At 37.6% G+C, this 67,656-nt stretch overlaps 4 protein-coding genes and 1 non-coding gene across 6 annotated transcripts; 1 reads left to right on the top strand and 4 right to left on the bottom strand.

Annotated features, from left to right (window-relative positions):
* Window positions 1-14,794: 14,794 nt before the first annotated feature.
* LOC106402657 lies at window positions 14,795-16,131 on the bottom strand. 2 transcript variants are annotated; one of them, XM_022710505.2, is made up of 2 exons: window positions 15,617-16,131; window positions 14,795-15,521 (listed from the first exon to the last, which is right to left on the bottom strand). In XM_022710505.2, exons 1-2 carry the CDS (start codon window positions 15,893-15,895, stop codon window positions 15,468-15,470), a joined length of 333 nt encoding a protein of 110 aa, XP_022566226.1. In that variant the 5' UTR covers window positions 15,896-16,131; the 3' UTR covers window positions 14,795-15,467. The 2 variants fall into 2 exon arrangements, with proteins under 2 accessions (XP_022566226.1, XP_048616733.1); XM_048760776.1 differs by having other exon boundaries at window positions 14,795-15,266.
* Window positions 16,132-20,731: 4,600 nt separating this feature from the next.
* Window positions 20,732-21,814, bottom strand: LOC106403689. Its single transcript, XM_013844497.1, has one exon. The coding sequence runs from the start codon at window positions 21,812-21,814 to the stop codon at window positions 20,732-20,734; it is 1,083 nt and encodes a 360-aa protein (XP_013699951.1).
* Window positions 21,815-29,914: 8,100 nt separating this feature from the next.
* Window positions 29,915-30,021, top strand: LOC125589409. The gene has a single exon (XR_007325602.1). It is a non-coding gene; the product is annotated as a small nucleolar RNA R71 (small nucleolar RNA).
* A 1,918-nt stretch (window positions 30,022-31,939) lies between these two features.
* Window positions 31,940-36,469, bottom strand: LOC125588863 (zyxin-like). The gene is made up of 2 exons (XM_048760775.1): window positions 32,166-36,469; window positions 31,940-31,998 (listed from the first exon to the last, which is right to left on the bottom strand). Exons 1-2 carry the CDS (start codon window positions 32,832-32,834, stop codon window positions 31,975-31,977), a joined length of 693 nt encoding a protein of 230 aa, XP_048616732.1. The 5' UTR covers window positions 32,835-36,469; the 3' UTR covers window positions 31,940-31,974.
* A 12,280-nt stretch (window positions 36,470-48,749) lies between these two features.
* On the bottom strand, window positions 48,750-55,787 carry LOC106352128 (receptor-like serine/threonine-protein kinase SD1-8). The gene is made up of 7 exons (XM_013791807.3): window positions 54,322-55,787; window positions 53,553-53,693; window positions 53,277-53,455; window positions 50,064-50,274; window positions 49,735-49,972; window positions 49,460-49,610; window positions 48,750-49,373 (listed from the first exon to the last, which is right to left on the bottom strand). Exons 1-7 carry the CDS (start codon window positions 55,640-55,642, stop codon window positions 49,044-49,046), a joined length of 2,571 nt encoding a protein of 856 aa, XP_013647261.1. The 5' UTR covers window positions 55,643-55,787; the 3' UTR covers window positions 48,750-49,043.
* Window positions 55,788-67,656: the final 11,869 nt, after the last annotated feature.

The following is a 67,656-nucleotide window of genomic DNA, read 5'->3' as shown; positions in this document are numbered from 1 at the left end:
AATCTCCACACTAACTTCCGCTGAGTTTCAATTTCTAAACAAGCATTAAGAACAGGTTCAATATGTTCACAAAGCGCAATAACATCAACTTCCGAGGGTTAAGGACACTTTGCTCATCTAAAGTATTTTCGGAAGTTCAAACAATCACTTTCGGTGCATCAAACAATCTAATATCATGAACTAAGTGATCAATTCAGTTCAAGCAGTAAGAAATCCATTAGATGAAGAACCAAAACGTAATCCCTTAGTCTACACACGTTTTATGGATCAAAACATCAAGAAATCCCTTATGAGAACCCCTAAACCCAACTAGATGACTACTCACACATAACTAAGCAAGAACAAAACGATTTTGATGAAGAAAACATGATAAGATTGTATTAAAACAGAGTAAAGGTTCAGAAGATCTTCTCCAAATGGTTTTGAGATGAACTCCTTTACAAATCTTCACAAATCACACCAAAACAAGTACAAAACACTCAAATCTCTCTCTAGAACTTGTAAATCTCCTCCTTGGTCGCCCCCTGGTCTTTTCTGAGTCTCCAAAGTCGAGTTCTTCTCTGAATTATTGAGGGGAGTGGGTAAAAAGGAGTGAAAAGCTCGTTTGTGCGTGTGGAGCCCGTAGCGCCTGAGATCGGTCGATCCACATGGCTCGGATCGGTCGATCTAGTGCATGAAAGCCACAGATCGGTCGATCCAGGTAGCCCGGATCGGTCGATCTCGTGCTCTGTGCGATCAATACTTCATTCGGTCCATTGTTCGGTCCATCTTGCTTCTGAATAAATCCCGAATGCGTTCTTTTCTTTCAAGCTATCTAGTAACCTGCATATTACACTTAAGAACACCAAAACGCATCAAATAGACCAAAACATTAATTAAAACCGACCATTTAATTGCTCCAAAACGAGTTTAAAACCGTTAAAAATACGGAATATCAGCAGTGAGTTTGTTTTATGGAAGGATGGTTGCTAGATCTAGGGTTTCTATTCAGGTAATCAGGACTATAATGATATAGAGACTAATTGTTGCTTGCAAGATATTATAGAACTCAACTGGGAGTACAAATCTAACAACTTCTGTTGTATAAATAGTCTAATATCTAGATCTTGGATCATCGATCGATATCGCTTCTAGCAAGCTTTACGATCGGGTTGAATATGTGTTCACTAGGGTTCCTAAATCAACTCTCGTATGTTTCTAGCAATCCTAGCTCAATAGAATTCAGTTCAGAGAAAAGACCAAGCTATCGCTTGTGCCTAATGATTCTAAGATCAGGGTTCTAGTTCATGACTCTAGAACACAGGCAGTAAGAACAATCCTATGATGAATATCACAACTTAGAAATCCTATATTTTGGGCTAATCCCTCATCCTATCTGAACCCTAAACCTAATAGGTGGATCTATTCAACCATGAAGTTGTCACAGAAAATCATAGATGAATAAATAATAAAACTGCAATAGAATATATATAAAAACCAAAGGAGTTCCAGGAGGACTCTGAAGGAGTTCCTCCTTTCTCTCATAACTAAGAACAAGAATCAAAGAAAGCTTAGATAGCGTAGCCGTCAACAATGGCTTATAAATAACATAAATAGGGTTTCTGGTCGTCCAAGGGCATTCTGGTAATTTGTGGTTGATTCTGGGCTTCAGCGGTCATAAAATATGCTCAGCCCATATTCTGGCATCACTGTCGATCGACACCAATGCTGCAACATCGATCGACAGTCCTTCATCTCCTCGACAGCTTCCTCTCGCGAGGCAGACTGACCACTCTTCAGTAAAATGAGCATAACTTCTGCTACAGGATACTGGTTGACCTAAAACCGGTGGCACTGGAAAGCTAACTCAAAGCTCTACCCCGTGTAGAAATATGAACTCAATATAACGGTGGGAAGGTCTCCATTCATAGCTAGACATCTGACGCGTCTGTGCAGTTCTGCACCTCAAAAGGCTCCAAAATCACAATATTTCTCCAGAATGTACCTGAACCTGTAAATACTCTAAATATACTCTATATAATAGTATTTAGTTATTAAAACACTTATTAACCATGGCTAAAAGTGGGTAAAATCCATGGTCTATCAACTCCCTCAGACTTACCCTTTTGCTTGTTCTCAAGCAAAACAAATGGGCAGTCTCTCTGAAAGAAGTTTGAAAACAGCACATTATAAAACTTATAATCATCACCTCTACAATATTTCAATCCACATCTAAGAAGTCCTAATCACAAAAGCACATTATACCATATCCTAGCTTAGCAACCAAATTCACCTAGCCAACAGCTTAGCAAATCCTGTCTGACATTCCCCTCTACCAACCTCATTTCTTAACATAAATAAAAGTGCAGGCTTTGCCTTGGGAGTATCGATCACATGATGCAAGGATTTTCAAACAAGTATCTTGATCTGCAGGTAAAAGTTAGTTTCTAGCTTTTCTCTCTACTAATTTCTCTCTTTAGTCAAAGTCTGCTTATATTGCAAGATCATTGACCAAGATTGGACAAGCTTCCATGAATCAAGCCTTAATGGTGGTTGCCACCAAGTCATGTTCACTTCTTTTTGACCTATATCTATGAATTCATGTGAATCGAACCTTGATGATTGCCACCACCTAGTCCCGTTCGAATTATTTTTGCTGGAATCCTTATCAAGCAAGCCTTAATGGTTGTAGCCACCAAGTCCTGTTCGGATTAACATCTATTATATATATATTTTAAAGATAAATATCTCTACCTATAAATCTAGGATCGAAATAGAGAGAGAAAAGATGATAAATCTACACAAGGCTTTACCTTCCAGACATGTTTGAAGAATCCGATCCCATGTATACCAAGCCCGAAGACAAGCAGTTGTGTCAGGTTTAGTGTTGGAGGTCAGCTTTGGTTCCTTCAAACAATCTCAGCAAGTGTGAATAGTTGACAGGTTGATCCACTTTAGTATCTTTAGTACTATCTGCAATCAGTAAATCTAGAATGGTGCTAAAGAGTGGTTAGATAACAAGCAAAAATCTAATAAGTTCATAATCCCCTTGTTGACACAATAAAACTCTTTTGAAAATATTTTTATAAGACTCATGAACACACTAATATCAGTAAACATCCCCCCAGACTTAAATTACACTGTCCCTAGTGTATATCTAGTCGTAGTTAGGAAAAATAATCATAAGTACATTATTTAACAAGTAAGAACGATGACCTGCTCAGTGTCGATCGACACAATGAAGTGACAATCGATCGTTGTTGATGAAGTGCTGTCGACTGATAGCGACATGGTCTCATCAGTCGATGGCTAGAGCAATCATTCGACACAATAAAGAGACAATCGATCGTTGGATCTGAAGTGTTGTCGATCGATATCGAGCTGGTCTCATCGGTTGATATGCAAAGGAATCGTCTACTCGGATCTTTTTTTTCTCTCTAAATAGCTAACTAAAACACAATATTAGTAGAACCTCCCCCAGACTTAAACAACACTGTGACCAGTATTATACAGTCTAAGATTGGTGGGAAATAAACCATGAGGACAATATTTAACAAGGTGAAACGTTATACCTGATCGCTGATGGTGAGCGTCGATCGACTTAGTTAAGTGGCGATCGATCGATACTCGTGATGCTCTGTCAAAGACAATGGCCTGTTGTCGTCGATCGCTTCTGGTATATCAACTCTTCTTCCTTGGATCTTTTTCCTTTTTACCTATCATAAACAAAACACTAAAAGCCAGTAAAAGATAACTAATAAAACATAACTTTTTTTTTCTTCGATGAACAGTGTTCTGCTACAGTAACTCCCGGTTTTCTGCTACAGTGTCGATCGATTTGTTTGCTATAGTGTCGATCGATTTCCTTGCTACAGTGTCGATCGATGCTACATTGCCTCTGCTACAGTGCGATTGCTACAGTACCGTTGTTACTGTTCATCCGTCTTTTTTTTTACCTGCAATAAATAAAAACTTTAATCAGTAACAATCTAAACTAAACTGAAAGAAATTACCTAATAGTGGGTTGCCTCCCACTCTGCACTTTATTATAGTCATTTAGCTTGACTTTGGAGATCTGATTTTGTCCGGATGAGAATGAGAACATGCTCCAAAACAAGTCTCAATGTCTGCTCTCTGAAGCTTTATCATTCTTGTGTGAAAGCCTCCTCCATAGACTCTTCTCCTTTGTCTATCATCTCAGCAATAAGGAGTGCTCGAAGCTTTGCAAATGGCTGTGAGAAGCATCTGCTGCGCACTCTGGATTTTCTGATACCATCTGAGAAGCGAGGAATACATGATAACTGAGAATCACCCTTGATCCTTTTTCTCTTCTTCCAATTCCTCCTCTTCTTTGCCCCAGAATTGTCTGATCGAGTGGTGGTATCTCCATCCCTAAGATTTCCACACACATCGAACTTCTTCTGCTCTGACATACGTCCAGTGTCGAGCGACGATTAAGTGGTAGTATCGATCGATGGTGAAGTGGTAGTGTCGATCAATGGTGAAGTGTTAGTGTCAATCGATGGTATCTGGTCAGTGACGATCGATGCTGCCTCTCTTGGGCTTTTATCGACTTCACCTCTACATCTCAACCCTCTCTGAGAAGCTACTGCAAGTACATGATCATCAAATATCCCAGTGTTAGGACTTAACTGCATACTTCTATCTGGTGGGATAGAAAATTCAACTTCAACCACAGCACATGAGACCACAATCTTCACAGGATCATGTATCCTCTTCACTCTTTTGTGAAGCCTAGCAGCTTCTTCTGCGCATATAAGTGGTCTCAAATGTTTGGAGTCAGCATTGTGTGAAGCTTCAGACTTGTGCACTCTCTCCTCAATCTGTTCCAGCTCGACTATGTATCCTAGCAGTTCGTCCAACAACGGGTGTCGATCGATGCTAGCCTTTGGTGATGTTTCCAGATCTCCTCTCGAAGTATGCTGATAGTCATCAAGCTTCTTCTTCGAATTTTGATCCATATCTTCAAGCCATTCCTCCAGCTCTAAGAAGTCTTCCATAGTGACTTCTCTACTCGAATCCAAGTCTTCAAGCTTTTCTCCATCTTCCAACTCCAAGAACTCTTCTAGCTCCAAGAAATCTTCTATGGTGATTTCTCTGTCTCCATCTGAGGTAGGATCACAACTTGAAATATCAACGCTCTTATGGGTCGAGTCTGCAATGTCCTGAGGACAACTCGATCTTTCAGGGATTTCAAGTGGTGTCGATCTGAAACAAGAGTCTCCGTCGATCGATGCTGGGATTGTGTGGGCGATCGATTCTGAGGTCGTACCGTCGATCGATGTTTAGGTCGTACCGTTGGTCGACGTTGAGGTCGTACTGTCGATCGATGTTGCGGTACTGGTGTCGATCGATGTTGAGATTGTGTCCCTAAAGTCGGCTTCTTCTACTCTGCTCAGATCTCCAGATACATGTTGTTTATCACCCTCTACCATAATGTAGCTAAGCAACTGTATCGGAATCTGATCTTCCCTCTTTATCGGCCAACTTTCCACAAGCCTGTCCCACTTATCATTCTTCTCTTTTTCTCGAGTTGCTTCAGAATCATCAAGAAATTTGTAAAGGAAGGCTCTTTCAATGTCCTCCCAGCTGGTTAGAGACCCTGGCTGTAGTTGACTGAACCAGCTGAATGCATCCCCAGAGATAGAATAGGGGAAGATCTTGCAGAACATGTGGTATTCAGACAGTTCATTCTACTCACTCCTTGACATTAAATCCTCAAGCTCTTCTATGTGGTTCTAGGATCTTGGTGAGGAAGACCCTGGAAGGGGTCTTGACCTACCCAATCGTACCACTCTCGGCTCAGGTCAAAGTCATTCATATCAGCAACAACAATCACATCAGGGATCACAGCACCCTGAGCATTAATTAATTGTCCCGCGCTGTTGCGAGTGCGACCTTCTTCGTCTCTTAACATCCCATTCTCGTCGACTTTAAGTATGAGCACTTCGATCTTCTCTGTCTCCAAACAAGTGGTGTCGTTTTTCACCGGATAAACAGTACCGGATGAACAGTGTTGATCGACAGGAGATGAACAGTGTCGATCGACGGGAGATGAACAGTGTCGATCGACGGGAGATGAACAGTGTCGATCGACGGGAGATGAACAGTATCGATCGACGGAAGATGAACAGTGTCGATCGACGGGAGATGAATAGTGTCGATCGACGGGAGATGAACAGTGTCGAATGACGGGAGATGAACAGTATCGATCGACGGAAGATGAATAGTGTCGATCGACGGGAGATGAACAGTGTCGATCGACGGGAGATGAACAGTGTTGATCGACCGGAAATGACCAGTGTCGACCGACGCGGGATGAATAGTGTCGAAATGAACAGTGTCGTGATGAACAGTACAGTGGTGAACAGTGTTGTCCGACACAAGTTGGATAGTGTCGTTCAATGCTTGGTTCACACTGTCGATCGATGCTGCTTGGAGGATGTCGATCGATTCTTCCCTAGTGGACTTACGGATCGTGCGTGAATCAGCATGCTCCTTCTTTGAAGAACCCAGAAATCATCTCTTCATTGTTGTTCCAGGTACTAAGTTGTATGTACCTGAAACAGAAGAAAAAAAATTTTATCAGTTTTTTTTAGAACAATAGTAAAACCAAGACTAAATCTAACTAGACAAGATCTAATGGCGATCAAAGCTCCCCGGCAACGGCGCCAAATTTGATATCACTCAAATTACCCTAAGGAGTGATTTATACTCTCTCAAATAAGAGGTCGAGTTGTAGTACTTAGGGATCGAATTCACAGGGAGCTAGGGAACCAATTAGATCTAAACAGTTTATGATTAAGCTAGGCTAAAAGTTTATAAAGCAGTAAATAAGTAGTAAACAAGTTGAACAAGACAATTGTTCAGCTTGGCAGGGAGTTGTTTGATGGAAGGATGGTTGCTAGATCTAGGGTTTCTATTCTGGTAATCAGGACTATAATGATATAGAGACTATTTGTTGCTTGCAAGATATTATAGAACTCAACTGGGAGTACAAATCTAACAACTTCTGTTGTATAGATAGTCTAATATCTAGATCTTGAATCTCAACTCTTGTTTGTTGATCACAAGAAAGTGTCGATCGATTATTCTATAGGAATATCGATCGATACACCTTTCACAATATCGATCGATTGATCTATTGGATCATCGATCGATATCGCTTCTAGCAAGCTTTATGATCGGGTTGAATATGTGTTCACTAGGGTTCCTAAGTCAACTCTCGTATGTTTCTAGCAATCCTAGCTCAATAGGATTCAGTTCAGAGAAAAGACCAAGCTATCGCTTGTGCCTAATGATTCTAAGATCAGGGTTCTAGTACATGACTCTAGAACACAAGCAGTAAGAACAATCCTATGATGAATATCACAACTTAGCAGTTTTATATTTTGGGCTAATCCCTCATCCTATCTGAACCCTAAACCTAACAGGTGGATCTATTCAAGCATGAAGTTGTCACAGAAAATCATAGATGAATAGATAATAAATCTGCAATAGAATAGATATAAAAACCAAAGGAGTTCCAGGAGGACTCTGAATGAGTTCCTCCTTTCTCTCCTAACTAAGAACAAGAATCAAAGAAAGCTTAGATAGCATAGCCGTCAACAATGGCTTATACATAACATAAATAGGGTTTCTGGTCGTCCAAAGGTATTCTGGTAGTTTGGGGTTGATTCTGGGCTTCAGCGGTCATAAAATATGCTCAGCCCATATTCTAGCATCACTTTCGATCGACACCAATGCTGCAACATCAATCGACAGTCCTTCATCTCCTCGACAGCTTCCTCTCGCGAGGCAGACTAACCACTCTTCAGTAAAACGAGCATAACTTCTGCTACAGGATGCTGATTGACCTCAAACCGGTGGCATTGAAAGCTAACCCAAAGCTCTATCTTGTGTCAATCTAACGGTGGGAAGGTCTCCATCCATAGCTAGACATCTGACGCGTCTGTGCAGTTCTGCACCTCAAAAGGCTCCAAAATCACTATATTTCTGCATAACATACCTGAACCTGTAAATTCTCTAAATAAACTCTACATAATAGTAATTAGTTATTAAAACACTTATTAACCATGACTAAAAGTGGGTAAAATCCATGGTCTATAAACTCACAGCAAAATAGAGGAGCAGACTGCTTCTAATGCCATGCGGCTTCTATTGCGAGCAATCAAAGAAGATCAATGAGCTCTCTTTAGTGGGGAAGTTTCTAGCTGCAACCGATCCAAGATTTCAAGAGTTCATAGATGCTTACTCCACCACCTGATGATGTTTTCTTGTTTGTTTCTCTTGGGACATGAAACATATGACTCTTTTGTGTACTAGTTAAAGTTTCTTTTTTAAACTCTTTTATGCTTGTAAATAATTTGAGTTTTCAAATTAAATGGTTATTTCTGATTTACAATTTGTTTAATAGCATAGTTTTATTACAGCATTACCATCAATCAAACCAGAAATCGACAAAATCAAATTGCATATGAGCTGAAACAAATAACGTAAAAGTCCCAATTCAGTGGGTAAAACGTCGGAAAACAGTCATAAAATAGTCATTAGGATGCAACATTTTATACATCGTTGCTAAAAGGTCATCACATTGGCGACTACCCTACTACTACACTTGACGACTGATTTACAACTACACAAAACCGACTAAATGTAGATTACAACGGCACTCGTAGACCAGACGTGACTAAGTCACAATTCAGTCGTAACTAATTACGACCATTTGCCGACTGATTACTCTGCTCGTAAATCACTCGTAAAGTAGAGACTGAGGGGGGGGGGGAGGGGTTTTGTACTAATAATTTGGGGGAATTCTGATTTTTGTTCAAATCTCTCTTTATTGTATCTAGTATTTATAAAAGTTCTATCAAATCCTCCCTTATTGAATTAATCATTTATTCAAACTCTTTCAAATCCCCTTTTATTGAAAAACAAGGATTTCACTCCTAATATTTACCAAGAGTTATTTCGAATTATTAGGTAATTGGTTTTATAGACAAAATTCACCGGAAACAAATACCATCTAATGAGATGGTATTTCAAAATAAATAAATAAAACAATTTTTTTCATCTTCTTCGTCTAATCTACGTCGTCTGTCTCTTCTTCATTAGCTTTGGTCTTTTGACAGTGCCAAGACTAGAGATATTTGAGTGTCAATTTTAATTCGATGGAGGAGTACCAAGTGCAGTTAACTATGGCGATCTACATCTATCATGATCCTAGAGAATGCACGTCTCAGCTTGAGTCGATGTGCGGATTGCCCTTGGGTTTTGTCGTTAAACTTATGTCGCGTGGAGGATTCTGATCATTTGATTATCAGGATCATGGTTTAGAGGAATCATGATTATCATAAATCTCAAACTTTTTTTTTCATCTTCCAGTTTCGAAACCATCCAAGTTACCACGACAGAAGTGGAGATTCTGGTCAAGCAAATGTATTATATCCGTGCAGACAGTCACTACAAGAAAACACGCTATATTCAATTTGACGATTTTCCGACCAAAGAGTGGGTGTCGGTATATACCGACGCAATTCCGACGACATTCCGATTTAATATATAACCGTTACGTTCGTCCGAAAATCGTCGTTATATACCGACGACTTTCCGACGACCTTGCGATCAATAATATAACCGTCACTGTCGTCGGAAGTTCGTCGGCATATACCGACGAATTTCTGACGAACCTTTTAACCATTGCCGACAAATACATATGACCGTTTTATAGCCGTTGAGATAGGAAAATACCGACGGAATTCCGACGGATATGACCGTTAGGGTCATCGGAATTCCCTCGGAATGTCGTCGGACTGCCGTAAGCAATTTCCTATAAATACAACCTCTCCTCATTCAACTCATTCACTCCTCATTCTCTCTTCACTCTCTCTAATCACAACAATTTCGAGAAAATCATGTCTTCAGGAGTTTATTATCGTTTGTGGATGGATAAACCTCATATGGATCCCAACACCAATTTACTTACGGAAGAATACGGTCAAGGGATTGGAGAATTCATGAAGCTTGTTGAACAGCAACCGGATGCAAAAACCGGTATGTTAAGATGTCACTGCTCTACTTGCAATAATAATAGGATTATAAGAGAATTTGATGTTTGGACTCATTTGTATATGAGAGGATTTTCACGTAATTATAAAGTTTGGTATCTTCATGGGGAAACTGGTTATGAATATGGTAGTACTAGCGAACCTCAGCCTGATATTAGGTTAGAAGAACCTAGATCGGATATAGATTATGGTGTAGGTACTGTGCAGATGGTACATGATCATTATAGAGGGGACGAACCAAATCCCGAATCTAGGAGATTTTTTGACATGTTGGATGCCGGAAAACAACCTTTGTATAAAGGTTGTAGAGATGGTCATTCACCCTTATCATCTGCAACTAGATTGATGGGTATTAAGTCAGACTATAATTTGGCTGAAGAATGTGTGGATGCGTTTACTGATTTTGTCAAAGGTATTATACCTGAGGATAATATTGCACCGGGTTCATACTACGAGGTTCAGAAACTTGTTGCGGGTCTTCAACTACCGTACGAAGTGATAGATGTATGTATTGACAACTGCATGATCTACTGGGGAGCGGATAAGGAACGGGATAACTGCAAATTTTGTAGGAAACCTTGTTATCAGGAGACGAGGGGAAGAGTTCCGATCCCGTTCAAAAGGATGTGGTATTTGCCTTTGACGGAAAGATTGCAGAGGTTGTATCAGTGTGAGCGCACAACAAAAGCAATGAGATGGCATGCAGAGCATTCTACAAATGGTGAGATTAGATATCCTTCAGATGCGAAGGCTTGGAAACATTTCCAGTCAACATATCCAGAATTTGTGGAAGAGAGAAGAAATGTTTATCTTGGATTATGTACTGATGGTTTCAGCCCATTTGGAAAGAGTGGAATACAATATTCTCTATGGCCAGTTATTGTGACACCGTACAACTTACCGCCAAGCTTGTGCATGCGACGAGAGTTTTTGTTCCTCTCAATTCTCGTCCCTGGGCCAGAGCATCCTAAGAGATCACTAGACGTGTTTCTTCAACCACTGATATATGAGTTGCAACAACTATGGGCGCATGGTTTTGAGACATGCGATGTTTCGTGCAAAGAAAACTTTTATATGCGGGCAGTAATTATGTGGACAATAAGTGACTTTCCAGCATATGGTATGTTATCCGGATGGACAACACATGGGAGGCTATCATGTCCATATTGTCAAGATGACACAGATGCTTTCCAACTAAAGCACGGAAGGAAAACGTGTTGGTTTGACTGTCACAGAAGATTTCTACCACCTGATCATCCATACCGTAGGAGTAAGACTTTGTTTAAGAAGAACAAGCAGGTGTTTGATGGTCCACCTGAGGAAGTTAGTGGGGAAAAATTGTGGAAGCAGTTGAGGGATTTTGGTGCAGGGAGGACGCCAGACGTAGGTGGACATGAAAACATTCGAGTCGATGCGGTTGGAGAGCTACATAACTGGCACAAAAAGAGTAATTTCTGGGATCTGCCATATTAGGAGGATCATCTATTGTGGCATAATTTAGATATCATGCATATCGAGAAGAACTTTTTCGACAATCTGATGAACACAATCCTTAACATCCAAGGTAAAACGAAGGATAATTTGAAGTCAATGTTGGATTTAGTCGATATCTGTGATCGTTCTGAACTTCACGTTGATGAGAACGGTACGGCCCCTTTTCCCATTTATAGGCTAGATGGTGCTGGAAAAGAAGAGTTCTTTGATTGGATTACAGATAGAGTAAAATTTCCAGACGGTTATTCATCAAATTTGCGAAAATGCGTTGATAGAAGTGAAGGAAAATTTACTGGCATGAAGAGTCATGATTGTCATGTAATTATGCAGCGCCTCCTTCCGTTTGCTTTTTACGCACTATTGCCACGTAATGTTCATGAAGCAATTGCAGGTATAAGTGTTTTTTTCGCGATTTATGCACCAGAGCAGTGACTGCAGAGGGTATTAGTAATCTGAAGGCAAACATACCAGTCAGCATGTGCAACCTCGAGAAGATTTTTTCTCTTTCATTCTTTGATGTAATGGAACATCTTGTTATTCATCTCGCAAGAGAATTGGAACTTGGTGGTCCTGTGCAGTACCGATGGATGTATCTTTTTGAGCGTTATATGCATCATCTGAAGAAGAAGGTCAAAAATTTAAACAAGGTGGAAGGATCTATAGTCCCCCAGGTGATCAATGAAGAAACTGCAATCTTTGCTGAAAACTATTTTTCATCAGAAGTGCATACAAAAAACCGAAGACCTGCTCGGCATGATGACAGAGGGGAGAGGGCAACATATCATGTTACTGTCCCAAGCATGTTCACGGAAATAGGACGACTTAGTGGAAAACCCACGAAGCGGAGACTTACGGAGACTGAGCACGCTCATTTGCAAACATATTTTCTCACCAACTGTGAAGATGTTCTACAATATGAGAGGTAAAAATAGTTATTCATTTAAATTTTTTGATTAATATAAAATAATTTTATTTTATATTGATAATATCTTTTTATATAGTGTTTATATGGCAGAGTTGCGTATGACTCACAGGCATGCGACAGAAGATGAGCTTCAACAACTCAGACATAACATATTTGCTGCATGGCTTCTTAGTTATGTGAGTCATATATCAATTACCGTATGCATATGATTAGTTTATATTTAATATAAAGTAATTAAATTTTCACTCATATATATATGTTTTTAATTTATAGGTGAATGATGGTTTGGCCAGAGATTTTGTGTTCGATGATTGGATACGCGAATTTGTGCGGGGACCAAACTATGTGGTCAAATCATATCCAAAATATTGTACGTGAGGATATGCATTCACAAGGAAAGGTCATTCTAGGACAACATATGATGATGGTGTTTCGTCTTGTTCCGGTGACGATGTCTACTACAGCAACATAGAAGAAATATTGGAAATCCAGTTTCCTGGTATGGTTGGATTGCGGTGTGTAGTATTCTATTGTGATTGGTATGACACCACCCCAGATAGAGGAGTGAAGACTGATGCGTTTTGTGTTACATCGGTTCATTCACGGCAGAAACTTCAATATTATGATCCCTTCATTTTTGCTTCGCAAGCTGATCAAGTATGTCAATTTATTCATAATTAATGGTTTATATTTTACTAATACCTTGTATAATTGATAGGTGTGCTACATCAGTTACGCTCGGGTGACGTACAGAGATGATCCATGGGTCACTGTAACGCAAATCAACCCAAGAGGACGAGTGGATGGAACTTATGTTAATGAACCATTACAACCAGACTCAACCAGCAACTTGAGTGCAGTTGAAGATTTGGCAGATGTTGAACTCGTTGAGAATTTTACCGAGTTTGGACTTGATGCTGTTGTACATTCAGAGGACGAAGCTGAGGTTGGGGAGTTTGATGAAGATTCTGAAGATTCTGATGATTCTGATTAGGAATTCTTATTAGTTGACTTGTATTTACTAGTTGTTGTAATTACATAAGTTGTTTTTTTTAAACAAGTCCGTCGGTATTCCGTCACTATAGACCGACGACATAGCGACGAAAAATGGTTTCATTCTAAGTGGACAAGTTCCTCGGAAATACCTCGGAATATACCGAGGACATTCCGACAAACTCGTTAAATTCGTCGGAATATCCTCGGTATATTCCGAGGTATTTCCGAGGACTTATGTTTTTAAAAGTTTTCATATCAAAATATATATATAAATTTGGATACCGAAACTATGAAAATAACACATAATAAGTGTTTAGTATAGTATTAGATCGTAACCGTTCAAATATAACAACTCATTAAAATATTTATGTATGTATATCATGGTTTTCATAACATCTCATAATAACACTCATATACTTATACAATCATATTCATCTAATCTTATACTACAAAAATGTTTTTGTGAAAAATCGTGTTATGTAAACATTTTTATAGTTAAATCTTTATGCAAATACTATATATTTTATCAAAGATTTGGATTTTGCATTTAGAAACTTGTGTTCAACCCCTAAACACTACGTCGTCGGAATTCCGTAGGAAAAACTCGTCAGTAATCCGTCGGAAAATACCGACGATATTCCGACGGATTTAATATCCGACGAAATTCCGACGACATTACTAATTCCGTCGGAAATCCGTCGGAATATCAAATTACCCGGGAAAAAGAAACCGCGTGAAAATTTTCGCGAACATATATTTAATGATTCCGACGAAATTCCGACGGATACGTGTCCGTCGGAATCATTAAAGATAAAAACCCTGGACGTTTCCTTCTTCGTCATTTCCGCCTCTCTGTCTAAACTCTCTCCGATTTTTCTCTCTTTGACGGCGACTCCGGCGATTTGCGAGCTCCCATCTCCGGCGATTCCTCTTCCCACCGTCAGATCTCTTCCCCCACTCCACAAATCATGTAAGATTCTATAAAAACTTTGTGTATTTCAATTTTTTAGGGTTTAGGAAGTTAGATCTTAGGATTTAAGGTTGTTTGATTGAAAATTTTAAGATTGAATGGATAGTTTAGGATCTATTAGTTAGGATTGTTGTTTGGATTTTTTTTGGATTGAAAACGTTTTTGTATTTTTAAAATTGTTTTTGGGGTTTCCAGTAATATATTATATATAATAAAACGTTTTTTAAAAGTTTTATATATATTTAACAACCTTTTCTATATTTATAAAAGTTTTATAAATATTTTTTTTAGATAAAACGATTTTATATTTGTTTTTTTTTTTTTGTCAACTGAAGCTTGTTATAGCAAAACTTACTCTCCAAAAATGGAGTAGAGGTTCCATACAACTGAAAATACAGCCAAGATGGCCAAAGGAAATGTTGCAACAAACGCAAAACATAATGTAAAATCATGATATATAGAAGCAATCTTGACGCAAATACCACACAAAACGTAGAGAAGTCCTCGATTATCGACGTCAATGTTGGTGATGTGCGTAAGGATGCCATGTAAACTAGCAAGCACACACGATGCTTCTAAACCCGAAATTGTAACCAACGATGTCACGAAGTCACGTGGATAATACGGGAGGCCTTCCGACAAGACCTTGAGAGCACATCCATCCTGTAGTAAGGAGGAGGTAGAGGAGCATAACCGAATTGTACCGTTACGCAGGGAGACTTCATATGCTTCGACACATAGCTTGCTCATTTCACCGAGAAATGAGAAAGGAAGTCTAGTAGCAACAAAGTAGACTTGATTCTCTGTAAAAGGACTGAAACTCTCCACAAAAGAGTAATTTTTCAAACACAAACACGACCAACTAGAGACGGTAAACTTGAGAATTACCAAGGAAAAACGAATTGCAGTTGTAATTAACAGAGGTTTAGGAGTTCGTCTAAAGAGACTGCTCGATCTATTACCAGCCAGAGAAACGCAATAAACTTGGGCTACAAGCGGGAGATAGACTAAATAATCATAATCTTCCCAAAGGAGAACAAAGGAAGCCGGATAAAGACCGGAAAGGAAGCTGCATAAAGCAGTAATGTTTCGATTGAAACTGAAAGACAAACTCACACAGGTTGGAGTAATGGTAACCAAGGCATTCACAAATCGGGAACATACCAGATTCAGCCCAGATGAAGGAGAAATGGAGTCCATGGGAGAGACCGAGCACTGACCAAGCGAGAAGGTTTGAAGGTCCAGAGAATCTGGAAAATCCAAAGTCGCACAAGGAGCAAAACCGGTTTCAGGGGAGGTCTCACAGAAGAGAGCTTTGGTAACTTCTTGGTAATGGTGAGAAGCGAGAGACAGCGATGTATCTGGAGAGGAGGCGTAAACCAGTGATGGGATACCACGGATGTCCTGCGACGAACTCTTACGAGTAGAGTCGGGCCTTTCCATGGCCAGATCTGAACTCGAAGAGGCACCAAAGAGATGAGAGTGGATGAAGCTTTTAGCGAGAAAACAGTAGAAAACGAGATCGTAGTGGAGCAGGAAGAACACATAAGAGCTTAGATGTCGACGCCGGCGGCCAGAGGCACCGCCGGCGTCAAGATGTGGAACTTGCGGCGGCTTCTCGATTCTCGTGTCTAGGAGAGTTTTAGGGTGAACTCGATTTTATATTTGTTTATATAGATAAAAAAGCATATATATATTTTTATATATTTAACAACCAGTTCTATATTTATAAACATTTTTAAAAATATTTATAATTTTTTTTATACATACATATATATATATATATATATATATATATATATATATATATATATATATATATATATATATAAAAATCATTTTTATATGTAAAAATAATTTTTAATATATTTAACAACTATTTCTATATTTATAGTTTTTTGAAAACATTTATAATTTTTTTATACATACATATATATAAATCATTTTTAAATTTAAATATATAAATTAAAACATTTTAAATAGAAGATCATTTTTTAATATATTTAACAATCTTTTGATGTATTAACATTTATTTTTTAGGCCCGAGGATGCACGCAATTCCGCATCCCGTAGTTCTGCACCCCGTGGCGGCCGAGGTAGTTTGGCGAGCAGTTCCCGTCTATTGGGATCATCTCACGAACAAAACTCGGTTCCCGCTCCCGCTCCATATGTTCCTGCTCCCGCTCCATATGTTCCCGCTCTAGCTGCTCAGGAAGATCCGGGGGTCATGTCAGTTCAACAATTGGTTCAACAACCAAGTCGAAAGCATCTCCCGGTTCTTCATTCCAACCCACGACCGGGACATACAACTTGGTTACTATTTTTATTTTATTTGTAGTGTTTTTCCATTAATTAACTTTCTAAAATGCATTTTTCTAAAGGTTCAACAAGTCGAGCAATGACATTAGCAGGAGCATCAACAATATGATGTATTCCATGCTCCATACCGGATATTCGAAGTGGAGTGTGATTCCTGGCGAGGACCGGGAGTTGTGGTTTCGTCAGTTTGCGGTAACTCTTCAGTTTTTTTTAAAGCATTTTCCAATTTTTTTTATATATATCTACTAATTAAATTATGTGTGTTTTGTAGCAAAAGTTCAATTGGGAGTCCGGTCTCACGGAAACAGTCCGTCAGAAATTCAACGAAAAGGCCATGGACTCTTATACGAAGCAGATCAACGCTTGGAAGACAGTATGACAGAAGAGCAAGAGGCCACGGTACATCAACGGGATGGTGTGGGAGCTGTTGATAGTCCATTGGGAGAAGGACGACACTGCAGCGACGTCTCTTAAGAACTCCAAGAACCGGAAGAGCGATCGTGGCGGGAAAGGTATGTATGTGCACAACCTCGGCGCTTGCTCTATGTCTTCTAAGGAGGATCAACTTGTAAGTTCTATTTTTTTTATCTTTATATTTATTTAAATAAATATTTTTTTATATTCTTTGGCTAATGACTGTTTTTTAGATTGAAGCAAATGACGGTAATCCCGTTGATCGTCTTCAACTTATTAAGGAGGCTCACACTAACAAGAAGATGAGTCAAATTCAGGACGCCGTGATCAGATCCGTTGTTGACTTGGTGGAAACTCAAAAAGAAGATCTTCTATCTTCTCAGCCTCTCTCTTATGACGGCGATTCTACGGGAGCTTCAACCAACATGTTCCGATTGCAAATAAATGAGATGGTCGAAAAGGTAATTTTTTTATTAATATATTTATTTTATAATGTAGTTTACTAACTTTAAATATTTTTGTAGGCGGTTCCTTAAAGGAAAGGAGGACGTTTAGTTGGGTTGGCCCGCCGTGCTTCTTCGTATCCGGCGTCTTCTTCGCAAGTTCCATATACCGATCCCATGATTCTAGAGCAGCTACAGAACAAAGATGAACGGATTGTGGCATTGGAGGAGCAGAACGCCACTATTCTTTCTGAGAATGACACTATCCTTGCTCAGCTGGAATTCCAAAAGAAGACCAACGCCGAGATATTGGAAAAGCTAGATCGTTTGTTGCCTTAGAGGTTCTTAGTTTTTTATGAACTTTAAAACTTGATGAATGTTTTTTTTCTATTTAAGTTTCTATGAATTTAAATTCTACAATATTACTAGTTTTGAATTTCAGATTTTGTGTATATATTAATTTTTAATATAAAAAAAAATTTATAAATGCAAAATTTATTCATATTTAAAAATGGTATATTCTGACGAATCAGAGTCGTCAGAATATACCGACAAACCAGTTCGTCGAAATATACTGACGAATCATAGTCGTCGGATTATACCGACGAGTACAGGTCGTCAGAATATACTGACGAATTAGTGTCGTCGGAATATTCCGACGAACCTGCTTGTCGCTATATTCCGACGACTCTAATTCGTCAGTATATTCTGACGACCTAATTCGTCGGAATATAGTGTTTCCGATGAATTCTGTTCTCGGAATATGTTATCGGAGTGTCGTCGGAAGTTCATCAGAATGTGGTTTATCGGTATTCGTCAGAAAGTCGTCGGAAACTCTGACGAAATTCCGACGAATTTTTTTTTTTTCCGGCAAAATGATAATGACGACCACTGTCGTCAGAAATTTGTCAGTATCCGCCTATTCCGACGAACTTCTGACGATTTTGTCTGTCAGTATCTGCCTATTTTCTTGTAGTGAGTGTTGAGGAAGTCACAATCGTGTGAAACAACAACCAAAGTCTTCTTCCAGCGACATATACTCCTCTATCCCGAGAACTGCTCTAAGGTTGAGATGGTTGGTGGGTTCATCTAACAACAAAAGAGTAGGTTGCACAAAGAGAGCTCTAGCTAACGATATTCGCATCCTCAATCCACCACTGAAATGACACCTAGAACTAGGCTAAGCCACCTAAACATCCTCTTATGAAACATCAACACACATGAGCCCATGAGTCAAGACCTAGGACACCCGAGCACGTACATAACCAGATAATAGCATTGCACTAGAAACTAGACCTAGAACGTTTGAACACTGGTCCAACATAACTTGTTGCTGAAGGAGAGTCTGGAGTAAGAAATTGCTTCAGATGATACATCATGTGGCACTGAACGGCTGGCTGCGGGTCTCTCAAAGAGATCACCCGTAAACACATCACCACCAAATGGGAGAAACAAAGACCAAAATAACCATAGAAGAGCAACAATAAAGAACTTTGTTTTTTTTTCCATGTACAGTCTATTCTTCTGCAGGATATGATCACACTTTAGAAGTCCTAAGTGAAACAATTGTTATATACAAATCACATTTGGTTTTCACTTTTTTGTATCATTGTTTGGGCTTTGGTCATGTTTTTGTCCACTTTGTGTTAAAACGTTTTGTATTACTTTTTCAAGTCTATTTTTCATAAATTATATGTTAGTTATTATATTGATAGAATATATACGGATATAATATGTGTTGAACTGATAAGAACTGCTTAAGATTATCTCTTCTTTAGTTAAACTAAAAATTGTATATATATTAATATCAAAGCCCTATAAAAATATACGTGCAGCTCCTTTGCTACTGAGATCATTCATTACTTTTCTGAAAAAATTAAGGTTAGTTTTCTCTAGTGTTTTGTATGAACTTTTTTTTTTTCCTTTGCTATTGTTTGTTGCTCCATGTGACCATTAATAAGTAGTTGTATAAAACTTGCTTTGACGTTGAATAATACGATTGAGGTCGATTATTTTTTGTTTTCTCTAGTGTTTTGTATGATTTTTTTTTTTTGCTTTTGCTATTGTGTGTGTTGTTTTTCTCCATGTTACCATTAATAAGTATATGTGGAATGATGCTGTTATTAGTGGATCTCAACGGTGATATAAGAATGCGTAAGTTATCTTTTTAATATATTTTTACATATTTATGGTTGACAATAATAACGAAACCTCACAACCTATTTTTTGGATCATAGGTGTGAGATGGTTTATGTCAATGTTGCAGCCGAGTGAAGTATTTGTTATTTTTAATGATTTTTTGAAATAGATTACATTTTCTGTGTGGTTTTCACAAATTCTGGTCATTTTTATTGTTCTTGAACACACAGCGCGTGCTACTGACAATACTAATAATGACAAAGGTTCTCTCATATTTGTCGCAAATAAAGTGTTTTGACAAAGCTGAATCACAAAAACTATGCCAAAAGACAATCGAGCCAAAGCTTATGCTCTTCACTTCTTAGACCTTATCGCTGGGACTTATGCGGTTTGAGCAGGCGGTGCAGCGGCAGGAATGTTTCCTTCAGGGCCCTTGGCAAGTCGTTCCGCTCTACGGGAATGTTTCCTTTCTCGGCTAGCCTTGTTCTTAACTCTCTTAGCCTCAAACATGGTCAGACAAAGTTTTCTCTCTGGAACGTGAGTGGATCTTTGTCGGCTTTCTGATGATGAAACCATCCTTGACAAGCTTCTTATGTTTTGGTCCGAATTGGCCAGATATCTTTGGAAATATTTTTTTATTATTTTAAAAGTCTAGCAAATCCCTCATCAAAACCCCTGATAAAATACTTAAAATCCAAATAGATTCATCTAAATCCCATCTAAATCCCACCATATATGAAATCCCTAGTATTTTTCCAAATCCTTAGTACAATAAGGCCCCCTGATTTTTTTTTTTTTTTTTTTTGTATAAGGCTTACATTAAAATTTAAAACAAAGTACAAGATGTGATTTGTTAGATCACATAGTTTGAGAAAGTTTGATACATGAAGTAGACAGAGCAAGAGCTATATATAAGTAAGAAAACTTAGTACAACTCTTAAGCTTGACCAAACTAGGTAGGATATTATTGCGCTTGATAGGAACCTCGACCTCTACGGCCTCGTTTTCCTCTGCCACAAACTGTCATCCATCCCATATCTTGGTATTTTTGTGTCGGTTTGATCAACTGACCTCCTCTTGTCATGCTTCCAAATTCATCCATTTGTTCAGTAATATGAAAATTACTCTCCATATTACTTACTTCTTGGATTGACTCGGTTGAAAGAGGGGTCATTTTTAAAGGATCATTTTCTGAGAGTGCTGTACCCTCATTCATGGTAATTTCTGATGGAGCATCGTCCATAACTTGGAAAGAAGTGTGAGCAGATGATGTACCTGCTAGGGTAGATGAATAGGTAACCTTTGCATCCGGAAGTGATTTATAAGTAGCAGAGTTATCCTTGTGAGGAAGAGCTACCCGAGGAGACACAGAGTCAGTAGTTGCTGGTGAAGAATTAATGTGCGTTGAGGACGCTCCTGGCTTCCCGAATTGAAAGGGAACATGTTGAGGTGTAAGAACAGTTTGTTGAGGACCAAGCTCTTGTCCTAGAATCTGATCTACTGCTAGATTAGGCAGCTCACTTATGATGTTGTTGGCCTTGATACTCTCTCTTGGCACCTTAGGAGTGACACAATTCTGCTGGACATCAGAATCAGTATTATCCAAGAAGGAGTCTATAGCAACCACTGGGATATCCACATCCTTGTGTTCAGATCTTTTTTCATTTGTTGGTGGAATCTTGTCTTCCTTTAGTAAACACCTCTTTGCTTTGTGACCTAGACTCCCACATCTTTCACAAGTTGATGGAATCCAAGAGTAGATCACATCAACTAAAAATATGTTACCAAGCTTGTCGTCCAAAGCAATCTGTTTGGGGAAACTCTTGTCGAGCTCTATTTCCACCAAGATCTTAGCCTCTCCAATATTTAAGGGATCAAGCCTTGGCTTATGCGTAAGCATAGGCTCACCTAGACCTGAAGCAATGTGCGAGATTCCAAGTCTAGAGTAGTAGCTGGTTGGGATATTTTGTAGGGTCACCCAAGCTGGAACAGTAGAGATTTTGGGAATTTTTAAAGAGCCTTCGGAGTTCCAAGGAGCCACAAACATTAAGCAATCGTCTACATGCCAGACGCAACGCTGAATAATCCACTGTCTTGTCTCTTTGTGTGGAAGATGGAAAAGGTAAGAGGATTCTCCTAGTTTCCGACTAACAATTTTACAGCTTCTACCCCAGAGTCGGTGTACAATAGCATGTGTAAGACCACCCGAGGGAGCAGAATGATGTCTCGAGTTTTAACCCGATTATCTAACTGCAAGTGCACAGTAAAGTACGCAGTAGTAATACGGGATCGAATCCACAGGGACCGATGATCACACGTAGAGTTGCAGACAAGTTAATAGCTACAGCGAAACAAGATATATTTTTGTTGGTTTTTATTTAATTTTCTCTAGTGTCACAAAGCATAAACAAGTTGTAAAAAGATGATTTAAACGATTTGAAAACTATTTTAAAACAAACGTTGGGCATTGGGAATTCTCAGGGATTTCTTTTTAATCAAGATACAATTAATGGAAGACACAGGGATATATTAAGAACCGTCTAGAACTCAAACACGATATTAGAATTAACCTACTTCCGTAGCGCTAATTCTCTATGTTATAGAAATCTCCACACTAACTTCCGCTGAGTTTCAATTTCTAAACAAGCATTAAGAACAGGTTCAATATGTTCACAAAGCGCAATAACATCAACTTCCGAGGGTTAAGGACACTTTGCTCATCTAAAGTATTTTCGGAAGTTCAAACAATCACTTTCGGTGCATCAAACAATCTAATATCATGAACTAAGTGATCAATTCAGTTCAAGCAGTAAGAAATCCATTAGATGAAGAACCAAAACGTAATCCCTTAGTCTACACACGTTTTATGGATCAAAACATCAAGAAATCCCTTATGAGAACCCCTAAACCCAACTAGATGACTACTCACACATAACTAAGCAAGAACAAAACGATTTTGATGAAGAAAACATGATAAGATTGTATTAAAACAGAGTAAAGGTTCAGAAGATCTTCTCCAAATGGTTTTGAGATGAACTCCTTTACAAATCTTCACAAATCACACCAAAACAAGTACAAAACACTCAAATCTCTCTCTAGAACTTGTAAATCTCCTCCTTGGTCGCCCCTGGTCTTTTCTGAGTCTCCAAAGTCGAGTTTCCTCTGAATTATTGAGGGGAGTGGGTAAAAAGGAGTGAAAAGCTCGTTTGTGCGTGTGGAGCCCGTAGCGCCTGAGATCGGTCGATCCACATGGCTCGGATCGGTCGATCTAGTGCATGAAAGCCACAGATCGGTCGATCCAGGTAGCCCGGATCGGTCGATCTCGTGCTCTGTGCGATCAATACTTCATTCGGTCCATTGTTCGGTCCATCTTGCTTCTGAATAAATCCCGAATGCGTTCTTTTCTTTCAAGCTATCTAGTAACCTGCATATTACACTTAAGAACACCAAAACGCATCAAATAGACCAAAACATTAATTAAAACCGACCATTTAATTGCTCCAAAACGAGTTTAAAACCGTTAAAAACACGGAATATCAACTCCCCCAGACTTGAATCTTTGCTTGTCCTCAAGTAAAGAGGATTAAAATTTGGGAGCTCACTAACCCTCAGTAGACCTTACCTTGTGATTTCGCTAACCACTTAAATCAGAGACTGTCAAGGCATTCATTCCAAATCCCCACCAAGACCGCGCAAACCTTTCCATATTTCAGACCTGCAAGTCTCAGTTTCAAGTAATCAACTCTTTACATTCATTAAAAAGTGCGTGACCTTTCCACCAAAGATATCTCCATCAGGTTTAACGGGCTCGGTGTTTGGGAGGCTGTTTTAGTGTTTAATTAGGTGAGGCTCAAGTGTTTGTGGGTATCAGCGATATCAAAAAAAATGCAAAACATTATGCAAAATCGCTGGAGAGACCGAGTATATTGATAACCATGTTTTCGAACTGCTCAAGTCTCAAATGATCAAAACCCAACAAATCTCAAACTCTAACCCCGAATTAAAACAAAGCATCATCTCTAGTACACAAAATAAAAAATAAAATGTCTAAATCAAATCAACTGAATGAGATATAAACATGAACTTTTTTTTTTTTTTTTTTTTTTTTTTTTTTTTTTTTTTTTTTTTTAGAACGAAAACTTATACAAACCGAAATCGAATATATACACTGCGATGCAATCACACACTTACAACACCCAATTTTTCTATTTACACCTCTAGACACACAGGTCCGTGTCTAACCACCTAAATGTTCCGATCCTACCTAAGCAGTCGGATGAACCATGTCTACCCTAATCTCTCCATTGTTTTTGCACATGTATGCACATATGATCAGTGTGTAAGAATGCATGGAGATGAAATAAAAGGGTAAGGTGTAGGTGAGGTACCAAACTATTGATGAGTCTGGCCATTCAGGATTATTAAAGAGTGGTAAAATGTGGTAAAGAAAATCCTGAATGTGTATATGTGTACCGTTTCCTGATGTTGATTCCTGGTCAAAAGAAATTAAATTCATTAATGGTCAAAAATAGTTGAGTCGATTACAATTCACCGAGACTTGATAAAAGATTTAAAGAGAGGTTGCTTGGTCAAGTGGTTCCTCGGTTTGTCTGCGCTAACAGTCCTGAAAAATGGTCAATATGAAATGTAATGCACAACACACAAGGAAATAGTCTAATAATCATCACAGGGTCTGAGAAAAATACGTAGAGAGTTTTTTAAAACACAAAGAAAATAAAAGAAATAAAAGCAATATGGTACATAAGTAGCATCCTCCCCCAGACTTACTTCACACCGTCTCGGTGTGAAAATAATTCCAAGAGAGATTACCGATCAGGCGTTGTGGTCAGTGCGCCTCTTGGAGCGCCTCTCCAAGGCTCCATCATCGTCGAGTCCTCCGCTGCCTCAGGTCCAGCAGCGGTGTCGTGAGCGCCCGAGTCATCATGTGTCGTGAGCGCCTTAGATCGACCGATCCATACGTGTCGGATCGACCGATCTCTTACATGGATCGCCCGTTCTGTTTCTTTAGGATCGATCGATCTCTGCCTGATCGTGATACATGCCTGAAAATCATCTAAAAACACAACCAAAAATCAATTCACACAAGAAAACATAATCACAAAAGAGAAAGAATATCAAACCATGTGGGTTGCCTCCCACTCAGCGCTTGTTTAAAGTCGCGAGCCTGACTATTTTGTTGTCCTTAGGCGAGATCGGGTTCCGATAAAGGAATGTTGGTTCCTTCTTCGGGTTTTGCATCTGTGAAGTAAGGTTTTAGCCTCTGCCCATTGACGGTGAATTTCCTCCCATTGTCTTCCAAGACAACAGCTCCATAAGGTCTAACCTCTGTGATGGTGAAAGGTCCGGACCAACGAGACTTAAGCTTTCCAGGAAATAGCTTGAGTCTAGAGTTGAACAGAAGGACTTTGTCTCCAGCAGCGAAGTCTCTCGGGATTATCTTTCTGTCATGCCACGCCTTAGTTCTTTCCTTGTAGATTTTGGTGTTCTCATAGGCGTTCAACCGAATCTCGTCCAGCTCGTTCAACTGAACCATCCTCCTTTCTGCAGCGGTTTTAATGTCGAAGTTCATCAACTTCGTTGCCCAAAAACCACTGTACTCCAATTCCACAGGTAGGTGACAAGACTTTCCATAGACCAGATTAAAAGGAGTGGTGCCCAAAGGAGTCTTGTAGGCGGTTCTATACGCCCATAAGGCGTCATCAAGCTTCACAGCCCAGTCTTTCCTTGTTTTGCCTACAGCCTTCTCCAAAATTCCCTTGATTTCTCGGTTCGATATTTCAACCTGCCCACTTGTCTGAGGATGATAAGGTGTAGCTACCTTATGCTTTACTCCATGTTTCTTCAGCAGTTTATCGAACGTCTTGTTGATGAAGTGAGAGCCTCCATCACTAATAACCACTCTCGGGATCCCGAATCTTGGAAAAATGACTGTCTTGAACATTTTCTTGACAACACTAGAGTCATTTGTCTTGCTGGCTACTGCTTCCACCCACTTGGAGACATAATCAACCGCAACCAAGATGTACTCATTTCCATAAGAAGATGGGAAAGGGCCCATAAAATCAATTCCCCATACATCAAAAACTTCAACTTCAAGGATGAAATTTTGGGGCATCTCATTTCTCTTACTGATGTTACCCTTCCGCTGACATGCATCACACTTTGAGACAAACTCATGGGCGTCTCTGAAAAGTGTAGGCCACCAGTAACCAGCCTGCAGGACCTTAGAAACCGTCTTGAATGTTGCAAAATGGCCTGCGTATTCTGAGCTGTGGCAGTGGAAAAGAATCCCTTGCATCTCATTCTCCAGAACGCATCTCCTGAATAAACCATCTGAGCATCTCTTGTAGAGGAAGGGATCATCCCAGTAATAGTGGTTCACATCTCTCATGAACTTCTTCCTCTCATACCCCTTCAGGTTCGGTGGTTCAATTCAGCACATAGGTAGTTTGCAAAGTCTGCAAACCATGGGAGATCATCCTGAATTTGTCTCATGACACAGCAATCAGCCTGATCCAAATACTCATCCTCCAGCAAGGTGATCACATAGACATTCTCCTCGGGTAATGTATCATCCAGTGGTGTTTCAGCTTCCACTCTCATTCGGGAAAGATGATCTGCCACTCCATTTTCTGCTCCTCTCTTGTCTCTGATCTCAATATCAAACTCCTGTAGGAGTAAGATCCACCTTAAGAGTCTCGGTTTAGCATCTTTTTTCGTCATCAGGTACTTCAAGGCTGCATGATCTGTGTGCACAATTACTTTCGAGCCCACCAAATAGGACCTGAACTTCTCGAAAGCATAAACTACTGCCAGCAACTCCTTCTCAGTGGTAGCATACTTGATTTGAGCATCATCAAGCGTTCGGCTGGCATAATAGATCACATGGAGTTTCTTGTCTTTTCTCTGCCCCAAAACAGCTCCAATCGCGTAATCACTTGCGTCACACATTATTTCAAATGGCAAGTCCCAATCTGGTGGCTGCACAATGGGAGCACTGACTAGAGACTTCTTGAGAATCTGAAACGCAGCGAGGCAGTCAGCATCAAAAACAAACTTCGCTTCTTTGCACAGCAGACGGGTGAGTGGTCTCGCTATCATAGAGAAGTCTTTGATAAACCTCCTGTAGAAACCGGCATGTCCCAGAAAACTCCGAATATCCCTCACTGTCCTGGGAGGCTGTAGGCTGGTCATAACTTCAATCTTTGCTTTGTCAACCTCGATACCCTGCTCTGATATCCTGTGACCCAAAACAATGCCATCTTTCACCATGAAATGACACTTCTCCCAATTTAACACCAAGTTCTTCTCCTCACATCTTTCCAGCACCTTGCACAGATTAGCAAGGCAGTCGCTAAATGAAGAACCGTAGACTGAGAAATCGTCCATAAAAACCTCCATAATGTCCTCAATAAGATCAGTAAAGATCGACATCATGCATCTCTGGAAAGTTGCAGGAGCATTGCACAATCCGAAGGGCATTCTCCTGTAGGCAAAAGTACCGTATGGGCAGGTGAATGTTGTCTTCTCTTGGTCGTCTGGATGAATGGGTATCTGAAAGAACCCGGAGTAGCCATCGAGAAAACAGTAGTAGGGGTGGTTGGCTAGTCTTTCCAGCATCTGGTCAATGAAAGGAAGTGGGAAGTGGTCCTTCCTTGTGGCTGAGTTTAGCTTCCTGTAGTCAATGCACATCCTATGCCCTGTGACTGTTCTGGTAGGAATCAGCTCAGCTTTCTCATTTGTGATGACAGTGATGCCACCCTTCTTAGGAACCACATGAACCGGGCTCACCCAAGTGCTGTCTGAAATTGGGTAGATCACCCCTGCACTCAACAGCTTTAGAATCTCCTTTTTCACAACTTCCATCAGTTTGGGATTCAGTCTTCGCTGGTGCTCTATGGACGTCTTTGACTCATCCTCCAAGTGAATCTTGTGCATGCAAAGATCTGGAGAAATACCTGTAATATCATCCAAAGAGTACCCCAATGCTTTTCTATACTTTCGCAATTTTGAAAGAAGCAAAGCGGTCTCCACATTATTCAGGTTAGCACAAATAATAACAGGATATGTGGAATTCGGTCCCAAGAATGCATACCTCAGCCCAGCTGGGAGGGCTTTAAGTTCCACCTTTGGAGCATTCTCCTCACTCCAATCTGGTTGGGAGGATGACGGTTTGACGGTTTTATCGGTGCCTGAGTCTTCAAGGCTGACATAGGCGACATGCTTCTCAATCGGTGAGGCTGAATCCAAAATCTCAGAAAATCCAACCACTTCTTGGTTCATGAACCCGAACTCACTCTCCTTTTGGGTCAATGCGACTTGTAGAGGATCATCAGTGTGCAACTCTTCATCCATTTCCTCCACCAGTTCAGTCAATGTATCAACCCAGAAAGTCTGTCCATCAATAGTCGGATTTTTCAGCACCTTCTCCACATTGTATCTCATCGCCATGTCTCCTAGACGTAAGTCTATATGCCCATTCTGTACATCAATCATGGCTCCAGCAGTAGCTAAAAATGGTCTGCCCAAAATGAGAGGATCTTTAGGTTCCTCTTCCAGCTCCAGAACTACAAAATCGGTAAGCACATATCCCTTTCCAACACCAACAGGGATGTTTTCTAGTACACCGACTGGTCTTCGCACTGATCGGTCAGCAAGGACCAAGGAGATCCTTGTAGGTTTGTAGTTCGTCATGCCTAGCCTCTCAGAGACAGAGAAAGGCATTAGGCTCACTCCTGAACCCAGATCGCAGAGACTCTTCTCAAAAGTAAGTGATCCAATGCGGCATGGTAGAACAAATGCTCCGGGATCTTCACGCTTTTTAGGCATGACATTTTGTAGAACTGCGCTACACTCCTCATTGAGCATCAACACACCCCGCTCTAGGCTCATCTTATCGGTAAGAATCTCCTTCATGTACCTTTTAAGAGAAGGTACCATCTTCACCGCTTCAACAAATGGCAATCTCACATGTAACTCCCCAACAAGGTTCTTTAGCTTCTCGTACTCACGTTCTTTGATCTTCTGCCTTGGTCTGGATGGGTATGGAGCCTTAGGAACATAAGCAGGAGGCGCCACATACACCTCTTCAGGTTCGGAGGAATTTGGTTTCGTCGACACGGGATCGGTCGATCCAGATGGACCGGATCGGTCGATCTCCTTCCCCTTGGATCGGTCGATCTGTTCTTGAGATCGGTCGATCTCTTTCTCTTTCGATTCCTCAATCGTTTTTCCACTCCTAAGTGTTATAGCATTCACAAACTCCTTGGGATTCGTCTCTGACTTCCCTGGTAGAAATCCAGGTGCTGTTCTGCTGCTAGAGGCGGTTTGAGCAACTTGCTTTTCCAAAACTTTCAAATGGGTGTTCAAAGCTTCGAACTTCCCATTAAGCTCTCCATACATGTTATCCACCTTGGTGTTTATCTCTGCAGTGCTATTCTTCTGACCTTCTAGCACCATTTGCAGCATCTTCTTAATTTCGTTATCCTGAGAAGGCTGTGACGAAGAGGCATTTCCTTGATTCTGATAGTTGTTGTACTGCTGCCTTTGCTGAAATCCTGAGTTGCCCGAGTTGTTCCCCTGATATTGATTTCTGTTCTGAAATCCTTGGTTGAACACACTCTGGTTCTGATTCTGGTTCTGCCTGTTTCCTGCCTGAGGGTAGGACTGATGTTGTGGATTCTCCACATTGTTGCTCCGGTAAGACAGATTATTTTGCTGATTTTGATTCCACCCAAGGTTCTGATTGTAGCCTCTGTTGTAGTTTCCTTGACCACCAATGTAGTTCACATCAGCCTGCATATCACTTGAATCATCACCAACAGCTTCTTGTGAGGAACGATAGCCTTGCTCCTCCACAAATTTCACAGATTTCTGATCTCTCTTGAGAAGCATCTCAATCTTGGCATTCAGCTCATCTATCTTCTTGGATTCATAACCAACACCCTTCTGGCTGGTATCAAACCTTGACTTGCGGTTTGCTTTGCTGGATGACAGGTTGTTCAACAAGGTGTAAGCTTCTTCAACAGTCTTGGTCATGAAATCACCATTACTTGCTGTGTCCATGGCATCTTGACTCTCTTCATGAACTCCATTATAGAAAATGTTCAGCAAACTCACATCAGTGTAGCCATGGTGAGGGCAGTCCTGTGTGTACTCCTTGAAACGCTCCCAAGCCTCATGAAAGCTTTCTGAATCAAGTTGCTGAAAGCTTCCAATTCTGCTTCTCAGATATGTGGACCTTGACTTGGTGAAGAAATGCTGTAGAAAAGCAGCTCTTGTCTCTTCCCATGTAGTAAGAGATCCTGGAGGGATGGACTTTAACCATCTGATAGCTTTATCAGCTAAGGAAAACGGGAACAACCTGCATTTCAAAGCGCCTTGAGGAACTCCATTATGTCTGCTGGTGTCACAGACTCGCTCAAAATGCTCCAAGTGATACATCGGGTCCTCAGACGGGTTTCCATGAAACGGATTTTTCTCCACCAAATTAATGAGACCAGTCTTGATCTCAAAGTCTCTTCTCTCAATGGGAGGTGGGCGAATCCCAGAACGATCGGCATAGAATGCATCTGGTGTATCATAATGTGCAAGCGTCATCCTAGGCATGCCATAGTCTCCAGCCTGTTGTCTTGCAGCTACACCAGCCTGCTGATTATCACCAGCATTGTTGCCTTCTCGTTCATTTACAGGAATTGGATTTTGCGGGTTGTCCTGAAATTGGTCTTCTTGGTGTTCAGCCATTTCAACCTCTTCAGCGGACTCAAGTCTTTTCTTTTTCACTTGTCTCTCTAGGCGGCCGAGCTCTAACTCCAAAGGTATTAAATTCGATGATCCTTTGCTTCTAGTATGAAATCCGCTCATTCACCTGAAAACACAAACAAAAAGAGAAAGACAGAAACATTAGACAAAATAAAGAAAATGCTATAGTCTTAAACTGATCATTAACTCTAGGGTGACCAAATGGTCCCCGGCAACGGCGCCAAAAACTTGATGTCTCGAGTTTTAACCCGATTATCTAACTGCAAGTGCACAGTAAAGTACGCAGTAGTAATACGGGATCGAATCCACAGGGACCGATGATCACACGTAGAGTTGCAGACAAGTTAATAGCTACAGCGAAACAAGATATATTTTTGATGGTTTTTATTTAATTTTCTCTAGTGTCACAAAGCATAAACAAGTTGTAAAAAGATGATTTAAACGATTTGAAAACTATTTTAAAACAAACGTTGGGCATTGGGAATTCTCAGGGATTTCTTTTTAATCAAGATACAATTAATGGAAGACACAGGGATATATTAAGAACCGTCTAGAACTCAAACACGATATTAGAATTAACCTACTTCCGTAGCGCTAATTCTCTATGTTATAGAAATCTCCACACTAACTTCCGCTGAGTTTCAATTTCTAAACAAGCATTAAGAACAGGTTCAATATGTTCACAAAGCGCAATAACATCAACTTCCGAGGGTTAAGGACACTTTGCTCATCTAAAGTATTTTCGGAAGTTCAAACAATCACTTTCGGTGCATCAAACAATCTAATATCATGAACTAAGTGATCAATTCAGTTCAAGCAGTAAGAAATCCATTAGATGAAGAACCAAAACGTAATCCCTTAGTCTACACACGTTTTATGGATCAAAACATCAAGAAATCCCTTATGAGAACCCCTAAACCCAACTAGATGACTACTCACACATAACTAAGCAAGAACAAAACGATTTTGATGAAGAAAACATGATAAGATTGTATTAAAACAGAGTAAAGGTTCAGAAGATCTTCTCCAAATGGTTTTGAGATGAACTCCTTTACAAATCTTCACAAATCACACCAAAACAAGTACAAAACACTCAAATCTCTCTCTAGAACTTGTAAATCTCCTCCTTGGTCGCCCCCCTGGTCTTTTCTGAGTCTCCAAAGTCGAGTTTTCCTCTGAATTATTGAGGGGAGTGGGTAAAAAGGAGTGAAAAGCTCGTTTGTGCGTGTGGAGCCCGTAGCGCCTGAGATCGGTCGATCCACATGGCTCGGATCGGTCGATCTAGTGCATGAAAGCCACAGATCGGTCGATCCAGGTAGCCCGGATCGGTCGATCTCGTGCTCTGTGCGATCAATACTTCATTCGGTCCATTGTTCGGTCCATCTTGCTTCTGAATAAATCCCGAATGCGTTCTTTTCTTTCAAGCTATCTAGTAACCTGCATATTACACTTAAGAACACCAAAACGCATCAAATAGACCAAAACATTAATTAAAACCGACCATTTAATTGCTCCAAAACGAGTTTAAAACCGTTAAAAATACGGAATATCACAGAACAACGATGAAATTGCCCAATCACATATTATCATACGTTCTCAGGGCCAAGTTGAAGTACCTTAGTTGGAATGATGATCTCAGGAGTGCCATCAAGTCTGAAAGTTGGTCTTGAAGCACGATACAAGTTCCTTGTAGCCGGGTTCATCCTTGCAGCCCATGGAAAGCGGAGTGAGCCATTTTCCTTCAGTTTTGGAGGCGGAAATTTTGTAACGGGAAGGTTCGGTAGAGAAGGTACTTTCAGCGAAGATTTCTTCTTCGTAAGGTTGATACTTTTCTCCAGTGAAGGCCAAAATTTCTCAATCTGGCTCTGCACCAGCTGTGGATCATAGCTACAAGGCGTTGATGGCTCAGGTGGTGTACAAGGAGGAGGGAACTTTAGAACAAGCGGCTTTGTCCACGCTCCCATCGAAGGTACGAATAGTACTGGTTCTTCTTCCATTGTCTCTTCGGTTTGGTGAGGAACATCTGGTTGTGTTTGAGGAGTCTCAGGAGGCTGACTCTCTTTTGGTTCCTGGTCGGAGTTTGCAGGAACAACACCAAAGAGCCCGTCATCACAACTGGAGGGCAGAGGAACTGTGGTCGACAAAGGAGCAATAGAATCATGGCTGTTGTAATTGTTAGGCGATGGAGGAGTTGTGGTTGACGAAAGAGCAGTGGAGTCATGGTTGTTGTTGCAGAGAGGCGGCGAATCTTTCTTTCGGAAATGAGGTATCTCTGGAAGATCCATGGAAATTCAATGAGAGATAGATTGGATGAGTGAAGCACATAGATTGAGAATTGGATTTGATCCACCGTAGCAGAGATCAGCGGCTTAGAGGCGGAGCCGCCGTGAAAGGTGAACGGAGTTTTCTTCTAGGGTTGTCTCGATAAATGGGTCTGGGAGTGTGTGTGTGTGTTTTTTTTTTTTTTTTTTGAGTAGAGACTGATTTTCAACTGATATAATTTGTGAGCGATGATTTGTGACTGCCCTTTTCAGTCGCAATTCTGTTGTATCCCTCTAAATAACGACTGATTACCTACTAAAGCCATAATCGGAAATTCCTTGTTTTCTTGTAGTGTCATGAAGTTGACAGAAAATTTACACTTTAAACTTTTGAATACAACTGCTAACATTTTAAGCAATGAAAATAGATTCAATAACATATTAAACATTGAAACTAACTTACTTGTTTGATACATCAAAATTACAACCGCTAGCTGGTAAAAATAAGTGATGTGGCAGTATATTTTTTTTAATGATTATCAATTATTTTAATAAATAAAGACAAAAAAAAAAAACAAAAATTCAAAAATTGTAAAATCGAAAAAGTCAGAAAAATAAATTTTGTGAATTTTTTCGAATTTCAAATTTTTATCGATGTCTACAATTTATTTTGTAGTTTTATTTAATTTTAATTTTTATTAATTTTTTTGTTAATTTAATTTTTTTTTTTGAAAAACCGTCATATCACTTATTTTTATATATTAATAAACACTACCTATCATAATTTTAACATGTTAAAGAAGTAAGTTAGTTTCAATGTTTAATATGTTACTGAATCTGTTTTTATTGTTTAAAAAGCTAATAGTTGAACTCAAAGATTTAAAGTGCTAATTTTTGCCATCTTATAATTTAAAATGTAATTTATTTTAATATTTAAAGAAGATGAATGATTATAAATTGGTATAGTAAAATATATTTAATATATATGTGTGTCTTATTGGTAAAATATATATTTATGCTCATATAAATTATAAGTGTCTTTCTTTACACGTAAAGATTCAGAAACACACCTTATACATGTATAACTTTGTTGTTACTTGACACGTTATAGATCACGTGTGAGTCTCGGTCACAAAGATATACACAAATAAGGTGTGTTCTAAATGTTCAAGCGAAAAAGAGTGACAATTAACATAGGGTTAACTTGTTATATAACCATTATACGATAATAATTTACAAAATAACCATCTCTTAAAATATGTGTCAATTTACAATACAACTGGACATTGCAATGTTTACAGCGCATGTGTATATTCAACGCACACAAAAACAGAATACTCTTTCATCTATAATATCAATATAAAATAGATTTTTAAACAGAAATGTAACTAAAAATAAAGAATTTGATTTCCTTAGTAATATAACAATAATAATAGTACAAGGAAATGAAAAGAGAGAAATGAAGAGTGAATAGGGAGGAGCAAGAGGGAGAAGTATAGAAGGAGGAGGGAAGAAAAAAGAGGAGTTAAAAAGGAGAGTGAAGAGTGAAGAATGAAGAGAAATAGGAAAATGTAGAACACATGGTAGAAAAAGTGAGAAAGTTGGAGTAGGGTGGAGGAAGAGGAGTGAAGAGTGAGGAGTGAGAAGGAGGAGAAATCAGAAGAAAAAATGTAGTGAGGTGAAGAAAAAAAGGTGAGGAAGAACAAGACGAGAAAGAAGAGTAAGAGGGGAAGAAAAACAAATGGCGAAAGCAAAATTAGGTAAATTTTTTAATAAAAAATGAAAATGAAAAGAACATATTGTTACATATTATATTGTGCTCTTAAAACAGAGGTAGAAGATTAGTAGGAAAAAAAAAAGAGAAACAAGAAAGAAAGGTGAGCAATGAAAAAGAACAAAGACAAGATAAAGAAGAAAAAAGAAGAGATGGGTGAGGAGGACAAGACGGATGAAAATAAGGTAGGAAGAAAAACTAAAAAAAAGGAGAATAAAGAAAAGAGGGGATGTTATAAATAAAGAAGAGAGAAAGAGGAGAGAGGAAATTGGTGTGTATTATTCTATGAGTAATGAGTCTTTTATATAAGATTACAATAACTTGGAGACAAAGCCACTTGAAGAACAAGTAAAGCTTGGAGAATAAGTAAAGCTTGGAGAACGAGCATATCTATGACTTGCCATAATGGCATTACCATAATATTCATAACACTTCCCCTTGATGTCCATTATGCGCGTAAGATGCTGCCTCGTTAAAAACCTCACCAGGAAAACCCAATAGGAAAAACCATGGTTAAGGAAAAAGAGTGCAGCGCGCAATGACTTCCCCTCATGTGTACATACGTCGAGATCTTTGAGATGACTTAGTTTGATAAGATGAACCAACATCTTGAAAGTAGCAGTGGTTAGCGCCTTGGTGAATAAGTCAGCGAAATTGTCACTTGAACGAAGTTGTAGGACGAACATCGCCATTCTTCTGCAGTGTATGAGTCTTGATATGATTTGATCTTTTTCTTCGATTCTCTTGATTTCAAAGAAATTTCAAAGACTTTCGATCTGTGATAGACTTTCAACCTTGAAATTATAATAATTCTTTCGGGTGTCTATCATTTGTGTGTTCTTTATTGCTTCGTTAAAACCTTGTCATGGAAAAACCCAGTGGAATAAAAACCATGATGAGGGAAAAGAGTACAACCACACATATTTCACATTTCTTCCCCGGAAAGCAATATCTTCAGGATATGCATTCCAATCAGATAAATCTCTTTTTGAAATTGAGAATATCATAATACTCTTTCCAGTACAGTATTCAAGGTCTATAGACTTCTGTTCCACAATTCTTATCTGATATAGACAATATTTTCTTGATCTATTTGGACTTCAAACCAAACTTCTTGCATACAATTGTCTATACATTTGTCTCGTATATACGAGTAACTCATCCGTAACTATGAAAGTTACTATTATGACTTTCTTTCTTGTCATATGAAATTACATCTTTTAGTTATGAAAAAGATTAGTAATTTGCTCAATAACACTTTAAATATGGTACTTCAAGACCAAACATATATGAGCATCTTAAATAAAATCCTTCAAGGATCTTTACGATAAGATCTCATTTTAGATCTCCAATTTGGAATACATAAAGACAATATGGTATTGTCAAGAACTTTCTTCCAAAATACAATTTTTCTATTGACTCTTCAGGAGTTTTTGATTATATTCAAATCAATGATTCCATTGATCTATAATCTCTTGATAAATATGAAGATGTATTGATTAGCTTTAAATATTTCATATATCTCATAAAACATATTCCGATCGAATAGTTAGAGTTCCCGGGAACATAATTTTGATATCACCAATCCTTCAGGGATTCTATCTTTTAGGGATTCTATCTCTTAGGGATTATCAGTTTCCAGTGGGTTGTATAATTCAAGTTCTTCCTTTATTGTCAGACTAATAAGGAACATAAAAGTAGTTGCATCTACCACATAAGACTATGTCTCTTCACAATCAATTCCATATTGATCTTTCTTTGGTGCAACGACTCATTTCTATCCCACTTGTTTTACACCTTCTAGTGTATGGACTACTGGTCCAAATATCTCTCTCTTTCACAAGTGTTTTTATCTTTGTCTATTGCTTTTTTTTAATTTGGCCAATCATCTATTTGTGTACACTTTTCAATAGACTTTCTTTTATGATCCTCTTTCTCATTCATCATATCAACTGCTATTTTTCAGTCATAAATATCATCGATGTCGATTTGCTTATCGGTTCCATTTTATTTCATACATGACATAAGTTATTGAGATCTCTTCATTATCTCAGGTACTTGAATTTCTTTCAGTCATGTTTAATGTATTTTCTGGAGATTATTCAAAACTCTATTGCCTCGTTTTGACCATTATCAATATATGCTCCTTTTCATGTACGAGGATTCTTATCTTAGGAACCAACATGTCTACCATGATGCAGACGTGACTAGCAGTTTGATATTGTTCTTCTAAAACATATATTCTTATTGGAGCATTTACAGCTGGTATATGTGACTTGATCACTATATTTATTTGGGTCAACAAATGTGTCTGGCAACTGCTTTACTAAGCACTATAATTGAATTATCTTTTGGACTTCTATTTGACATTTTCTTTAGTCTGAGGATCAATGATAACTCATATCAACTTATTTTCTCCAGCTTTTTATCAGTGATTACTTGTTGGCTTGATGCGAATTAGTGTTGCTCAAAATATTTAACTTATCCATTGATTTTTCTATAGTCGTCAAAGACTTTAAGAAGTGGATTCACCGGTATTATAAAGATGCATAGTGGGTGATCAGTCCACTAACATCTCCTTTATTCATGCCAATAATATTATTTGGCTGGTGAAAACCGTATTACCATTTTATCTTATGAGCAAGCAACATATGTGAAATCATTTGAAAGAATCTTTTAGTTCTTCAATGAATATTCACTAAATATTTATGTATCTTTTCGCATCATTACCGAACCAAAATGGTCTAACTGGTTCATGCCAAATATTTTGTAAACTTCTGGTTTACTATATATTTATTTCCACTACAATAATCTTTGTGTAGTACAATATATAAGAGGCTATAGATACTTTCTCTAAAATACTTATATTGCCTTAAGCATTTCTTTTGCTTATTGTCTCAACATAAGTGTCTCAAAATTCCAGAGATTACTTTGAGAATGATTCATCAGTCTTAATTTTAGTGCAAACATAATCTTCTGGATGTTTCACTTATCATAAAATGTGAGATTCTTTAACTCTTCCCCTCGAGATGGTTTTACTATAGGTTTATCAATCTCGAATGAATCTCATTTTTGAATCAATAACACACCCTACATGGGTCATGTTTTCTTTCTCAAATCCTTTTAACTTTTGAGATTTATAAGAACATGATTCAATAAGGATTTTAAATTGCCTTCTTATGTGCAGTAATATTATGTACTCTTCTGGAGCATCATATATATCCTTTTCTTGAACATTCTGTAAGGTTTTACTACCTTCTATTGTAGTCACAATAATTTTTTCATCTTTGGATGATTGAATCATATCTCTTCTTTATTACCATCTTTATTTTCAAGAACCCGACGGCAGCTGTATGACTCATCAATCTTGTGTGAATGAATGAATGTTTGGTCCTGTCTCGAATATTAGATGATATAACTTTTCGGAGCTGGCCACACAAAATTGTAGCCTGATATTAATATTTTTAATCTTATACGCAAAGTTTAATCGTCTAACGAAATATGTTGGCAACGTTCAGGAATAATGGCATATGCAATAAAATTAGCCAGATAAAATCATACTTATCAAGATAATGAATATATTACACATCTATCTCAAACTCTAGCCGTATATTATATACTAGATTATTAGGAAGGATCATAGTTGCACAGCTATGTTGAACTTTAAGGGTATAGGGAGTGGGGGTTATGATATAGGCATATGGTTTTAGGGTTTGGTGTAATGGTTGATAAAATAATTTAAACAGCTAACACTATAGTTATCAATATAATAACGACATTGTACATCTATGTTAAACTCTAGACGGCTAATAATCGGACGACATCATATACTGTATGATTAGCCCCATATGCGTTAGGGTTTAGGTTTTTTCTAGGTTTACGTTTAGGGTTTCGGAGTCCTATAAGGGTTAAGGGTTTAGGATTTGGGGGTTTGGCTTTAGATTGTATGGGTTAGGGTTTAGGGTAAGGGTTTACAAGTCCTATAAGTGTTTAGGGTTTAGGAATTAGGGATAGGGTTTAGTGTTTATGGTTTACTGATTTGGGCTTTTTGATTCTTCAAAAGCTTAGGGATTAGCTTGTAGGGTTTAAGGTATAGTTCTTTATGTGGAATAAGTTGTTAGGGTAAGGCAATCAGTTTAGCCAGATAATATTATTCCACTGATTTGCTATTCAATAAGTTAGCCGATTACATAATTGGCAATCCAATCTTTTATATAGACGCCCAAAGATAGGAGAATAACATATAATTATCAATTAAATTAATTTCTAAATAAAATCTCATCGAAATCATTTTATGATGCACCTTCACCTTTTACATCAGAGTTATCCTCTTGCCACTGTATATTTTGGTTTACCGATGCAAATCCATCTAATGTGAACGCAATATTTTTACTATCTTGCCAAATCTAACTACAAATCTTGTGTCAGGCACAGATCCTAGAAACCTAAAATCAGGAAGCCAAAATTTCAAACGTCCAGGGTAAGTGCGTCTTTTTTACTCACCTTTTGTTGCCCTATCAGCTGAAATTTTAGGTCTTTGGTATTTTGCTAATATCACTATCTTCCTTGGCTTTTTCACCTAAATTGCTCTTAAATTAATTTCTAAATAAAATCTCACCGAAATCATTTTATGATGCACCTGCACCTTTTACGTCATAGTTATCCTCTTGCCACTGTATATTTTGGTTTACCGATGCAAATCCATCTAATGTGAACGCAATATTTTTACTATCTTGCCAAATCTAACTACAAATCTTGTGTCAGGCACAGATCCTAAAAACCTAAAATCAGGAACCCAAAATTTCAAACGTCGAGGGTGATTGCGTCTTTTTTACTCCCTTTTTGTTGCCCTATCAGCTGAAGTTTTAGGTCTTTGGTATTTTGCTAATATCACTATCTTCCTTGGTTTTTCACCTAAATTGCTCTATACTATAACCAATTACATGATAGTTGTTTTGAAGAACAAAACAAGAAATGAAAAATTATGAAAAAAATCTATAGTAAATGTATATTATACACGTTCTTCGTAAAATTAAACTATTCTATATAAATAGTTAAGTTAGTATAAACCACAAAGTTTTTTCATATCACATAATCTTTTGAAAATATTTTATTCTATATAATAGATATAAAATATAACATTTTTATCTTAAAACAGATTATATAATTTTTAGAAATATATATATATATCCATTTTAAACAAAACAAGTTTTGATATATTACAGCATCATTGTTTTTAGAAAAATGTAGAATTTTTTTTCAGCATCATTGTTTTTTGTAAAAAAATTATTAAAGGGATGAAAGATAGACAAATGATGAAGGGGGAAACAATTTAAAACAACATATAAAACTAAAAATAAAAAGAAAATATGTGGTTCAAATTGCTAAGGGCATACAAAGTAATTAATAAATATTATATAAATACACTATATTCTAGCCTCTCTATTGTTATGATTATTTCACTAATTTTAATTTTTTTGAACAATTTTATGCTAATATTAGACAAGTAAATGTGGGTTTAAACCAGGATATGTGTCTATTTGTCCCAAATTTTTACACGAATAAGGTGTGTCCTGAAATAATGCAAGATATGTAATAGCGCAAGATATGAACATAAAATAGGTGTATTCCGACTGTTTTTACGCGTAAAATACACACAATTAACATGTATCTAAAAAAAAATAATAACATGTATCTGTAATAGTGAAAGATATGAACACATATATATATATATATATATAGGCTAAGATAAACAGTTTACTTATATTTTTATTGTATTTTACAAAGATACGCTACTTGTTTTTCATATTTTTTTTTTTTGGCGTATGTTCAAGGTAAACTTAATTTAGATAAATATATTCTCCCTTTTACTGGCGATTTACAATTTTTCCCCAACGCAACTTATAAGGGGTGTATTCAATATAACATTTGAGGTGATTTGTTTTTTAATGGAGTTTTAGATGATTTTAATAAGTTGCAGAGATTTAGGTGATTTTTGTTAAAACACTCTAAAATATAACCTAAAATCATGAGATTTGGGTTTTAATTATTTTAACTAAGAAACTCCACCCAAACACCAAAAAATCACCTGAAAACTTTAAAACTCCACAACTTAAAATATTTTCAATAACAGTGGATTTTAGTACGAAATGTTAAGTTCAAGAAAAATGAATTTTAAATGAGTTTTTAAAATCCATGTTTGAATAACAGTGGATTTGTTATTTTAATACAAATCACCTAAATTTTTTTTAATATAAAGTAATAGATGTGGAGCTGAGAAATGCCCTGTCGAAGACCGCCTACACTAATAGAAGCGTCGACAAACCTATGCGGCTGTGTTACTACTCCGGTACCAAAAAAAATCAGGATGGAAGGATTGCCGTTTCAGCTATTTCCATTGCTAATATCTAAAATGTAAGATCGATGAGTATTCAACTCTCTACTATATAAAAGGAACAAATGTTCATATGGACCAGAAGGGATCAAAAAAATTCTGGAATGGACCTCGTCTCTTTTTTCTAAAAAAATAATTAAAAATAAATCAAAAATAGAGAAAAAAGACAATAAAACCTAAGAAGTTATAATTATTCATTTATTTGCTATCCTGCCCACCTACCACTAACATGATCCTACCCGACGACCCGACCCGTGTTCTAATAACCCTAAATCTCAATTACCTTCCCCCTTCGAAGTCATCCTATCCGACGACCCAATTACCTCCCCACGATCTCCATCCCTCTCTCTCATCATTGTTATGAAAATGTTAAAAATATATATTACCTGAAGATAAATTCTTAGCACTAATTATAAACTGACTAAAATATGAACCAAATTATGAACATGGTAATAAAACAAAACAATTATAATAATATTAATTAGACACATAACATAATTATTATGAAACTAAAATCTCTCTTAACACTAAGCAGTAAACCACATTCAGTTAAATAAAAAACATTCAATTAGTTTATAGAATTTGTTTACTTAAATTTAACATAAAAAATGCGATGTCGCGTGGTGATCTAGTTATATTTTACAATAAGAAAATTATGTTTTCTCGTCAAAACTGTAAAGCAAGTTTTTCTGTTAAAACCATAAAATTAGGTTATCCCACCAAAATTGTGAAATCGCTTTTTTCTACCAGTACCGTAAAATTGTTTTTACCAAAACCTTAAATTCAAGTTTATCCATGTTTTCTGAAAAAACAGCAAAATCGTATTTTTCGCAAAAATCACAAAACCGTATTTTCGCAAAAACCGAAAATCGTATTTTCGACAAAATCGTAAAATTGAAAAATTGTGTGTTTCTCCCTAAAACCAGGAAATCATATTTCCTCGCCAAAAATCACAAAATCGCATTTTCCCACCGAAACGAAAATTGTGTGTTTCTCGCCAAAACATCAAAAATGTGTTTTTTCGCAAACCGTAAAACCGTATTTTCTTGCTAAAACTACAAATTCATGTTTTCTTGCCAAAACCAAATATTAAGTTTTCAGCAAAACCAAAAAAAAATATACTTTTTTCTTTCAATACCACAAATCATGTTGTCCATCAAAACAATAAAAATATGTTTTTCAGCCAAAACCATAAAATCCAGTTTTTGGCAAAACCGTAAAATCGTGTTTTTCCGATAGAAGCATAAAATTCAGGTTTTCCGCTAAAACCGGGAAAATTGTGATTTCTCACCAAAACCACAAAATTATATTTTCTCGCCAAAATTTTTTTTCCTCGCCAAAATGGTGAAAATACATTTTCTGCAAACCATAAAATCATGTTTTCTCGCAAAACCACAAAATTACTCTTTCTCACCAAAAAAATAAAATCACATTTTTCTACCAAAACCACAAATAACCGGTTCTTATTAAAACCGCAAAATCACGTTTTTCCGTCAAAACCATAAAATCTGATTTTTCAACAAAACCCCAAATCGCCTTTTCCTGACAAAGCATAAAATTCAGCTTTCTGCCAAAACCACGTATCATGTTATTTTCGCCAAAACCGCGAGTTCGCCAACATCGTGATTATAAACTAGCTAGCTTCCCAAAGACTACAAAACTCTACACGTACTCTACCCAAAATTAAATTAATGTTAGATGCATTTATCAGTGTTTAAAAAAAAATCAAAGCTAATCTTTGATTAATCTTTAATTAGTCTCCAAAGTCGTTTGGCTCATATCAAATGCACGACTCACATCTATCGTATTCTCTAACTTTAGGTTTTATTAATCAACTGTACAAGTGGATATTTGTGATTCTGTGAACTGTACATGTGAATAGTGTTGGGGAAAGACACACGGCGCAGCGGAATGTCACGGTCGTGTTCCCCTGACCTTGTGCGAACCTGTGAGGAAAATACTTCGACGATGGCAAGATATCAAAGTTGCGATAACTAAATGAGACACACAATTTTTACGTGGAAAACCTCCTCGATGTGAGAAGGAAAAACCACGGGACCGTAGTCCACTCAAAAATCCACTATATAAATGGTATGAGTACAATCACGTCCTCCCTGTTCAACAGCCTGAACAGAACAGAGAGTCTAGCTACAAATAGCTATCTCCAACACAAACAACAACAACAAGAGAGCAACACAAAACTTCAAAACCGGCAGCAACCAAACGACCTCAGCTCACAAAGATTCCGGCTTCCAGAAACTAATCCAACCGTACAAATCCAAGATAAACAAGTCGACAATACCTCTGCCAAATTTCAGCTCAAGAAGAGAAGATCTCACCGTTGGATTTACCAAACACCCAAGACTGTCCCGCTGAAGAACTGTGACGACCAGCTTCACTAAAACCCAGACAACAGAAGATCCAACCGTTGAAATCCAAATCCCTTCGGTGAATCTCTAACCCACTGACTGAAGAAGCTTCCCACAAAATATCAGCCCGATCAAGTTCCGTTTGATCCTCCAAAACCAGTCTTGAAATAGCCTGACGAGTTTTCTCCTCCTTCTCTCTTCTTTCTCTCTTTTGTCTCTCTCTCTAAACTCTATTATTGTGAGTCTACAGTGCAAAGGGTCATGAGAATTATTATTATGTCTCATGCCCACTTGGTTCTCTCCATCTAGGAGGGACCCAACAAACTCCCCCTCCGACTAGATGGAAGAAACAGCCATTCCGGCTATCTCTCGGCATACCTCAAGCTTCCCCCTCGGTAATGACTTCGTCATCATATCAGCTCCATTATCATCCGTATGAACTTTCTCAAGTTCCACTTCCTTAGAAGCAACCACATCACGTATCCAATGATACCTCCTCTGAATGTGTTTTGACTTCGAATGAAATGTAGAATTCTTCCCGAGACAAATAGCGCTTTGACTATCACAAAGCAACACATACTTTTCTTGCTTGAAACCGATCTCTTCACAGAAGTTCTTCATCCACAACAACTCTTTACAAGCTTCAGTTGCGGCAATGAACTCTGCCTCAGTGGTAGATAGTGCAACACACTTTTGCAACCTTGACTGCCATGCCACAGCTCCACCCGCAAATGTTACCAAGTAACCCGAAGTAGATTTGCTAGAATCAGCATCTCCCGACATGTCAGAATCAGTGTAACTGACAAGCAATGACTTCTTACCTCCAAATGTAATCTTCAAATTAGAAGTCCCTCTGAGATATCTCAAAATCCACTTCACAGCATTCCAATGTTCTCTTCCCGGATTGGAGAGAAACCTGCTGACAACTCCAACGGCGTAGGCTAAATCCGGTCTTGTACAGACCATGGCATACATCAAACTACCCACTGCAGAAGCATATGGAACCTTCGCCATATCTTCCTTCTCCGCATATGTCTTCGGACTTTGTTGACTGCTCAGTCTTAAGTGTGGAGCAAGAGGAGTACTCAACACTTTAGACTTGTCCATGTGAAACCGCTTAAGTACTTTTTCAATGTACTTCTCCTGAGATAAGTGAATCAGCTTCTCACCTCTATCTCGAACAATTCTCATACCAAGAATCTGTTTCGCTGGACCCATATCTTTCATGGCAAAGGACTACTAGCTGCTCTTTCAGCTCCTTAATTCTGTCCATGTTCCTGCCCACAATCAACATATCATCGACATACAGCAACAAGATGATAAAATCATCCTCACCGAACACCTTCACAAATACACAATGGTCTGAATCAGTCTCTGCATAACCATGCTCCCCCATAACAGACTTGAACTTCATGTACCACTGCCTTGGTGCTTGCTTCAATCCATAAAGGCTTTTCTTCAAGCGGCAAACCAAATTTTCTTTGCCCTTTTGCACATAGCCTTCCGGTTGTTCCATGTAGATCTCTTCCTCCAAATTACCATGAAGGAAAGCAGTCTTCACGTCCATTTGCTCAACCTCTAGATCAAGGCTCGCTGCCAATCCAAGTACAACCCGAATGGATGACATCTTCACAACAGGAGAAAAGATTTCATCATAATCAATTCCCTTCTTTTGGCTGTAGCCTTTCACAACCAATCTAGCCTTGTGTCGAGGTGGCAAATTATCATCCTCATGCTTAATTCTGTACACCCACTTATTAAGCAGAGCCTTCTTGCCCTTAGGCAATTCCACCAACTCAAAAGTATGGTTCTCCTCAAAAGAATCCATCTCCTCATCCATGGCTCCAAACCACTTATCCTTGTGTTCATCCTCCAAAGCTTCATCATAGCTTTCAGGCTCTCCCCCATCAGTAAGTAATACATACTCACTAGGATCATACCTTGTCGACGGTTTAAGACCTCTCTCGGATCTTCTAACAATAGTAGGTTGGTTCTCAGCAGCTGGTGTCTCACCATGATCGTCACCATGATCACCACTACCATCTTCATGTGCGGGAGCATCTGCACTGGGTGCATTATCCTGAACCTCAACCTCAACCTCACCGTGAACCGATGTAGAAGGAGTAGCCTCTGTATCGATCAAACCCTCAAAAATCTGAGTTGGGTTTTTGGACTTGTCAATGTCCTTAATCGTTTGATCTTCCATAAACACAACATCTCTGCTCCTTACGAGCTTCCTCTCAACGGGATCATAAAATCTGTACCCGAACTCATCATGACCATAACCGATGAACACACACTGCCGCGACTTCATCTCAAGCTTCGATCTATCAACCTTGGGAATATGAACAAATGCCTTACACCCAAAGACCCTCAAGTGACTGTAAGAAACATCCTTACCAGTCCAAACCCTCTCTGGAACATCACCATCCAATGGAGCACTTGGTGACAAATTCAGCACATGAACCACCGTGTTCAAAGCTTCTGCCCAGAAAGTCATCGATAAGCCTGACTGTGAGATCAAACATCTCATCCTCTCGACAATCGTTCGATTCATCCTTTCAGCCAACCCATTTAACTGTGGAGTATGAGGTGGCGTGAATTGATGCCTTATTCCATGCTCTTTGCAATAAGCATCAAATGGTCCAAGATACTCTCCACCATTATCACTGCGGATACACTTCAGCTTCTTCCCCGTTTGTCTCTCAACCAATGCCACAAAGTGCTTGAAATATCCCAGCACCTGATCCTTCGTCCTCATAGGAAATACCCACGACTTCCTTGAATGATCATCAATAAAAGTCACATAATATGATGCGCCACCAAGAGATCTTGTCTTCATTGGACCACACACATCTGAGTGTACCAAATCCAGTACCTCGGGTTTCCTAGAAGGTGCGGAAGACTTGAAAGATACCCTGTGTTGTTTTCCCGCAAAGCAATGCGAACACTTCTGTAGGTGCAAACCAGAGATTCCTGGAATCACCTCATTCTTAGACAACACAACCATTCCTTTCTCACTCATGTGACCGAGTCTCTTATGCCATAGCTCCATGGCATTATCATTCTCCACCGCATTAACAACATCTTTGGAGACCTTAGCCTGCATCCAATAGAAAGATGAAGACTTCTCACCTCGAGCCACAATCAAAGAACCGCGAGAGAGCTTCCATTTACCACCACCGTGCAAACTGAAATAGCCCTCATCATCAAGTCTTCCCGTCGATATCAGATTCATCCTAATATCAGGAACATGCTTAACATCCTTAAGCACCAGCCTAGTACCAAGACTAGTCTCCAAGCAAACATCACCAATGCCAGCAACCTGAGCCATCGCATCATTCCCCATCTTCACAGAACCATAATTACCCGTAGTATAGGTAGAAAACAAATCCCGCTGTGATGTAGCATGAGTAGTAGCTCCACTGTCAATCACCCAACTGGTGTCCTGGCATGCGACATTAATGGCATCACCCTCAAGAAGAATGAGAAACTGATCTTCGGTGAGAGTCACCCGATCCACCTTTTCTTCTTGATTTCCTTGCTGCTTGTTTTTCAACTTCCAGCAATCCTTCTTCATGTGCCCTTTCTTATGACAGAAGTAGCACTCCATATTAGCAAATCTATTAGACTTGCTCCTGCTCCTGTTCTTGTCTCTCTTGGGATCTCTACTTGTACTTCTCCCCCTTGACTCAGTAACAAAAACATCTGAACGCGAACTGCTAGCATTCGACTGCCTTCTTGCTTCCTCATTAAGAACACTGTTCTTCACTGAATCCATCGAAATAACACCTTCCGACGCGGAGTTACAAAGAGACATCCTGAAAACCTCCCAAGAGTCCGGTAAAGTACCGAGAAGCCACAGACCGTGAATCTCATCATCAAACTTGATGCCCATATCAGACAACTTGTTGAGCAATCCCTGAAACGCATTCAAGTGATCTGTCATCGGAGTCCCCTCCTGATACCTCAGCTCAATCAACTTCTTGATCATGTACATCTTGTTGTTTCCGGTCTTCCTAGCATATAACTGCTCCAGCTTCTTCCACAAAGAACGAGCATCCGTCTCAGTCTCAATATGATGCAACACATTATCATCTACCCACTGCCTTATCAACCCACACACTTGGCGATGCTGCAGCTTCCACTCTTCATCCGTCTTCTTCTCAGGTTTCTGCTCCTCGAAGACTGGAACATGGAATTCTTTAACAAAGAGCAAATCCTCCATCTTGCCCTTCCATAGATGATAGTTAGCACCATTCAAGCTTATCATCCTGCTCATATTTTCCATCTTTCACACAAGCAAATAACAACCCAAAGTTATCAAAACCAAAGCTCTAAAACCAGAAGCTCTGATACCACTCTGTTGGGGAAAGACACACGGCGCAGCGGAATGTCACGGTCGTGTTCCCCTGACCTTGTGCGAACCTGTGAGGAAAATACTTCGACGATGGCAAGATATCAAAGTTGCGATAACTAAATGAGACACACAATTTTTACGTGGAAAACCTCCTCGATGTGAGAAGGAAAAACCACGGGACCGTAGTCCACTCAAAAATCCACTATATAAATGGTATGAGTACAACCACGTCCTCCCTGTTCAACAGCCTGAACAGAACAGAGAGTCTAGCTACAAATAGCTATCTCCAACACAAACAACAACAACAAGAGAGCAACACAAAGCTTCAAAACCGGCAGCAACCAAACGACCTCAGCTCACAAAGATTCCGGCTTCCAGAAACTAATCCAACCGTACAAATCCAAGATAAACAAGTCGACAATACCTCTGCCAAATTTCAGCTCAAGAAGAGAAGATCTCACCGTTGGATTTACCAAACACCCAAGACTGTCCCGCTGAAGAACTGTGACGACCAGCTTCACTAAAACCCAGACAACAGAAGATCCAACCGTTGAAATCCAAATCCCTTCGGTGAATCTCTAACCCACTGACTGAAGAAGCTTCCCACAAAATATCAGCCCGATCAAGTTCCGTTTGATCCTCCAAAACCAGTCTTGAAATAGCCTGACGAGTTTTCTCCTCCTTCTCTCTTCTTTCTCTCTTTTGTCTCTCTCTCTAAACTCTATTATTGTGAGTCTACAGTGCAAAGGGTCATGAGAATTATTATTATGTCTCATGCCCACTTGGTTCTCTCCATCTAGGAGGGACCCAACAAATAGTAATCTTTTATGTCTACACCTGGATAGCCAGTGACTGTATTTATGTAGAAACTTGTAAATTTATAAGAAATAAATATGCAAATCGTCATCATTGATCCATCATCAACTAAACATAAGCTCTTTACGTCTCTTCTCTGTTTTGTTTTTGTTTTTTGATAATTCTGTTAATTTTCTGTACTTGTTTGGATATTAATTAATGTTAATATAATGACTGAAATTTACTATACTGAGAATAACGTGTGTTTTTTCCAAGCTCCTGAGCTTACAAAAACAGAGTAAAAAATATGTACTGTGGTTGTCGTTGAATTGCCGGTGTTGACGTGTTGAGATGGTTGCTGCAGTTGCTGACTGTGAGTTGACTCGAAATAAAGAAACCAGATCGAGAGAATATCAGAGGATATATGAAAATTTCGATAGAGACTGAGGAGTTTCGCACGCATTGTCACTCAATTTGTTAAAACTCATTTTTTCCATTTAGTAAAACTTTAATAATGAGAATATTATCAAAGACTATCATATTACCGAGCGTCAATGATCGACATGGTGATTTGGTTCACTGTCCAATTTTCATCGTCACGCAGTTTACTCCAACTAGAATAAGTTTCAAGAGAACTTTGGCTGACGCAATAACCTGGCTGTTTAGGTTGAGGAATCAATGCAGTTTCACTTCCGAGCATCAAAACTACTGACGACATCATTGGTCTATCCTCTACACGTTCTTGAACACACAAGAGGCCAATTTGTAAGCATCTTAAGATTTCACGTGGCCTGAACGTTGGTGATGAAGAATCTATGATGACCCTGTCTACTATCTCTAGACCTTGACCTTCTTTCCAATTCCTCCACACCTGTGCATAAAGGTCGGACCTTCTCTTAGTGATATCGTCAGATTTTGAGCCTGAAACACAATCGAATTAAGAGGTTTCAAGCTTACACATCCGAGAAGATTAAGATTACTATCCGAGTCGCAGAAGCCTTTGTTCCTCTTGCCACTTATAATTTCAAGAAGCAAGACCCCAAAACTGAACACATCTGACTTCATCGAGAATGTCCCGTTCATCGCATATTCTGGAGACATGTAGCCACTGCATAACAAATATTAAATAGATAAGCTATCAGGTTTTGATTCTGTACCCAGGTAAGTCTTTGTTTCAAAATACGAAGATGCTAAGAAAAAAAAATAAAATACAAGATGCTTTAATTGCTTACTAAGTTCCGACCACCTTCCTCGTGTCAGCTTCCGTCTCATCCCGTCCAAAGATCCTTGCCATTCCGAAGTCTGAAATTTTTGGGGTCATATCTTTATCAAGCAAGACATTGCTTGCTTTCAAATCCCTATGGATGATTCTAAACCGTGAATCTTGGTGAAGATACAGAAGCCCTCGGGCAATACCATTGATAATATCAAATCTCATTTGCCAATTTAACATACAGCTCCTGGTTTCATCTGCACTACGTTCACAACAGAATCACATTAACATATTTCCAAAGACATTTAACTGTAAAAATAAATCTATCTGATGTGTTGAGGCACTAACCAAAGAGATGAGAGTCGAGGCTTAGATTCTCCAAGTACTCGTAAATTAAGATCTTCTCGCCCTCATAAACACAACAGCCAAGAAGTCGGACAAGATTATTGTGCTGAAGCTTTGCAATTAGCCTGACTTCGTTCATGAACTCATCGGTACCTTGAGCTGACATTTCTGATAGTCTCTTAACTGCAATTTCTTGCCCGTCAACTAACCTTCCCTGGTAACACATAATTGATCACTTATACAAAACCAACAGAGCAGTGTCTATTCAATAAAAAAGAAACAATGATTAAGGCATTTGATTTCAAATAAAAATTAGGAGCATATTTTAAACTATATGTTTCTCTTAACAAAATTCACATTTTCTTTGTATCCCACTTGTTTATATTTAGTTTATTTTATTTCTTACTAGTATTATGGTCCTTGCTATTCAAGAGAAAAATAACGGTCAAATTAAAGATGCAATACGCTATGTTAATAATAAATCCATAGAAGACTACATACAATTACAAACTTGCAAAGTTGTAATGGATCAAATGAAACATGAACCAATAATATAAGTTGTTCAAATTAAAGTTTGAGACAAAAGATAGTACATAAATATTAAAAATCATATTGAAATGCTTGTAGAAAATAGAAATAAATAATAAAAAATCGTATTTAAGATTGTAACCTTAATCTTCTCGAATGCAAAAGAAAAATTATTTTGATAAAAATCACGCTCTTGCATTCTTATGATGTAAAAGAAATATTATTTTGATAAAATCATACTCTTGACAAAAGAAGTGCAGATCATGGGAGTATAGATAATGGGAGAATAGTTATGCTGGATAACTGAAAATCATTAATAGTTAAATATCAAAAACAATTTGACAATAACAAACCTTTTACAAAACAATACGGAAAGTAAATTGTTTCATTTTCTTAAAAAATACTTGTCATTCACATAATTGTTAACTAATTTATGCTTTATAGTATAAAAAATAACTTTTATTTGGTCATAAGTTTTTGTCCCATTTACATTTCTTTATTTTAATTAATTCTACATGTTTTATATAAAGTACCGACATTTTGTAAGTCAGTAGTTTTCTATAAATTTACTGTAGTATTTTTGTAAACAGTTTACTATAAATCGGCTTCTTCTTTAAAAAAATTTGTTTATTCATTGTAAATGTTTAGTGATTGTACTTTTTGGACAAATATTTTATTTTGCTTATCAGATTAAAAACTCTTAGAACACCTCCAACAATGATCTTTGATGGTCTGAGAATATCCAAGCACTAAATTTTTTGTTTAAAAAGAAATAAAATAGAAGAGAGAGAGAACCAGTTGTCTACAGAGATATACTATCTCTACTTTTTTTTATTTTTCTTCCATGTGTCATTTTTTTAATGGTTAACTAGAGCTTGACTCGCTCGCCCGAATAGATGTTTGTTTTTATTTTTTATAAGTAAAATAATATTTTTTACAATAAGTGATATATATTTTAACATTTACCATATAATTAATGATATATTTTATCTTTCCCAAAAATATGGTGTGTATCCGATAATTTTTTTTTTTCAGATTGTCATTTGTGTCACATTTTCTTATAATTATACTTATTTTATTAATTTTGAGCTAGAGTTTTAAATTATAGAATATGTTACATTTTTGAATATTATTCGTATGAGTAATTTATATGCTAATAAATTTGGTACTTGCATGTATAATTAAATTTTAGATTATTAGCAAACACAAAATTAAATAATTATGTAGAAATTTTATTTTGATTAATTTTTAAAAATCATGTACACTAACAATCAAAATAAGTTAGGTTACAATAGGATTAGTTATTTTGGTTTATAATTTGAAAATGATATTCGATCAAAAATATAATGAAAATATGGTCTTAAATAAATATGTAAACCCACTCAATAATTCGTGTTTTAGGTATAGTTATATAACTATCTACTAGGTGTTTTGTCCGCACATGCGGACATATTTTTCTTACGATTTACTAATTCAAAACTCAATATAATAAATTATTATTTATGTTTTAAAATTTTTAAATCAAACATTAAATTATTTATATATGATAATATTTTCATCAACATATATATGTTTTTTTTTTGACAGCACATATATATGCTTATTATTGGGTTGAAATTTATAGATACTCAGATATTATAAATATTTTAGAAAATATCTTTATACAAATATTTTTGGTGGATTAATATTTAATTATAAATTGTGTTATATCTTAATTTTAATTCTTTTTAATAGAAAATATTATTTTAGATAACAACACAATATATATAAGAATTATTGTTCTTTTCTTTTGAAAATATTAATTTATAATCAATTATCTAGAAAATAAATCTATTATTAACTTAAAATTCATTTTTTAATTATATAAAATCCATTAAAGGTATAAAAGATATTAACCGTTTTAACTTTTAACGTGAGAGCTTTATTGTGAAAAACCACTTCGCAAATAATAGTATATGTATATTGGAATATTTTGTAGACTTTATTTTGAGGAATAATAGGAGATACATATTTGAATTAATTAATATACATTTCTTTTAAATTATCATCATAATAAACATAATATTCTTATTTCTAAGCTAAGCCAAACATGATATTAACAATACTCGGTTCATAACAAAAACCGAGTACACAAAACTATAAATTTAAACAATAGTTAGATGAGAAACAGTTCCTTGATAATTACATGGTTTCTTAATCATGATATATATTGGATCGAAATTCTGTGGTTAAGTATTTACAAATTTTTTTTTTATGTAGTGAACCGAACCATGTATAATTTGGTTTTGATTATGTAGACTAACATTTAACTAAGGAATATTTTGTACCAAAACATGTTTGTTTTGATTTCTTCAAACCAAATTAAACTGATGCATATATTATTTAACAAACCACGTGATTTTAGTTTCAATCGGTTTTGTTATTTAAGTTTTAAGTAGACGTAAATTTATTAAGCGCGTTAGTTAAGTTATAAAAACCAGAGTTAAGTACTTTCAGTTTTAATAGATTAATATTTGATTTTGTTAAACTATATTTTTTTAGAAACTCTAAGTGAGTTTTCACCATTGATGTTATTCTTAACGAGTTACGAAAACCACCGACCGTAGTGATAAATCACTTTTCTAATTTTATATTGATTCCTTTTTCACAAAAAAGAAAAAAAATTCATAGTGATTCCTTCATTTATACCTTGTAAACAACACCAAAACCACCTTTTCCGACCTTGTTAAAATCAGAGAAATGTTCGGTGGCTGTGACAACAGCTTCAAACTCCAATGAAAGTTCCAAATTTTCTACTTCGTCCTCACCAGAAAAATTTATCTTCTTTCTTGGTAACACCACCTCGTTCATTAGAACTTGATTTCCCACTAGACAGATTATTTTCATTCGAACACATAAAGGATCAAAACATAGAAGGAAAATTTACAGAAAAGTAAAATAAAATGAAGGTTATTACTCATTTACCAATAGGTGTTGCATCTGCTTTTGCTTGCTTCTGTCTTCTCCTCCAAAAGCAGAACACGATAACACTCAGAATAAGCATAACGGTGACTCCAATACTCCAACCTATGATTTTTTTAGTTCGGTCTCTCTTCTCACCCGAGGCTTGTAGCGCATTAAAAAAAAAAAAAATTGACTTCGACGGGTTAAGAAATTAGTATGAGCTCGAGGACATGAGAGCGAAAACAAAAAAAACTAGTGTATTATGTAGGTAGTGACGCCTGACATGACAGGAATGATGAGTTATAGTTTTTTTTTTAGTATTTGGTCCAGTTCACGTATCACATCCCTTGTATTTGCCGAATTATCTCATCTATTTAATCTTTCTGCTTCTACATAATTCGTAATCATACATACTAATATTAGCCGACCCGTTTCATGTATAAATTCGTGTTTAAATAATTTTATTTAGTTGTCCAACAGAAAAATATATTCAATTTAATTAATTATTTACGATCTTATATCTACTATTGTCCATGCAAACAAAGTACGGGCTAATAACTACTATTTTGTATCATATAATATTTTATCCAGCATTCTCGTTAATCATCAGTTGTATATTTCGCACTTGATATTTTTTAACTTAACAAATTCGTAGAAAGTAGATTAGATTTCTTAAGACATGTAAAATATTTAAATCAAAAAAAGAATAGGGAGACTTCCTCATCCGGACAAAAGTATAAATTATTGATGACTATATTGGATGTGTTTAGTTTTAAGAGAATAAACTAACCTAGATCAGCAGCATTCAATCTGACGTAAAGATCTTGACCAACGACGGCTTGTTTCCGGATCTCAACGAGATCTCCGGTCCAAAACACACAACCCAATCCGCCGTTTCGAACATCTGCAGTCGCAAACGACGTACAGTTACAATCGCTAAGACACTTCTCTTCACATTTTTTCACATCAGTTGTCCGATCCACAGTCGCCGTCTTAGTATCCGGCAACTTCATATTGTTTAGCCGCAAAAACCCATCTCCACTACAGCTCATCTGAGTCCTCCTCACACACCCATGTGATCCGTCTCTCAAGTCCCACCGCTGCCGGTTCTTGGGAACGAACCCTCTAATACAGTTACAGTAAGGTGACGTGTTTAGGTCACAGTAAGAATAAGATCCACAGAAGTAAAGAGAATCGCACACGTCCGTTGGTAAACTCCAGAACATGCTCCATCCCCATGATGGCGGGATCCGCGTGTATCGATTGAGTGCATAGTCAGTGACTGTCAATCTGGAGTAGATGCTTTGGTTGGTCATATGGAACGTGTAAGCGATCTCCTCACTGTTCTCCGTATAATTGTAAACCATGTAATTTAATCCTTGCACCTCCGGTATGCCATTAAACTCGATTCCATTCCAAGGACCGCTCCTTTGCATTACAACACGTTGATTCAAAAATCGATTTATAAGAATAAACTCAGGCAATCCCCTTTGTATGTCCAGTTCGTAGGTGAATTTCCCGCTTGACGGATCATCATAGGATCTCCATGATGTAAGGAACCTGTTGCGCCCTGTTTTGAAATCGTAACCTAGTTTCATCTCCGGAAGTAAAGTATCTGTCGGAAAATCGAAACTCTGCCACAAGAATCCACTTGAGTCTTTGTTGCTGGAGTATCTCATTACAAAATTACCGTTGGGAAGAAGCTCTGCTATCACTGGTGATCTCACATTTTCTCTAGTAAGATTTGTCGACCAAACAGTGTTATTAGACTGACCTAGCAGGACAAGATTGTTGCCAGAGATTTTGAGGGTTCCAATGGAATTGGAGAGAGGGCTGTCTCTGTTGGCGACCCATGCGTAGGTTTTCTGGGAGACTTTCTTATACCATATTCCGAGATACCAACGCGACCGTCCCAAGGGTTTGAAGAAACCAAGCTCGAAGACTCCACCGTGAGATACAAGTGTTCTATTGCTCGAGATTGTGAGAGACTCTGAAGACGACAAAGTGTTGACATAGATCGAAAGGGCAGGATGAAATAGATTCAAGAAAAGGAAGACTAGCAAGAACGAGAAGGTGTAAGAATGGTGGTAAATGTTCTGTACCCCTTTCATCTCTCCCCACCACTTTCTTTCTTTCTTTTTTTCTTGTTGTTAGTTTTTGTCCTAACTTGCATACATATATATATATATACATCCTAAGTTACTTTTCAAGAAAATTCGAAATTAAATTTATGACGATCCTAGCAGGCAAGCAAAATGTTGTGTTCCATAGTCCATGACTTTTTAATACCATCGATTAATTCCCTTCCACAAACTTGTATCATTCGTCAACTACTTTTATATCTACACGTTATTAGTTCTCACGCTGCCAACATTGCATATGGAGTACTTTTCGTTAAGAAAACACATAGCATATAGTATTCCGCAAGTATGGTGGTCTCAATAGTATGATTCGATACATTCAAAGTATATTGAAAACTTTCGTACCATTTAGTCTAACGATTATGGTAGATTAAACGATAACTGGACCAGAGGAAACGAATCAACTAGAGTTTTAAAAAGAAACCTAGACTAAATCGAATTAAATCAATCAAGCGATCAAAGTTCTCTGGCAACAGCGCCAAATTTGATCTCACTCAAATCACTTTAAGGAGTGAATTACACTCTCAAATAAGAAGTTCAGTTGTAGTACTTAAAGATCAAATTCTTAGGGAGGTAGGGAACCTAATAAATCTAATTAAGTTGATTAAGCTAGGTTGACTATGATTAAATGTAAAAGACATGTTTGTGAGCAAGTTAATTGCTCTATTGATTGATTAGGGTTTTGGTACTTAGATGAAAGTAGCTAGACTTATAATTTTTATTCAGGTAACCATGATTATAATCCTACAGATGCCTAATAAATTGTATGCATGATATTATAGAGCTCAACACTTAATAACAAACCATTAGGCTCTCGCTTTCTAGGTTTCTCTATTGACCAGTTGTCGATCGATTATCAATGCATTTGTTGAAACGTCGACCGATTATTCTATTGGAATATCGATCGACCCTTTTGGTCAAGCGTTAATGCGCGGTTTGAATGTGCTCACTAAGCTTCATTGATCAGCTCTCGCCTTACTCTAGCAATCTTAGCTCAAATAGGATGGATTCAGGGTGAGATGCAAGCTATCACTTATGTCTACAACTCCTAGGGCAAGTTCTATGTAGCTAATATAGAAGCAGACATTAATAACAATCCTAAAGATGAATATCACAACTTAGCAATCTTAAGTTGGGGCTAATATCTCATAACCTATTTAAACCCTAAATCTAACAAAGAGAACAACTCAGACATGGCTAAACAATTCATAATAGCAATAAGGTATAAAAACTGCATAGATAAATAGATAGATATCAATGAAGTTCCAATCATAAATCTCTTATGATCTTCTCTCCAATCTACTAAAGATCCTAGAAAACCTTTAGCTGTGAAAATAGTAAAACAAGAAAGCACATTTTACCTCTAAGATGTTGGCAAAGCTTATATAATTAGGTTAAAACTCGTCAGGAATAATCTTGTAAATTGGTGAAGACTTGGGCTCTAAGTCGGCTGAGACCAAACGAGCTTTCTGCGCGCTTCGCTATCGATCGATGTCAAGATGTGAACATCGATCAATTATTCCTCTTCAATGTCGACCGATGGTCGTGCTCGATGGTCATCTCGGGTGCTTACTCCAAATATCTCCAAAATGCTCCAAAATCATCACTTTCTTCCAAATCACTTCTGATCCTATAAATATACTAAATAGCCTCTATAATATAATAAATAGTAGTTAAAATACTTATAAACCATGGGCAAAAGTGGGTCAAATTCATGGTCTATCAGGGTGTATGTGCTTCGCGCGGAATATTGTTTCATTGTTGTTTGGTATAATTTTTTGGATGATATATTATATGGTCGTGGTTATTTGTTAAGAGTATTATTTTGGTGTTTTTATTGTGTGCATTAATAGATTATGCGTTTTTTTAATAATGTGTTGTTGTGTGTCTAGTAGTACTTTGCATTTACACATTTGTTGGTTCTTAGATTTACGATTTCAGCATCAAAATTGTATTTACTTTTAAATATTTTTGAATAATATTCTTTTAAGATGTTTTTTGCCCTCTCCACATATTTTGATATTGAGCCGTCACCATCTATGTATTTTGTTTACCTTTCCGGTATGCGGTGCTTCTCACCATCACCAGAAAAAGACTCACCTCCGTGCTCTTGTTCTTCCTCACATTTTTCTCCTGTGAGATTATCTGAAATTTGTTGTAGATCGGGTTTATGAGTTCGTAGTTGTGCGATTTGTTCTCACGGCGTTGTAGGCTGTTCCGGTCAATATTGTCTGCTCCTCTTCTTCCTTAGATTTTTGTTGACGTTAGGGACTATATCTCCTTGGATTGGATCAGAGTTTGTAGTCTTTGATGTTGTCTTCCTCGTCGTTTGCTTGCTGTCAGTAGTTCTTGCTCGCCTTGGTTTTCAAGATCTGGTTTTTGGTGATCTAAATTTTATGCTCTTTTTCATAGCTTGAGGACGGTTCCACGATTTGCTGATTTCGTTTTGTCTCCCCTTTCCTCTATGTTCTCTCATCTCATTATAGTTTTCATCACTGCTTGCATCTCTGGTGGCTCTCCCTTTCGCTGTGTTTGCCACTCCAGGTTTAGATAATGTTTTCCTCTGTGTATGCTTTGTGGGCCTGGAAGGTTGTTTCTGGTCTCAAGCTTGGGCTCTGGTTTCTCGGTGATTAGCTTCAATTCTCCCTCCCTCATGTTTTTTCTCTTCTTCCCCTACTTCACCTGGTATAGGTGTGCGGAGTTAGTCTCTTGGAGCTTTGGTCTTTTCTATCTAGAGCTTTCTGGTTCTTCGCTGGTATGGACGCCTTGTTTGTGCTCTTTAGTTTATGATTTTTAATACTAATTAAATAAATAATTTTTAAATGAAATAATAGAAAATATTAAAAATATAAAATAATGAAATTTATGTTATTTTTAGTTGTGAATAAATTAAATATTTAAAATATATTTATATTATTTTACTTATTTTTAATTCATCTTGAATTTTGATGACCAAGAAAATTGATTATCAAATTCATATGGTGATTGTTAGTGCGAGAAGAATTAGATAACTAAAATTTTCGTACCAGTCATACCTATCAAAATAGATCATGTTTAATTTAGTGGCAAAAACTGAAAGAGAAAAATAAAAATTTACAAAAATAAATGTTTTAAATAATTCGTGATTTGATATTCCATTTTAGTAGTTTTCCAAATCGCAAATACCCAAACCAACAAAAAATAGATTTTTCCGAAAATTCACAGACTGCACCGCAACGCAGTTATAGTAACAAAAAGCTCTACATACCAACATATTTATATGTTTTTGTTACTATTCAGACTGCATCACAGCATGTTGCAATTTGGACGCTATAACTTGACCAATATTTTTATTGTGTGATGACACTTTGGTTTTTGTTTGCTATTTGTAATGAAAAAAAGAGAACATTTTTGTTCACAAAAAATGTTTTTTTAAAATACAATATTTTTCTCTACAAATAGAGCTATGGGTTTTTATATTTATAATGGATCCGCTGATGACAAATTCGATTTGAAGACATTAATCAGATAGAAAAATAGAGATACAACTATTTAGATAATTATTTTAGATTCTAATCTAAAGATAGAGAGAGATGGGAGGTTGTATGTGACACTTAATATTTTTAATCATTTTAGTGCTTTGAATTGTATTTAAGATTCACTTGTATGCATTAGGAGTTAGGATCACGATTTAAAAAATTTGGGACCAATTCAAGAAGAAAAATGTATAATTAGAAAATGTTGGACCAAATTGTAGTAAAAAAGAAGAATTTAAAATGTAAAAACAAAAAACAAAAAGGGACACATGTCGCAATACTCCACTTGTCTTGAATGTGAAATGAAAAGCATAGAGAAACTAAAAGTTTTCGTAGGGATCTCTTCCACAACTTCTATGAACCCATATGGTTTTGTGAGGAATTCTTATTGTTATCTCCTTGATTCATCTCTTTAAGACACACTGCCTCCTCTGACCTCTGTGTGTTTTCCTTTTCCAAATGTTTTTTTATGACGCCTACTCACTTTCAATATTTTGTTCTTTTTTTGTCTTTTAACAGGCTCAAATATGTTGATACGAAAATGAGGAGACATCATGGTAAACCTCGCCATAAAAAAGAAAGGAGGACGAGGATAGAAAGCAGACGTGGAAAAATCAAAGAAAAAATTTCTGATCAAAGGTAAAAGCGTTTTCTAATGTAAAATATTGCAGGATCACATTGGTATCTCATCTTTTATTGTTCATCTCAAGTTTTTTTCCTTTACAGGAAGATATTCGCATTGCAAAACTATATACTTTTAGTAAACTCTAAGTATGCTTTGAAATTTTCATGTCTTTTAGTTTCTTTTCTCCAGAGTTTTGCTTATAATAAAGGTCTTTTGTTGTGGGAACCGAAATCCACATTGTCGATTTCCGTTTAAATTAGAAAAGTTAGGAAAGCTCTATTTTCCCAAAGATCCCGGATATCTGCTAAACCACACGCCAAACAATCAGAACACGAAAGTAAAAACAAAAGTAAGTATATGAATCGAAAAGATAGCAAGAATGGTTTTTATTCCGAATCTGTGTTGAGCGTTCCAACAAGGTAAGAGCCTCGGGCACAACAGTTATCGGCGAGATTCATAATTCTAGCAACCTAAGACTGCGGAAACCCAGTTGAGTCGCAGCTCGATAACAAAAAATGGAAAATTGCGTAAATGCCCTTAGTGCTAAGCTTTTGCTCTGAGTAGAAAAATTGCGTCCCCCTGCATCTTCGACCTCGACATCCTTATATACTCCTTTAGAAGCGGTTTTCTCTTTCCCTTTCTGCCCTCGGTCGAATTTATCACTTCACGGAAATATTCCATTTTTTCTATCTTTGTATTTATCTTCGGAAACTTCACATTTATCCTCCGAACTTGACATTTATCTTCTCATGTGTAACCATAGATAAACCGTCATCACGATTGGGCTTGATTTCGAATAAAATTGTAAGTGGGCTCTTAGCCGCGTTCCGAGCCCTTTCGGGCCGTTTTCCGACTTAAGCGTTTTTATGATTTTATAAAAAGAGCGTTCTCGAAACGACGTCGATTCCGAAGAAATTCAAATTCTTCGTATAGCGTAGGAAGTTCGAGGTATTCAGCTAACCGTTGCCGTTTTATATGATCAATGATTAGTGTCATATTTATCGGTTTTTATATTGATTTTTAGCTAAGTTTGATTAGTTTTTACTATGTATTCTGGTCATTTTCGAGTCCTTTTGTGTTATATAGTACTTATACATGTCATAGGGGCTAAACTGCATAATCAAGAGTTTTGGAGCAAAATCAAGGGTTAATATGCTCAAATGGAAGTTTTGGGGTCGAAAAGGAAAGAGGCACAAAACTCAGGGATGAAAGGTGCAAAATATCAGAAAACAGCCATTGCTGTGTCGTGAGTTTTCAAGCGTTCGATACGAAGAAGAAGACGTGCTCGATTCGGTGCCCTCGACCCAGCCATCGATCCTCCACCCCGAGCTGAGCAAGCGACCACCAGGAGAACACGAGCTGCTCGATTCACCTCCCTCGACGCCAGGCCTGCAAGTCACGAACCGTGAGCCCCAAGCGAACGATGAGCTTATTCCAGACTGCTCGATGTGGCGCTCTCGATCCATTCTCGACGCCCCTTTCTCTAAGCCTTCAAACCGATAGCCTGAATCGACCACTTCGGGAATCTGTTCTGCTCGATGGTTCCCTCTCGGTTCGAACAACAAAACGAGACGGAGGAAATGCGGTGGTGGCACTCTGGCGCGGCGGACACAAAGGAGATGCCACCGGAGATGTATTTGCAGCAGTCACAGTCACAGAGCTCGAGTCACAAGCTCAACAATGGAGTCCCGATCTGAACGGAGAAGTGAAAATGAAGACCAAACGCAAACGGGCGTTTCCAACGGGTCGCGACTTCTTTGAGTTCAGCAGGTACTCAATTCACGCCAATTATGTTCAGCAGGTACTCAATTCGTGTTTGAGTTCAAGACGTTGGTTAACTTCTTTCTCTAGTCGTTTATCTATTTGTCAGCAACGAAATGATTTCCCGAGAATACCTTTGATAGACCATGGATTTTACCTACTATTAGCCATGGTTTATAAGTGTTTTAAGATACATTTATTATTATATAGAGTCTATTTAGAGTATTTACAGGTCCATGTACTATTTGCAAGAAAATGATGTATTTGGACCTATTTAGAGATCTTTTGAGCTTCGACGGTCGCAGCTCAATATCGACCGATAGTCACCACCAAATATCGATTGATGTCAAGTCCCTCGTATCGATCGATTACGAAGCCATCCGAGAGTTCATGACAAATTAGAAGATTTCAAGTCTCACAAAAGTCTCAATAATTACATCATTAGTCTCTGGCCGCCTGTTAGGCTGTTTATTAGGGTTTTGTATTGTTTTAGAGGCAGACTGGCCTAGAGACCTTTGAGACCTAGTTTGGAGGAGGCAAGAAGCCATCATTGAAAGATGAGAGCTTAGGATTGGAGAGATAGATCATCTACTACAAATCAGAGAAGATCTTGAACTCTCTTGCTTTCATTATTTCTATTACTTTTGCTATTTAATTTATTTAAGTATTATTCAGTCCGTCATAACCATGTGTTCCGTTAATATGTCTGAGTAGTCTTTACTGTTAGATTTAGGTTTCTCAAATAGGTTGATAAATGTAATACTGACACAACAATTGTTAGGATGTTTAGAAATATAGTTCATTCATCTAGTTACGCATTAAAGCTAAGTTTAGGATTGATCACCCTTTAAAATTAGATCCTAGGATTAATTGGGATCAAGCCATTGCTTGACTCAATACCTGAAAATAACTAGAATGATCTAACTGGCTAGATACAGACGAGAGTTGGTCTAGTGAGTTAGAGAATACAAATCAAACCCGTTCGTAAAGCTTTCTGGAAGAAGTATCAATCGACACAACGATAGCTCTGTCGATCGATATTTTTAAGGTGTATCGATCGATATTCACAAAGAATTATCGATCGACACTTTCTCGCGACCAAAATAACGAGAGTTGAGCTCCGAGATCCAGATTTGATAATCAAAAAGATTATAACTTAGTTTGAATTCAAGAACAATTAATATTAATAAACTCATAATTTCCCAAATTAAATATTATTTATCATACGTGAGAATATACCTGGATCTAGCTACTTCAACCAACTGTTAACAAACTCAAAACAATCAATCGAACAATAAACTTGCTCACCAACCAATTTATTGCTTTAAAACCCATAAACCATTCAATCTAGATTTAGTTTTAGACCATAATCTATTGAGTAATCCTAGAGTCTCTGTGGATTTGATCCTTTAGTACTACATCTGAACCTCTTATTTGAGAGAGTAATTCACTCCTTAGGGTAATTTGAGTGATATTAACCGTATGCCCAACGCTTTTTCTGATAGTCTTTCATCTTCGTTTCTCTGTTTATCTAGCTTGCTTGCTTTTATTTACTGTTCTTAGTTATTGTAAAACCAAACAAAATCTCTTCTTAGCCTTAGCTAGTAATTTATCTTTAGCTCTTCTTGTGAACCTTGGTTCTTGTGGATTCTATCCCGTATTACTACTGCGTACTTTACTGTGCACTTGCAGTTAGTCTTTCGGGTTAAAACCTGAGATATCAATCAATCCGAACGTTATTCGAGAAAATGAGTTCTTGCGGTTTTCAAATCGTAAAGTTCCAACGGTGACTCCGATCGAGATGAAACAAGAGCAGGTTCGATCTAATCCCGAAGGGGAGAGCTACGAGGATGGGACGAAGGAAGGCTGATTGATCCAACTCACCGAATGGGTGAATTGGACTGCATGTTCGATCCAACTCGCCCATGTTCGATCCAACTCGCCAAACGGGCGAGTTGGACGGGCTTGTTCGATCCAACTCGCCGGACAGGCGAGTTGGACGGCGTGCTCGGCCCAACTCGCCTGCTCGGCGAGTTGGACGGCTCGGTCGATCCAACTCGCCCGTTCAGCGAGTTGGACGGCGTGGTCGGTCCAACTCGTCCGTTCGGAAAGTTTGACGATGGGTGTTTCGCTGTCCGGGATCCGTTGTCCGAGGCTTTGTGTAACCTTTCTCGAAGACTTATCGTGTGAATCCTTTTCGTAATTTTTACGAATTTCGATTTATGTTCTCCGACTTCTCCTTTCTTCTGATTTTTATCCTTCTTTTACAAAAAAGATATTTCACGGGAAGTTTCTAACTTTGATTTCGTCATAACCGATTTTGACCCCATAACTTCAATATGTTTCTCGAAGAAGCATTCCTCATCGTTCTGATATATTTTATCAACAAGCACCTAGATTTCGTGTTGCATTGCACATAATTATGTTGGATGATGTTTCTTGGTGGCTCAATTTTGCTGTCCACTACTCAGGTTTGGGCTCAGTTGCCATACTATGGCCATGGCTTATTTGAGGAGAGGATATAGGAAAATGGTAATGATGTTTATTTCTTTCTCTGAAGTGAATGTTTCCCTGATTTTGTTACTTTCATGATACAAGCATTATGAATGATGTTATAGGCCATGATGGGCCATCCATACAGTGTTGTGCCAACAATTTGAGCTACCATAAGCAAATTAAAATAAAATGTCTACACTTAGTTATAAATGTTTCCTAGTTAAGTCATATAATAGAACCAAATAAAAGTTAAATTACTAAACAAACTAGTTTTTTTTTTCAAAAAAAAAAGTTTGAATAAACTATTAAATTTAAAAAATTTAACCAGCTCTATTAAAATAAATAGAACGAGTAGAACATTAATATAATATGTGATACACATTAACAAGTATAAATTAGCCAAATCAAACAATTTTTTATATAACACAGCCGATCTTTATTTATTTTAGTGTATTTTGATCATTTAAAATGATTATATACTATTATGGTTGCTTAAGTATTAAACCATAATAAGTATATAATGTATTCTTGTCTTCTTTATTCTAACTATCATAAAACTTTTAACTTTTAAGAATTTCATTTATATTTTTGTTACTTGAGCTTAAATAGATGAAACTAGCTAGAAAAATATGCCCTTAATTGTTTCTAGAAAATTTTATGCCATAAGCCAATGTTTCAAAATCTAACACTGAGGCTAGGCCTGGGAATTAATGTCCGAGATCCGGATTCGATCCGAGATCTGCTCCGGATCCACTCCGAAAATAGGATATCCGGGGTGCCCAGATCCGAATCCGGATAGTAAAATCTTGGATCCATGCAAACCGAATCAGGATCCGAATATCTTAATTTTTAGGTCCGGATATCCGGATCCGTATTTTTAAAATACATTAAATTTTTAAATTTATTTAATATTTATATTTGATATATTAATATTTATACATGAATTAATCTTATAATATTATATTTTAGTTTTCACAATATTATAGACATATATAAATATATTTATAAATCTTGTATAAATATTTAATTTATGTATTATATTAAAAAAATATTTTTAATTATTTTTACGGATCGGGATATCCGCGGGTAATAGAATATCGAGACGGATATCCAAAATCCGGATATCCGGAAACCACGAATCCGGATCCGGATATTAAATCCACGTATCCGGATCCGGATACCTTAAATTTCTCGGATATCCGGATCCGTCCCAGGCCTAACTGAGGCACGGCTCTGCATCCATACAACAATATTGGAAGTGTGAGAGAGTCGCAGATGAAGCAATTACGAAACTTCAGAACCCATATGAAGTAATGATTGATATCGCGTATCATAAATTTGTCTTGGTGCATCAAGTTCCCCCATCTTTGATCTACCTAGCTTGAATCTATACAACGATAAGCATATGCAGATGATTTAAAGAAAGAATAACAAATAAACTACTTTCAGTTCAGTGGTTTAAAATTCTTCTAGGACGGTATGTTTATATTCTTTTGCAACGTGTCATTTCTCTACGTAAATATTTTCTTCTCCGACCGTCAACTAACACTACAAAAAAACAGCGACATACCGAGGGAAAAAATCGTCGGTATGTCGTAGGAATAACGTTATTCCGACGACATACCGACGAAACAAGTCCTCAGAAATAACTCCTCGGAAATTCATTTTTCCTCGGAAATCCCTCAGAAATTTCCGACGGAATTCCGAGGAAACGAATTTCCGAGGAAACTCCGAGGACCACCAGTTCGTCGGAAAGATCCTCGGAATATACCGAGGGAGAACTTCCTCGGGATATTTCGATGGACTTTCCGATGGTCCAATCCTCGGAAGTTCCGACGAAATGTTCCTCGGAATTTTCATCGGGAATTTCCGAGGAACGGAGCCCTCAGAAAATTCCGAGGAATGAGTCCCTCGGTATATTCCGAGGAATGAGTCCCTCGGTATATTCCGAGGAAGAAGTCCCTCGGTATATTCCGAGGAAATGTTCCTCGGAAATTTCCGAGGGTTCATTTCCTCGGAATTTCAAAAAAAATTAATTTTTTTTTTTAAAAAATAATTTTTTTGAAATTTAAATTCGAAAATATAAATTAAAATTAAATTGAAAACATATTAGATAATATTCAAAGTTGTACAAATAAAAATAAAACATTCCGAGTTTTTGAAAAAAAAAAAAAACTACGGGTCTTGCATGTTCGGGAACACCTCGTTTGGGTGTACATCATCTGCATCATCTCCATCATTTGCTGGTTCAGCCTCCTCTGTGCCTCATAGCCCGCCTGTTGAGCCGCCATCTGGGTGTCCAACAAAGATATGCGATCATCATTGTCTTTCAACTGAGCCGTAAGTACTTCTGGATCAACAAAGGGCGGTGTGCAGAAGAAGGAGGAACCGACCGGGTGCGACGACCCAAACCGACCAAACGTCCTTTCTTCTTTGGAACCGACTGAAATAGAAAATAGCCAAATTTAAATCAAGAAATAAATGAATTGAACTTTAAATAAAAGAACTTACGGATTCAACGATTTCGTTGATTCGAAACCGGGACAAGTTGGTTGAAGCCGTCGAATCGTCATCCTCGGTTTGAAGCTGAGACACTTCGTCTTGCACCTGAGTTTGGACGAGGGTGACCACTTCCCTCACAAGACCGTCATCAATCTGGCCGGTCTTCTTGTTGGTATACGCCCTCTTCATTAGGGCGAGATCATCAACCGGCTCGCCATCATTTTCTTCCGCCTTGAAAACAACATAAATTAAAGAAACATTAGAAATTAGAAGAAATGCACAAAAAATAAAATTTCAAAACTTAAATAATTGAAGTAAAAGCGGCTGAACTTACCATGCGATCTCCCAGAGAGGCAATAGATTGAGCACCAAAGTTATGCTTGAAGACGCCCTTCCCTTTACGGTCGCTCCTGCGGTTGGTGGAGTTGGTGGAAGAAGTTTCTTTCGTCTCTTCCTTATCCTAATGCGCACACAAATCCGTCCAGACCGTGTTGTTTATCGACTTTGGGACCTTTTAATAAAAAAAGAAAGAAAATAGTTTAATAAATAAAAAAATAGTTTAATAAATTAAAAAAAAGTTTAGTAAATTAAAAACAACCTTGTTGTTTTCCCACTTCTTCTTCCACTCGTGGATCTGCTTCCCATAGTTGTCCATAACTTTATGGACGAAGTGGTGATAGATAAATAGCGTCTCATCAGAAATCCAGTTGAATTCTTGCTGAAAAAAAACACAATTAGTAGAAAATTTATATTAAAGATTAAAAATATAAGTAAAAAATTAGAATACTTACCGCAAACTGACGAAACCACAGATGCTGCTTGTCGGTAGGGAAGTCAGTGAAAGTCGGATGTCCCTTGTCGAGGGCCGAGTACATCATACGGTTGATCCATGCGCTGATCCCATTCCCGGATCGGTTGAACCTAATAAAAAGAACAAACGCTTAATAATGAATCAAATTTTAATGAAAAAAAATATGTTTAATTACCATGTTTGGCCCCGTCCATGTGGATACGGAGTGAGATAGGGAAGATGGTCACGACCGGGCTGTCGAACCAACTCCGCAACACTCATCACTCCCGGAGGA

The sequence above is a fragment of the Brassica napus genome, chromosome C6 (assembly GCF_020379485.1).
Source record: "Brassica napus cultivar Da-Ae chromosome C6, Da-Ae, whole genome shotgun sequence".
NCBI lineage: Eukaryota > Viridiplantae > Streptophyta > Magnoliopsida > Brassicales > Brassicaceae > Brassica > Brassica napus.
This window is presented reverse-complemented; position numbering and strand designations above follow the sequence as displayed.

Coding starts and splice junctions, on each gene's coding strand:
- LOC106402657 (XM_022710505.2), bottom strand. CDS start 15,895: ATGGAAAGGCCCGACTCTACTCGTAAGAGTTCGTCGCAGGACATCCGT. Junction 15,522..15,616: donor CTTCATCTGGGCTGAATCTG/GTATGTTCCCGA, acceptor TGCTTTATGCAG/CTTCCTTTCCGGTCTTTATC.
- LOC106403689 (XM_013844497.1), bottom strand. CDS start 21,814: ATGTTTGTGGCTCCTTGGAACTCCGAAGGCTCTTTAAAAATTCCCAAA.
- LOC125588863 (XM_048760775.1), bottom strand. CDS start 32,834: ATGGATCTTCCAGAGATACCTCATTTCCGAAAGAAAGATTCGCCGCCT. Junction 31,999..32,165: donor AGATCATCATTCCAACTAAG/GTACTTCAACTT, acceptor GGTGTTCTTAAG/TGTAATATGCAGGTTACTAG.
- LOC106352128 (XM_013791807.3), bottom strand. CDS start 55,642: ATGAAAGGGGTACAGAACATTTACCACCATTCTTACACCTTCTCGTTC. Junction 50,275..53,276: donor GTTTTGGTGTTGTTTACAAG/GTATAAATGAAG, acceptor ATGTGTTACCAG/GGAAGGTTAGTTGACGGGCA. Junction 49,611..49,734: donor AGGAAGGTGGTCGGAACTTA/GTAAGCAATTAA, acceptor TTTGTTATGCAG/TGGCTACATGTCTCCAGAAT.